Here is a 72,089-nt window from a genome sequence, read left to right as displayed (position 1 = left end):
AGGTATCCGACGTGGCAAACTTTTCAAATCACGCCGCTGAGACAAATGCCAACGTCGGCAAAATAGAGATTATGGGACCATTATATGATGCCACCGCAAGTGCATCTGCATATTCATTGAGGGTAAAACCCTTGTGACCTGGTACCCACACTAAGCGAATAAGACGATAATGTCTTGGGACAAGAGATTAAAATACTTCTAAGGCAGTTAATGCAGAGCAGATAGACAGTATGTCAGAATGACAGCTTCTGTTATTGATAGGGGTAATTTACGTAAGGCTAGGATAATCGCGAGCAATTCCTCTTGATAAATAGGCGTAAAGTCGGGTAAACGAATTGAAAAAGAAAAATCCAAAGCTGAGGATGCAATTCCCACTCCTGCCTTTTCTTCACAAACTGAAGCGTCAGTCGCTATAACGATGTTTGTTACTAAATTTCACAGGTGGTCTTCCAAAACGGCATTCAGGTACCTATTGGGTAAATGTTTGCATTCCTTAGGAAATATATTGTCGAACTCTATTCTAATTGCTTGAGGAGATCTGTTAAATACAAGTACCTCACGAAGGTTTACTTGTATTTTTTCCAAGAGTTTCTGCGCGACAATCACTTGTGGACACCTTAATCTAGACCACTGGTGGTTAAAAAAGGTCGTCGGCTCATTAATAAAAACATACCGTGATCTTCTCTGAGGTGTCGCATATATCTTTAGGAAGGTACGTACTGTTAGAATTAGGAACCGTGTAAGAAGAGAAGGCAGGCGCGCTTCATTATACAAAATATTATTGGCGACAAATTTAGGAAGCCCAAGACATAATCTTAGTGATTCGCGTTCTAGAAGAACCAGTGGTTGAAGTTTGTAAGCAGGTGCTACAGAAAATAAGACGCAGCCAAACTCCAATATCGGGCGTATATGCATACAATAAATCATAATGAGCACATCACGACGTAAACCAGATCGTTTACTGCTGACTCTACGAAGCATCCCTACCGCCCGTGCTCCTTTAGCTGCCATATTTTGTATATGCGCATCCCAATTTAGTTTTTCGGTATATATCACCCCTAAATACTTGACCAATTCCACCTGCGGTATGATATCTTGTTGGTAAAGTAACGAAATTTGCACTGGGACACTTAGTGGGAAATCTACCATTGCGCTTTTCCTGATGTTCAAAGATAAATTAATGCCCTCAAGCCACGTTTCCAGAGTGTTCATATATATTTGTAGAATTTGATACAGTGTATCTATATCTGCAGCTGTAGCAAAAAAATGCAATGTCGTCAGCGTATACATACACCTTCGCGTCATGTTGTACAGGGATAGTACACAGTAATAAATTAAATATTAATGGGGACAATACGGAGCCTTGAGGGTGACCTCTAGTTTGTTTATAGCTTGAAAAAGACATACCAGATTGAAAGCAATAGAATTCTCTGTTTTTTTAAAAAGGAATATACCCATGCAACGATGTAGTGTGGTAAATGAACATGCGTTAGCGAATTTATTAATTTAACGTGTTCCACGCTGTCATAAGCTTTTGTAATATCCAGAGTGACTAAAGCAGAAAAGTGTTTCTTAGAACGAGCTAATTGTATCCTGCTTTCTAAGTGAACATGGGCACGCCAAATGGAGCAGCCACGCCTGAATCCAATTTGGCATGGGCTCAAGATCATGTTTTCGTTCAACCAATTGTCTATCCGAATGTGTAAGATTCTTTCGATTAGCTTTACCAGATTAGATGTGAGCGAAATTGGCCTGATGTTATCTAAAGTAAATCCAGCTCTATGCTTTTTTAATAAAGGAATTATTTTTGCCATTCCCCACTCAGGCGGAATCCACGAATTTCTAATAGAGTGGTTAACTATTGCAAGTAAATCCGGGGGCGAAACTTTATGTACAATTTTTATTACCGATGTGTTTATGCCATCCGGACCTGGCGCAGCATTGGGCAAGATTTTCATAACTTGTGCAAGTTCCGAAGCTGTCACCTCTTCAAAGTCGTCACTTTTAACAGGGGACCGTGAGTGGAATGAGCAAGCAGCCGTGAAGCGACTTTCAAGCCCTTTAGCGATATTTTCCAGGAAACTAGACAACTCACTTGGCGTTGAGACTACTGATTCGATGTTAATTGGTGACGGAATTACTTTTTTGGCTTTAAGGAAATTAAAAAGGGGTTTCCTATTGCCAGGCTTTGAAAGAAACTCCGAACGTTGGCTATCATGACAATCCTTTGCAGTGGCGACTGTTCGTTTAAAAACCGCAGCCGCATACTTATAATCCCTCCAATTTTTAGGACATTGGTTGTAGAGCAGTTTACGCCACGCAGCTTTTCTTAGTCTGTAATCCCGTGTACAATCCGAGTTCCACCAAGGATTAGAAGAATTGCTTTTAGAAACGTTTACTGTAAATTTAGCTTTATTTAGAGATTTCTTTATCAGATCGCTGTAGTTCATAGCATTTTGCTCTTCATTTTCATCTGTTCGTTTAGACAAAACCACGCGTAGCACCTTTTCAAATGCATTAAAATTGATGTGAGTAACCGACTGGCTGTTTACTGAAGTCACGGGAAGCAAAAGCTCAAAGAATATAGGAAAATGGTCACTACTTGTACCCGAGTTCAAAGTAGACCATGTAGAAATAGAGAGTCTGGGACTATAGAAAATGAGATAAATTGCAGAAATAGACCGATTACAAGCGAAAGTGGGTGTTCGCTGGTTAATGCATGTTAAATTATTCTTAGAAACGAAATCCCACAGACGCTTCCCACACGTATCTGTTCTGAAACCCCATGAAATATGATGCGAAATAAAGTCTCCTGCCAACAGAGTTTCTTTCCTGCAAGATGCAATTACAGAATCTAAAACATTAGAATTTTGAACACCTGCTGGAAAATATGCATTTACTAACGAAAAGGGAAGACATCCCGGAAGGGAAATATCTAAAGCTAAAATTTCGCTTTCTGAGTTCATTACTTGAGCTGTAATTCTTAACCGATGAGCAATTTGCAGAGAAATAAAGACTGCTAACCCGCCACCCCGAGAGGGTCTGTCTAAATGAAATATGCGGTAATTTTTTAGATGAAAGCTCTTTTCTTTCAAAAGCCAAGTTCCTTGCAACGCAAGAACATCAGGTGAATGTTTATTGCACAGGTAAAATAAATCTGTTGCTGCAGAAAAAACTGACCGGCAATTCCACTGTAAAATGTTTAATCCACCTATTTTGGCGAGATACCGGCAGCATTCACTGCCTTATCTAATATGCTATCTTTCAAAAAGTCGTTTTTTAATGCGATTTCCTTGTGATATTTTTTGCTCTTCCCTTTTGGACCCACTAGAGAACCTTCCATTCTAGGTGACGCACGCCGTTTCATATTTCTAGATTCTAGCTCCATTTGTGAATCATGGGAACTTGAATCTGAGCTCCAGTCCAATTCTTGCTCAACGGGAATCATCTCATGGCTAGTGTTCGACGGGCCGGGTTTTGGTGAATATAACTGCTCTTGAACAGGTGCTATTTTCGTGCGGCTGATTTTCGAGGAAACTGGTTCTTGCGAGCCTGTGTTTATCTCCTTTGTTGAAGAAAGTAACGGGGTTCCATCCGGTTGGTTAACACTCAGCAGGATTTGAGTCATCTGTGCGTTCACTATTTGAGCCAACGATTCCGTCAGCGTTACAAAAAGATTCTCCATTATCTTTGTCATTGTTTTTTCAACAGTAGAAGCTATTACTTCTGAGAGTGAGGAATCTGTGACATTATTACTACGATTCGTAGCACTAGCGTACCCACAAGACCGCTCTGCGATGGCAGCACGAGCTTCACGTCTAGAACATCGTTTATGTTCAATGGTCTCCATTATTTCAATTTCCTGAGCCCTCGCGGGACAGTTACCATCATCAGCTGAGTGCGAACCACCGCAGAGACAACAGGACCTTTCCTGTGATGCACATTCGTCAGTGTTGTGTTGTCCTCCACACAGTTTAAACCTGGCTACTGACCTGCATCTCTTTACACTATGTCCATAACGCCAGCATTTATAGCACTGCAGTGAGCGAAGAGATAGCGATATATCAACCCGATATATCAGTGGCCACGCCTTGATTTCTGTCGGTCTATTTGTACCAGCAAAGGTAACTATCACCAACTCGGTCGGGATCTTTCTGCTGTCAACGCTGCGCGAGCAACGAAACACTGAGACTGCTCCTGCTACAGTAAACGTCTCTAGAAGTTCAGGCGGAGAAAGGCTCGAGTCCACCCCAGGAACTAAACCTTTAACACAAGCCAAGAGAGAAGGTACAAAACAGCTCACCGGGAGGGAGGCAAATGTAGTGCATTTTAGAAGATCTACAACGCAGTCCTGGTCTGGTGAACAGCACAAAATACCTCGACGACCAAACTGACGCACCTCAGTGATCAATTGGAAGTGTTCAGTCACCTTCCGGAGCTCTTCCTGAATGCTTTTCGGATTCTTCATTCGAATGGACTCCCCATTTGTTGGAACCAGTACCACCGGAACGTTGCTCAGACCGCTGCGCAAGAAAACACCAATCTCGGTAAATCATTAGGAGCAAGAGAGGCCGACCAGGCACCATTTGCCTGGCCGGGAGACGAAACAGACATCAATCTATTGTGCCTGAATCAGCACCGCCCGTTATGGCCGCACCCCCCGGGAGGATGCACCTAACGCCGCTGACAGCCAAAGAGGGTGGATCAGGACTCAGGGGTATCGGCCAAGCTTGCTAGCGTGGCGCGGGAACGACGGCAAACCCAACCTTCGATCCTTCGTTTGCTTTTTTTGCTTGATTGTTACTCCACTTGCTTGTTGTCAGATGAGGAAGACGAGTGATTTTTTAAGCAGCACAACGCACCTTCAGTTTCTTTTCTTTCTTCCTTTTTAGTCATTGTGTATTCTCCAAATCAGTGTTTGTACGTTCAGCTGCCTAATTTTTGCCTAATTCACAACGGTGGGTAGGTGCCATTTTGTACGGACGTCATCATAATCCACTTCCAACTCACCATTATCAATTTCCAGCAGGATGAAAGAATCCACACACCTAACTGCAGCTACACGCGCTCATAACGCATAGCGTGTGGGTGGTTTGCTTATCGTCTGTGTACACCGAGTTGCAGGGACGGGGTAGAAAATAACAAATCTGGGAACAGCAATGCATGACATTAGTACCGCACGCGAAATCGCGCCCTATGCTTCCTTTCGGACGCCTTCTCTCTCCTTTTAGCCCGAAAATCCCGTCTCCATTAGGACAGATGAGCCTTAATCTCTCCGTGTGTCCGTCGCCTTCATCGTAATCTTTCATGGCGTGAGCAAGCTTCTCTCAATAGAATACGGGCAGTAGCAGCCATTCCGGGTAGTGGCAGCGTCTTCCGTTACCAGGTACTGAAAGCCTCAAGACCGTGTGAAGTGTCCAAGAAGCGCTGATCCAGCGTCTAAATTAATCCCCTGTTATGAGCACGGCTCAGGAATGAAGAATACCAAAGAAAGGCCAGTAGGACCTGTAATCCCACGAATGAATAGTTATAGGTGTTGCCTTACGCCCGATAAGTGTCTTGATTGACTGTTTCAATTTATACGTCAGAATGGCCTGGGTATTTTTGCCATATATTTTCTTTCTTCAGGGTAACCTGCTCGAATAGAAATAGGATGATAAATAAACACCTTTGAGCGCCCAGTATTACATCACTTCCCAAAAAGACAACAGCATCCGTATACTACAGCACGAAGGATAAGTGATTATTGTCTGATCGTTTTCTAACATATAAACGAGAATTAAAGGTGTCCGAATAGCTGGAGAATGCGAAAACGCATTATTTTGTAATAAAAATATTTTTTCTCTGTTGTGGTAGTGAATTCTTACTTCAAATCATTTTGGTATATTTACCAGACCACTGTGCGTAGCCAAAGTGGTGTTCATCGCGTAACAATAAATTTATACTCTGAACAATGCGCTACATAAAATGCAGAGTGCTCAGTGTCATTCACACTTAGCCTAATAACGCTATAGCATTAAAGAGCTCTGGTGTCGGCATCTGGTGTCGGCATTCTGGTGTCGTCATCGGTGCCGACCTGGATGTCTGGGTCGTTGGTTGTAGGCCAAAAAAATGAGAAAGATGCAAATAAAATAAGTATTAAAAATCTCGGGTTCAAGTGAGAAATAAATTCAGGCCTACGCAGGTGTTCTACAACAGCGCCACGCGCCATTGCTTGAAACTGATTCCAAAAAAAACATTATGTGAATGTCTTCTAGTGGGAGGAGTCTCCTTAATGCATGTATATTGCGTGGCAGAAGCGTAGAATCGCGCCAGGCGTCAAAACATGTGAATTGCGCGACGAATGGGTGTTTTAAAGGCCCACCCAATATAACACGCTCAGACATATTTAATCATCATCATCAGAAAACGCTTCAACAAAGTGGACAGCTGCGTAGATTCGCGCTTTGCCTAATGGACGTGTAGTGGGCCCTTTGCTGATTCGCAAAAGGAAGAATTATGGCGTAGTGGGCACTGAGCAACTCTACTTGCCGGAGGCATTCTAGGATAGTTTGAATCGGCCAATGTCACGCGCACAGGCGTTCGTTTCCTTGTGGCACTTTTCATGCGTGCACCTAGAACCGAAGCCGGGCTAGCAGTTGAGAAGGCGATGTGCACGGCGCCTGATTACGCTGTCGCGTTCTACTCTTGAAGGCGAAGCTCAGGCGTCCTGTTTTGCACCGCGCACCTAAGTGAGTGCCTGCGAAATAGACGTTTCAATCTTCTCTCCTTGTAGAACAGCTCACACGGAAGCCCGCATTGTTACTCGACATCTTAAAACCACACTAGGCCAATGTATTAGGCTAATTGGAAATGCGGCACGACGCGTACTTCTTTGCCTCCATTTAAAGCACATATTGCAAACGGGCTGAATGAGCTCCGCTAAGGCAGAGGGTACGCAAACTCCAACGACTGAAATGCACGGAGGAGCGCTCGCGCTGACACGCGGCCGCCACTTCGTGGCTCCAAGCGGCTGCTTTGTCTGATTCGGTGGCTAGCCACGAATGCAAATGACTTCGTCGTCCCATCTCTGTCGCTGCCAAAGGATCTCCATGAAGCGGGACTCCACTGGGGATCGCTCTGAATGAACTTGAATGCCTACGCTCAAGGGCTGTTCGAGTTTCTGGCTCGCATAAACTATTGTTGATGGCTGAAACTTTCCTGCCAAGAGCTCACCTCGAAAAGAGGAATACAGAGCGCGATTTATGTTTGCAACATTAATGGAACCAGAGGGCTGAGAGACGCACGTTAAAAACAAAAAAAAAAGATACGTTACGGCTGCCCATCCTACCAATTTAAGCTGCCTCTGGCAGCCGTACAAAAGGCCCCAATGAAGCAACTGACACAAATCACTGCCTTGCCCCAACATGCCCTATCAAAGTGGCATTGGTATTGCCCAGATTTTTTTTTCCTTTCGTTTTTACAGCAAAGCTCCTTGCCTCTGGCCCATGCGTTCCCACGGGTGAAAGAGGTTAAGCAATTGCAGTTCTTTCACCTTTTTCACTCTTAGGACAGTTCAACGTATATGTAAAGTGTATGGTTCTCTGCATTGCGTTAGCTACCCCTAACGATATAAACCATGTGTTTACTTGAGCTCAATTAACAAAACAACATCGTTCCATGTTTCACACAATGTTCATAGTTACACTTCCACCTGCAGACATCGCGAAACGCAAACACGTTTATGTGTTGCATCAAAGCTTTCGTTTGTTGAAACTTCCATTAGGCTTATTCAAGCGGGCCGCATTTATCATGTACTGAAGCGCACCTCGCCTGTGTGCATGAGACCCACGAGACAAGGGCGCGTAAAAGGCTGAGCCAAATTTACACGAAGGTGGAAAGCATCGCCCTCTTGTTATCGAATGGTCACTTTGTTTTCCGCGAAAAGAATCCCCTGTTGATCGCACATTATTTGAGCCAGTGGTCACATTACGTGTTAAACAGATACCAATGTTATGCGAAACTTTAGAACGTTGAACCCCATGAGGCAATGCTCCGCAAACCCGTATCCCTGCACGGCAGAGCGCAGCGAAACGGTCCAGTGACTTTATATCTGACCTCGAAAGGAGCGAGGGTGAATCGACGTCGAACACGACCTCACGTGGTCTGGTCATGGAAAGGCGCACGGTGAGGTTTGTTTGAGAGTTTCAAACACTCGGGAGCGGATCTGGAACGGATAAATCGCAGGGTCGTTTTAATGTAGTGTGCCCTCTGCGGGGCCTAATGAATTATTGCTGACCGCGGCCATACCTCTTTGAACGATATGAACATTCAGGGGTAAATTATGCGGGCACTGTTATAGGGGACTGAAGGCTCTCGCGGGGTGAAACAGTGTACGAACACTGCAGAACGGTTTTCATTTAATCGTAGCTGTAACCATCGCGTTACTTAGTGAGATAGTACCTGTATCGTGGGACAATTCTCCCGCTCTTTGTTTTTGAAGATGCTCTGACCAATCCTTCTGTTCATGCGCCCTTGTGTAATCTAATTATATGTGGGCCACAGGTAGCTTCTAAGTGCAAGCAGTAGCAGTTTTAAAGTGCGAGCAAGCGGTTGAATATGTTAGCTAGGCTTATGGTGCGCGACACACTCGCACACCTTTGTGTCAACCAAACTGCTTAAGCTTCTAGAGGCCATTACATCAGTCCATATGTGCTGGAGCTTCCACTAAGTACCACTGCTCATCGGCAGGGACTCAGCGAGCCTCGTAGCATACGAGAAACTGATTAGAAAAAAGGTTTTACATATCACGTTTCCCCGCAGTCAGCATCGCATTTCCCGCATCTTAGAGGAATATTTTGAGCTCTTAAAGATCGCTTTGCTACTTTGAATTGGTCATGTCTAGCGAGTGCCATACAAGGCAAATCTTGCTAGGTTAAGGCAGTGTGCCCCCCCCCCCCCCCCGAATTTTTTTCTGTCATTGTATGCACAAAATGATACTTGAGCACACTTAACTGCCCCACCTCAGATCAAAGGCGTGCCCCCCCCCCCCCCGCCCCCTCCCTCCCACCGAAAAAAATTTCTGCCTACGCCACTGGGTTAAGGCATCGCAAATCGAACACGATCGAAGCACGTAAGCAGTAACGGCACAGACAGAAACGAATTAGTACTCCACCCCCCAAACCGAAGCTTTTATTCCCAGATCATTTCTTGTTTCTCAGTAATTTCGAAAAAAAAAATTGGCCGCGTATCTGCGTGCTTCGCTGCAAATGTCGTGTAAAGACGATAGAAGAGGCGCTGTGTGAGATATGGACGCCATCTGGCAATACGTCGGGAAACATGAGTGCTGTGTTGCGTGCTGGTAGTCCCGGCGCAGCAGCAGGCGAAGACCGGCGGTGACCAACGCGACCGGCGGGGACGCCAGCCAGCCCGAAAACGCGGTTTGGCGCGAAGCGCTGAAGCAGAGAAACGTCCGCACTCAACGAGTACTCTCCACACACTCTTTTATTTACACGTCGCCTGGGTAAAACAGGAACGCCAGAGCGGCGCCCACAACCGGCAGGCTGAAGGCCGCCCACAACGCTGCTTTTTCATTTTTTTAATATTTTTTTCACCTTCTTGACCTTCTCAAAACTAAAGTTTTTCAACACCAACCCATGGCATTCGTACAGTGCAATACAGAACCCAAACCGAAACACAACAATGAGCTCGTGCGAAGGGCACGGAGGAAGGCAAATTTCAGCGCAGTCGCATTTTCAGCTTTGTTGAAACAGCGCTCGCTAGACGACGACGAAGTAAAAGAAGGCACACGACAGGCAGCGCCTGTCCTGTGCCTTCTTTTACTTCGTCGTCGTCTAGTGAGCGCTGTTTCAACAAAGATGAACGCATACCAACTCGCTCAACCTTCCATTCTTATGCATTTTCAGCGCAGCTTAAGAAACTAGGGTCCTTAAAATTACGTATGTATGCATTTTCTATTAAAGGAACACGCCACCTAATACTTACCTAGTGATGTTGCACCTCAGATATGCATGATATTTACTTTTTGATCGACAACGTTCACAAGTATGAACAGCCGTACCAGTTCAAGACGGCTGGCCCTTGGGCAAGTGGTTCAACTTTGGCCGAGCGGCTGAATCGAGGGACGTGCCGACAAACAGAAAGACAGAAAGACAGACCAAAATTTCTGCGTTTAAGTTCCCCAAGAAAGACTATCGTCTTTAAAAAACACAGAACTGCAGAGCACCGATACTTCACAAGGCGTTTACTGGCCGATCGTGAATGCGCGCGCTAGGAATGCGACAGTCAACCCCTTCCCCCCCCCCCCCTCCCCCTTCTGGGCAGCACCTGGGTGAGTGAAGAAGTACTGCTATTTTTTAAAGACGATAGTCTTTCTTGGGGAACTTAAACGCAGAAATTTTGGTCTGTCTGTCTTTCTGTCTGTCTTTCTGTTTTTCGGCACGTCCCTCGATTCAGCCACTCGGCCAGAGTTGAACCACTTGCCCAAGGGCCAGCCGTCTTGAACTGGTACGGCTGTTCATACTTGTGAACGTTGTCGATCAAAAAGTAAATATCATGCATATCTGAGGTGCAACATCACTAGGTAAGTATTAGGTGGCGTGTTCCTTTAATAGAAAATGCATACATACGTAATTTTAAGGACCCTAGTTTCTTAAGCTGCGCTGAAAATGCATAAGAATGGAAGCTTGAGCGAGTTGGTATGCGTTCATCTTTGTTGAAACAGCGCTCACTAGACGACGACGAAGTAAAAGAAGGCACAGGTCAGGCAGCGCCTGTCTTGTGCCTTCTTTTACTTCGTCGTCGTCTAGTGAGCGCTGTTTCAACAAAGCTGAAAATGCGACTGCGCTGAAATTTGCCTTCCTCCGTGCCCTTCGCACGAGCTCATTGTTGTGTTTCGGTTTCGGTTCTGTTGCACTGTACGAATGCCATGGGTTGGTGTTGAAAAACTTTAGCTTTGAGAAGGCCAAAAAGGTGAAAAAAAGTATTTAAAAAATGAAAAAGCAGCGTTGTGGGCGGCCTTCAGGCTGCCGGTTGTGGGCGCCGCTCTGGCGTTCCTGTTTTATCCAGGCGACGTGTAAATAAAAGAGTGTGTGGAGAGTACTCGTTGAGTGCGGACGTTTCTCTGCTTCAGCGCTTCGCGCCAAACCGCGTTTTCGGGCTGGCTGGCGTCCCCGCCGGTCGCGTTGGTCACCGCCGGTCTTCGCCTGCTGCTGCGCCGGGACTACCAGCACGCAACACAGCACTCATGTTTCCCGACGTATTGCCAGATGGCGTCCATATCTCACACAGCGCCTCTTCTATCGTCTTTACACGACATTTGCAGCGAAGCACGCAGATACGCGGCCGCGTATCTGCGGCGCCCACAACCGGCAGCCTGAAGGCCGCCCACAACGCTGCTTTTTCATTTTTTAAATATTTTTTTCACCTTCCTGGCCTTCTCAAAACTAAAGTTTTTCAACACCAACCCATGGCATTCGTACAGTGCAATAGAGAACCGAAACCGAAACACAACAATGAGCTCGTGCGAAGGGCACGGAGGAAGGCAAATTTCAGCGCAGTCGCATTTTCAGCTTTGTTGAAACAGCGCTCACTAGACGACGACGAAGTAAAAGAAGGCACAGGACAGGCAGCGCCTGTCCTGTGCCTTCTTTTACTTCGTCGTCGTCTAGTGAGCGCTGTTTCAACAAAGATGAACGCATACCAACTCGCTCAAGCTTCCATTCTTATGCATTTTCAGCGCAGCTTAAGAAACTAGGGTCCTTAATATTACGTATGTATGCATTTTCTATTAAAGGAACACGCCACCTAATACTTACCTAGTGATGTTGCACCTCAGATATGCATGACATTTACTTTTTGATCGACAACGTTCACAAGTATGAACAGCCGTACCAGTTCAAGACGGCTGGCCCTTGGGCAAGTGGTTCAACTTAGGCCGAGTGGCTGAATCGAGGGACGTGCCGACAAACAGCAAGACAGACAGACAGAAAGACAGACCAAAATTTCTGCGTTTAAGTTCCCCAAGAAAGACTATCGTCTTTAAAATGCCGTGGTTGAAGGCGGTTAAACCGACTTTGTCGAGTGATAGTATGCGAGCCTCGGTGCTTGACGGCCGCGCTCCTGCTTCTTCCTTCATTTCTGTTTTCGGTGAAGCGACTCAGCCGCTTTTGTAGCAGCAAATACCGCTTCTGGAATTGCACCACAACACGCAAACGCCGCACGGCGCCGTCGGCGCTCTAGACGCGAACACACAGTGAACTTGCATGCAGCCTGCGCCTCTGGTGGTGGCGGCATGAAAGGCCGACCTTGAGCGGTTTTCGCGAGCGCACCGAACTAGCGTTTCGCAGAAGCTATTTGGCCGGTGTTGCGACGACACGCGAGGCGCGTGGAGCTGGCATGACCTTGGTTGAGCTTGAAGGTCAGATTGACGGAACGAGCCGTTTCCTGGGTTTTTACGTGGATGGTATCTATCGATATAAAATGCATTCACATCAGTGGGTTACAAGTAAAAATTAAAAAACGAAAAGGAGCGCACCATAGCGTTCAATTTATGCTGAAGCATAATTTAGTTCATCTGAATTGTTCCAATAACTGTTCCGGAGCGCCGGCCACATTTGTTGCTGGAACACGAACAGCCTGAGGCGTTTTTATGTCACGTCAAAATCTGTTTCTGTCTAAGTATGTAGTGAAGTTTTAAACTGCCTCGTTTTCGTGTTGAAAAGAAATTAAATAAAAAAAATTGGACCATCTCCCCGAAGGGAACCCTGATGGGATGCGAAGTAGCAGCGTTGCGCACGGGTGGCGTCACGGGTTGAACAGTGCTAACGCGGGTGCTGCGGTGAGCGCTGGAAGATTCGTTTGAAGCGAAACTCGGTGTAGCGTTTACTGGTGTAAACGTTTGTTTGAAACGCAGACACGGGAGGCGAGCGGGCGTTGGAGCCGGTAGCTGCGGGCGCTCCGGCAGGTGAGGGAGAGAGTGACGTACGCGCGCACCTGCGAGGGAAGCGTGCGAGGGGAGCGTGACGTCAACGCCCAGCTGCGGCGTGACCTACTTGGCACCGCTCCAACACATGCGCCGAGGGAAGCGCGTTGCCTCGCGTTTGTGCGGACGGAGGAACAGCGTTACACAGGCTAGTCAGAGAGCTGCTTCGCATCTAAAAGTAAAAATTCGGCAGCATGTTGCACATTGTAACACTCGAAGGCGAAAGCCTACCGCGCACTTCATAATGCATTGGTCTATACAATCAGGGACCAGGCCTCTTTCAAGACGTAACAAGCTGCAGTGTCAGAGACAAGCAACAAATTACTTTCATGTTCTCAGTCAGTTCCAATGTTCCTCCCCCTCTGAAGCTTTCTGCATGGTGTTGCATGACTTCCGGGTTCAACACACTTTTGTCCAAGCGTACGATCCCTTCGACGATCATGGTGTGACGTCGCGATCTCGTCATGATTACGGCACAAATTTATTGATATACGACGTTGCTATGACGTCACATGCTGACCCCACTACATGACGACATCACTGACCTGTCGCATTTCGCTCCCGAGGCAGCTCAATGAGACACTCGAGACTTTCGCCTTAATATGCGGAATCATCACTGTTTTTTCGTTTAGTACCATATTTTAAATAGATGAGCTGGTAGGCGCATTGTTAGAGAGGAAAACGGCGCTGAAGATATAACTAAACATGAAGACACATGGCGACGTACTTCCTAGCGTCTTCTATTTCTTACTCTGTCTCGCGATTAGTATTGTCAACATCAAGATCATGCTTTGATCGTCCATCTCCTCTCACGCCAATTTCTTCCATTTGTCGATAGCTAAAGAGTCATCTCCCGTGCTTTTCTATTTGCTCCCGCCCCCACTTTGCCGAATATTGTGGCAGTGTATAAAATAGCGGAATTCAGCAATATGTACTAATTTCTTAGCCGCATTGATTTCACTCTGTTCTTTCTCTTTTCTATCAAAAGGGGCGCCGAAAGCCGATGCGACGTCTTTTTGTTGCATTTTTTGTGTTAATTTAGCTGCGGTGCAGTAGCGTCATGTTCTTCTAAACATCTTTCTTCTTCAATAAATTTCAGCTATCTCTTTTATAAAGAAGCATCATCCGAAGGAAAAAAAACGAGGCTTCATGAATAGCTTTTATGCCTCCCAAAAAGCTTGAATAAAGGCGTACGTTTATATTACTCCCCGCGAAGATAACTATGACGCACTTGGAACCTTCTGCCGTTTTTGTTGGGCTTTCCGAGTGACGCACCTCTATGATGTTTTCTTGACGGCTCTCCGGGTTTTTGTGATCGCGACTCGTCTTACATTGCAATCGCCTTATTCCGATGCCAACAGAAGCGCGGCCCTTTCTTTGAACGCACCCTGCGGGGTTTCAAGTTACCAAAACTTGCAAGACGAGTTACTTTTTTGTTTAATTATCCGGCATTATTTAGTAATGAAAAGAAGCCTGGATACTGTGTTGCAGCTGTGTTGTTTATAATGCTCGCACTTTCAAGTTGCGTCACTATGAATAGAAAATACAAAAGAAAACAGGGAGGGCTGCTGGAAATTTCAAAAGGGTCCTCTCTCATTTAACGAAAAATACACTTTTAGAGCGAGAGCTCTGTTACTACAGGCGCAGACCCAGAAAACGCCTCGTTGCATGCATTTGACCTTCAAGCTCAGCCAATGTCAAACGCCGGCGAAATACTTACAGCCGAACACTAGTGTAGCGAGTTCGGGAAAGCTATTGATGGCTCAAGATGATTTTTTCTTCCACCACAAGATTGAAAAAAAGAAACGGACCAAATATACTTCAATAACATACAGGAGAAAATACTTTTAAACACTGCGTCGACAGAAATTTGTTTATCGGAAAATAACAATCGTAAGTGCACCCGAGCCCCAAGAGTCCAACTAAAGAAATAGAAACAAAGAGAAAAATAAAGAGAAACAAGGAAGGCCACACAGCCTCGCTCTTCCTTCAGGCTTGGCACCATTGGTGCAAAGCTGGCACAATTTTGTTATGAAAGGAATATTTGTCGTCTACCGCAACAAGTATAGCATAAAGTCACACAACAAAACTGAGGTAACATTAGCAGCAATATCCTCTCGTATATGTGACGTCGCATTTTTAAGAAATTACACAAATATTGCGATTTTTCTGATCTAAAAAGTATAAAGCACCATAAAGATGGTGTAGTTCAACTTGCGTCGAGTTTTGGCTGATGCAGCAATGAAGCAAACTTATAATGACGTCAATTCTTTGTCAATGGCGCACTGAATGTTCTTGGAAACGAAGACTACGGTTACTCAATATAACTCACCCTTATCGTTCATACGAGAGAAGGATTCTTTCATATCACGCAAGTGGACATCAACTGCCACTTTTGCTACTGGTCTATATTAGGGCCGACGCAACAAGGAGTAATGCACTATTCGTCTTAAGCAACTCACGCCGGAGGCGGTTCGATTAGCAAAATGCATGAAAGACAATGACGGCGCGCCGCCTTTGTTGATCGCTCAAACAACGCAAGCGAGTGCATCGGAAGGACAACAATACCCCGTCTTGCATTACACAATCCTCGGTGTGGTTATCGGCTAGATTGATGAAAAAACTGTGCCCCGAAGGAGCAACGACACAATCCTCTTTACTACACAAGAAAAAAAAAAGTCAAGACTGACGTGGCACTTATGCAAACAGTTGCGCGGCTGCATATGACAGCGACGTTCATATCGCGACCACTTGGTATGGATTCTCGTTGTCTTTAATACCCGGACCTCTTTGCTACTGTAACGCAACGGAAGGCATCATTACGGTCTTATCTGGTTCAGTTTCCCGCCTTATTTCACGATTTCATGGCGCAATCACAAACCAAGAGTAACGAAATAGACGAAGAGAGAAACAGAACCCGGACGTCTGGCTGTATCGAAGGAATGGAACCGACTGCCCGTGCCAGCGCCCGTGGCAGTTGCTCGTGAGCCTCGCCCCTTCGTTCTCTTTTATTTGTAACACACTCCCGCGGCCGACAAACTTATGCCGTGCTGCCGGCTTCGAGGAGGTAAACTTTCTGGACGGGACGTCAAACTATGGCTCCCGACGCCAACCTCATGCAGCACGCTCGTGCGATGTTGTCGCGACCCGGAAGCAGTTCGGTCACTCGAACCATTTTCCACACTATTGGTGGTGAGTCGTCGTGCACCAGGACGACGACGCCGACCTGAAGCCGTGGTGGTGTCTTGGGTGCCGCTTCGTGGGCCGATCGCAGAAGCAATAGTACTACTTGCGCAAGCGCTTCCACAGATGATCTGTCAGCGCTTGTCGATGTAGAACTCGACGTCGCAGATTGACGCCCGTTGACTGATCGATTTCGGCGCCGAAATCTTGCGGCAAGCATGTTGCACGTTTGCCGAGCAGGAAGTGCGAAGGTGTCAGTGGGCTTGGGTCGTCGGGATCAGCAGATAGATAAGTCAGTGGGCGGCTGTTGATGTTCGCTTCCACCTCGTAGAGAACCGTCGAAATGTCTTCAAATTACAGATGGCTGCGACCCAGCGCTCAATTCAACGTGTTCTTGGTGATGCGTACGAGTCGCTCCCACCATCCGGCCCACCAAAGGGCTCTCTCGACACTGAACTTCCACTCGATGCGATGGTCACTGCAGAAGTCTTCCAGACTGGAAGTTGCGTGATTTCCGAGCTCTCTTGCGCTGTGATGGAATGCTAGTGCTTTGTCCGAATATATGGTGTACGTTATTCCTCGACGGGAGATAAAACGCCGAAAGGCTGCGACAAAGCTGATGGCAGTCGTGTCCGTTGTGAGTTATAGGTGTAGAGCGCGTGTTACAGCGCATGAGAAGATTGCTTTGTAGGCTTTAGAGCAATTCTGCTTCGCTGCATGACAATAAAGTGGTCCTCAGAAGTCAACTCCGACAACTGCAAATTTGGTTGCTTCGGTAATTCGGTCTTGTGGTAATGGCGCTGTGGGTGCTGATTCTGGGGCAGTCTTGCGTCGTCGGCACATCAGACAGCCTCTTAATGCGGACTTTATGGTTTTGCGACCTTTCAGCACCCAGAAGCGCTCACGTAATTCGGTGAGTGTGTGCTCGACACTTGAGTGCAGCATTCGCTCCTGAGTGGAACGAATCAGCAACTCAGTGACAGCGTCGACACCAGGAAGCACGATAGGGTGACGGAGGGACATGATCCCGGGAAGAAGTTGGAGGCGCCCTCCAACGCGTATGAGTCCGTCGTCATCGATGAACGGACGCCGAAGTAGGAGATGGGAGGAAGTGGGCATAGATTTTCCAGCCGACAGTGCCGCAAGGTCGTCAGGAAAGTGCGAATGCTGGACTTGCTTGGTCAAGTAATGTTCAGCTCGTGCGATTTCTTGGGCATTTAGCGGTCCGACTGTCGACGCTCGCCGTTTTGCTGCGTTATTGATGAAACGGTAGATCCCCGTCGTTACTCGAAGAAGGCGTGAGTACCGGCTGTAGTCGGTGACCGTCAGTAATGCTTCTTGTTGGGCAAGGGGGACGACGCATTGGGCTTCAGGTACTACTTCTTCAGCGGTTATAATGGGCTTTGAGCATCTCACGTCATCCTTCCAGGCGTGCTTGGGAGTGGAGAGCCATGAAGGATCTCTCAACCATAGAGATGAACGAAGAAGCGTGACCGCAGTGATACCTGTTGTTAGTAGGTGAGCCTCGCCCATTCGTTCTCTTTTTTTTTGCAACACCAAGTTACCATTGTTTGGAAATCACGCCACAACACACATATTGGTAACCTCGTCTAAGATATGTCTTTTGGTCTTTGCGGGTGCAATGAAGCAACCGCGGACCTTCTCAGCGAGTGCATCCGCTTTAGCACTGAAAGAGCGGCCCTCTCAGTCGCACTATACAATAGGTATACAATAGCTCTACAATAGCTGTACAAGCACCCGCTGACAGAACACAAAAGCTTGGAGGATGCTTGAGCTTCGCCTTCAAGAGTGGTACGCGATAGCGTAATCGGGCCTCGTGCGCATCGCCTTCTCATTTAGTAGCCAGGCCTCGGTTCTCGGTGGACGCATCAACCGTGCCGCAAGGAAACGAACGCCTGTGCGCGTTACATTGGCCGTTTTAAACTATCCTAGAATGCCTACTGTAAGTGTAGTTGCGAAGTGCCCACTACGCCATAATTATTCCTCTTGAGAATCGGCGAGGTACCCACTGTGCGCCCGTAAAGTGCCGCGCGCACCTGCACAGATGCACACGTTGTCGATGCTGTTGCTGACAATGATGATTGATTATGCCCGAGCGCTTTGTAATGGTGGGGAATTTAAAACATCCACTCGTTCCGCAATTCACATGTTTTAACGCCTGGCGCCATTCTACGCTTCTGCCACGCAATATTACATGGGTTAAAGGACTCCTCCCACTACATCACATTCATGTAGAGTTTCTTTCCGAAGCATTTTAAAGCAAAAGTCAGGCTCTGTGGTAGACCACCTCCTTGCCTCACAGAAGGTCTGGGTTCTATTCTCACTCGAACCGAAGATTTTTATTATTTATTTATTTTAATCTTTCTCGATTTTTCGCTCACGGACGACGATGATTTTTCACTCACAACTAACGAGCTCTATAACGCTATCGCGTTATTATTCTATAGGGTCTACACGGACTTCAACGGGAGCCGCTGCGAGAACGCTGCTGCGTTTTGTCAGGAAAACAGGACTGAACGACACGTTGCGACATTTCACTGATTATGCTGGTGTGTTGCTTTGGGACATTGCTATTGTGATGACTCTCTAAAGTTGTCACAGACTCTCTCCTCCACCTTCATTGTTTCTCACACCTTTCCCCTTCCCAGATACAGGCTGCAGCCAACCGGAAGTCTCCACTGGTTAACCTCCCTGTCGTTCCTTTACCTCTCTCTCTCTCTCTCTCTTTGGTACATAATATAGTGAACCATGTAAACTTCGCCACACCTGCAGAAAATGCTAACGATTGGCGCATATGTGTATAGTAGAGATAAGACAAATATAGGCAATTATTGCGGGTACTTTGCGCCCTAATAAACGAGCGCCTAATAGACTGCGCGGCGTATTAAGCGCTTCGTCGGTGGTGTTCCTATCTGCTGGAACACAGGACGTGAAAGTGAATTTCTGGCAGACCGCATTGCAGCCGTTGTACTGAATATCGTGCTGACAGAGAAGGTATCATGAGCCGTTTCGGAAGGTGATATGCGGTATGTGGTATACTCAAGTTGTTACGGAGAGATCAAGGTGAAGAAAACCTCGGATACTCCATTTCTTTTTCGTTCAGGAAAAAGAAAAGATGAAACTGAAGGTACTAAGTATAATTTATATATATAACTAATTAGTTTGTCGCGGGCCCAGTTGCTCGCCCGCACATCTTGGAGGAGCTCCTTGGCACCTGTGTGCGTGTATGCGCGTGTCTTAAAGGGACACTAAAGGCAAAGGTTAAGTCGACGTTGATTGTTGAAATAAGGTTCCAAAAACCTCGTAGTGCCTGTTTCGTGCCAAGTAAATGCTCAATTTCAATGAAAATCACGTTTTAGTGGTCCGCACAGTGTTAGGGCGCTTCAAATAGCACGCCTGAAAAGGCCTCCTGACGTAGCATTTGAATTGCCCAACGTTACCCGCCTTTACTGCCCTTCAGCCGACGCTGTGGTTTCTGCTGTGAAGGTCACATTACACAACATCACGTCGACGCAGCATTCTGTCGAAGTTTCCGTTAGGGCGACTTTCATGAGCGTGCAAGGCACACGCAACAGTACGCGATAACGAAATTAACACTGAGACGCGACCGCGCGAGCGGAGTGCAGCCCTGCGGTAACGAAACTTTTGCACAACCCGCGCCGTTCTCCTGTGTAACGTCAAGTTCTTTTCTTCCATGAATCAAACAGAAACGCAAAAGTAGCATTTTATGACGTCTTGCAGTGCTCGTGTTATTCTTTTTTTATCATAAGTAGCGGCTTTTAGTGATAATTTGTACTCGGGCCTCTTGACGTCATCGGGCTCGTTACAAAGCGTCCCACTGGTGGCCCATATACAGGGTGTTTCAAGAAATGTGTCCAACCTTCTCAAAAAATGAGGCAATTGCGATATTTGCTCGGGGCTTTCAGAATTGCTTTTTCTGCAGGGGCAGGATTCTTAAGGTAGTTAAGGACATCATTTAGGACAGTAATTAATAAAGTTACATTAATTAACTTTTAATTAGTGGAGTTAGGCGATTGTGTCAAATGAGAGAATCGAAGTTCTTCATGCAAGGAACCCATCCGAGCTTTGAGATTTCGAAAAAGCGTCCTCTAGTAATTGTTGTGGCGTAATGAAATTCAACGAAATGCAACGGCTTTCAACAGCGAAAGCCATCGAATTCGGTTGAATTTCATTACTTCGTAATTATTACTAGAGGCCGCTTTTTCGAAATCTCAATGTTGGGATGTGTTTCTGGCACGAAGAAGTTCAATTCCCCAATTTGACACAGTCACCTAACTCCCCTAATTAAAAAGTTAATTAATTTAGCTTTCTTAATTACTGTCTGAAGTCATGTCTCTAACCATCTTAAGATGCCTAGCGCTACAGAAAAAGCCATTCACTCATTTTGGACGTCTCTGAAGAATATGGTAGTTGCGTTCTTTCATGTTTCTGTTTAGGTTTCGCCATTAAATTTGGTTGAATTTCATTAATTCGTAATTATTACTAGATGCCACTTTTTCGAAATCTCAAAGTTAGGTTAAGTTTCTCGCATGAAGAACTTCAATTCTCCCATTTGACACAACCACCTAACTCCACTAATTAAAAAGCTAATTAATTTAACTTTTTTATTACAGTCCCAAATAATTTCTTTCCCCATCTTAAAATCCCCGCCACTACAGAAAAACCAATTCTAAAGGCAGTAATCAAACATCGCATTTTCCTGATTTTTTGAGAACGTTGGACACATTTCTTGAAACACCCTGTATAGTAATAATAATATCTGGGGTTTAACGTCCCAAAACCACGATATGAATATGAGAGACGCCGTAGTGGAGGGCTCCGGAAATTTCGACCACCTGGGGTTCTTTAACGTGCACCTAAATCTAAGTACACGGGCCTCGAACATTTTCGCCTCCATCGAAAATGCAGCCGCCGCGGCCGGGATTCGATTTCGCGACCTTCGGGTCAGCAGTCGAGCGCCATAACCACTAGACCGCCGTGGCGGGGCCACCCTGTGTAGTCCTAGAGTTACCTTGAGTTCTCGATTTCTAGAGCACTGCTATTGACAATATTGACCTTTTAGACGTCCTCAAACATTGACCTTTCACTCTGAGATAGATTTTTATTTGCCTTTGGTGTCCCTTTAAACTAGGGCTTCAAGACTCCCGTAGAGACCGTGGCCCCTGAAGTACTTCCGTAACGTGTATTTTCCCCCCATGGCGCTGGTTGCGTTGGCGTTTCGTGAGGCTGCGCCCCTGCGGCGACTGGCGACTGCAGGCATCAACAAGGCAGAGTTGGATCTCCAACTTTTTTTTTTTTGTTTTATACGACGCTGCGCGTTTTCTTAATGCGCATACACAGGACACCAAGTAATCATACCAAGTAAACGTTATTCACTCATCGATTCGTAATCGCTTTAAGTGTTGGATCAATGCTATCCGCCCATATTGTTTCTTCTTAGCATATTACAGCGAAACTGTATTTGGCTATAGGAGAACTTGCGTTTGGCCTAGTTGGTGCTTACTGTTTGACATTTTGACCGCACAAAAAAGACGAGGACAGAGGGAGGTACGACGACACGGGCGGTAAACTGTCAACTCATTTTATTCAGGGAAAGCGAGTTTTGACATGCGCAGACACAGTTAAAACTGTATTTGGCTAGGTGAAATTAAAATTTGTCCGTCCTACGTACGTGAAAACTCATAGCCCGTACTTGCCGCAGCAAGTAGGCAAGCCCCACTACCCACCACTGGTCCACTGAAGAAATCACAGGACAAGAATTCTATACGGATGGTTGACCAGCGAAACCGGAACGTGCGGCCCTGCAGTGTCACCGGGTAACAACAGTGAAAGCAAGCTAGCACTAACCATTGAGACTAACACATTACTAAACTCGCTAGACTCCTGCATGATGGTTATCATGCAAGGTACAGTGTACCGCATGTGTAATAAGCACTGTGATAAACACAAGCCAAACGTGTGTATAACCTCAATAAGAAACACGAAGACTTTGAGGAACCGTCGCGTTTAACCCAGTAATAAACCCCGGGGCGACACACCTTATCTTAGCTGGTTAACCGTCTGTTCAGAGTGGTCGGGAGGTTATTTTTTCCTAATATTTATAACCCTTTTTCTAGTTGTCTGAAGGACACAACGAAAGCAGAAGGGAAAATCAGATAACGGCTTTATTTTCCAACACCCTCGAAGGGTATCGGGGAAACCTGACGGGAACGTTGATTGATGTTCTTCCAAGTAGTCCGAGGTGGGGATCTTTCAGGGAGTTGCGTTATGTTGTGACGCGGAACGCAAGCGGACGTGTTGCGGCAGCGAAGGTTTCGCGCGGGCGCGGTTTAATTTATTATTACTTTTTTTGTGTCCTAGTTTTGCGACAACTTATCACTGTGATCTCTTGTTCGCATTTTTTTTGACCTGCCAAGCGTCAAAGGCTTTCGACAGAATTACTCTTCGGTTTTGTTCGTCTCTGTTTCTTTCTTGCTGTCTTCTTTTAAAACTTGCTGTATGGCTACCCTTTTAAGCCAAATCCCTGAAAGTTGCTTCTGCAGAAGCCCCTGTCAACTCCAAAAATCATTAATTTTTCTGCTCGATATTATCTGATGATCTGTTCTATGTGCGCGCATTCTATTATTTCAGAAGCCGGCCGAATCTCGCCTGACAACTCGATAACCTCGATTTTGGAAATGATGCGTTCCTCGCCCGTCGCACGCATGTACGGCACCGTCTTCTCTTGGTATTTATATGCTGGACTGCATACTGTTGCGACTATGAGGACAATTCCAAACCTCCCACCGTAGCCTAGTCTATCGCTCTGCTTTTTCGTGACACGAACAACGAGTGACCCTCTAGTTCCTCTTCCGAGCACTTCCGGTCCAGCACTTACTTCCGGTTTTCCGAATATTAAGAAAATTTGTTTAAAACGAAAACTGGCATGAAATCGATGCTCCTGCTTGAACTTAAGAACTATGTTGGATACATATAACATCGGAGCATACGTTTACTTAGAATAAGAGATATTTACCTGTCAAGATAATAAAAATTAATTGGATGGGTTCGTTTAAAGAGCTGACGGTTTTCTTGTAAGCAGCTGGGACGGTTACGGCACGTGGCTGACCACTATTAACAATTGTAATGATGTCAATCACGCAGAGAAAAATAGTTCCACGAAGCCAGACTATGCTCCCACAAAGCGGAAGATGAACGATTAGAGCGAATAGTTTTCAGCCCCGCAATGTAATCAACAAGCAAACCTGCGCATATGATGAGAAAAACTGAAATTTCCTTCAACTGCTGATCCTTTCCAGTCTTTCAGCTCTCCCTTTCATTATTTATTTTCATTCGTAGTTATCATTATTCGCGGAGCGGGCCCATGCTGCTGCACAGGCATTTATGAGTCCCTTGTAGCTCATCATGGAAGAAATCGTTTAACATTCAGACGTCATTTTTCGTGGCTGACGCAAGATCGATGCTTTGTTTTAAATACCGGTCAGGGTTTAAAGCGTTCGAGATGTTCAAGAATAAATGGCTTTTTCTATTTTAATTTCCCAAAATTAAAGAAAGAGTTGATTGCTCTAAATGCGCTGGTCAATATTGCCTTACAGTGTTTTATCTCCAAATAGCATTTCCCATCAAAGGTACTGTATTATTGGTCACTTTATTAAGTGTATTTGTGATATTTCTTTTAGTATGAAAAATTAAGAACGTTCTGTGTCAAGAAAGCAGAACTGCGGAAGTTACACCAAGATTTCTGCTTGTTCCTTCATAAAAAATTCATTCGATCGATGCATGTTTAATAGTGTGAGTTTGTAATTCCGAAAAATGCGTGTATAGATAAGATTGATTTTGCCGTCTACAGTACACAGGGTTACGCGTTATTTATAGACATAACCCGTCTCTCTATTCAATTATATCCTCTATTAGCGGCAAAGTGGCCGCTTAAGCTTCGCCAAAGGGTCTTCTCAACTTAAGGAAATTAGCGGATCGCTCGAAAGCCCAGCGTGCCAGACACTGCAACTCCAACTACACTCAAAGAAATTTCCGTATTTAGGAACCAAGAAAGCGGATACAGTATCCAGGAAAAACAATGACTCCTATCCTTCGCAAATATGATGGACATAGCACACTTAAAACAATAATTTTTCGCTGAATTCTGCAAAACACAAGCGTCTCCTCCTTCACGACGAAAATCAGCAGCAAGTAGTGACTTACAATACGGAATGACTCCAATACTTCGCGAATATCATGGACACAGCACACGTAAAACAATATTTTTTCGCTGAATAGTGCAAAACACAAGCGTCTCCTCCTTCATGACAAAAATCGGCCGCAAGTATCTCTTATAATACGGATGACTTCCAGGAATTCATACCAACATGGTCGTCGCATACCATCGCTGCGACTACGCGTTCTGCACCTCTGTTATTGCACGAAACTGTATTTGATCCCAAACGGCAGTTCAGGAGGCCATCGCGGAAAGAGAAATCCATTCGACATATCAACCGAGGGGGCGCACCGGCGCACTGCGATCGTCACTCGTTGACTCATTCGTCCACGGCCGCTACCCCCTTAACGGTTAACCCTAACGCCGTACGCACGAAGCGGGACGGCGGGACCCTGCTGGAGCTGCTTTTTTCATACACTCTACGTCTTCGAGGTGAGTGATTGACTTCCCATCTTTTCGCCTTTGTGGTTGTAGATCGTGCCGCTAAAAATCGATCTGTTGTCATATGCTCACGCTCAGCAATATCTGAGACGAGGCCGCCTCGAGTAAAGGCGGGGAAATGTGCGGGTTACGCCAACGTTTTCGTTAAACTTTGATCTCCGCACTACGCAGATATAATTAGTATGATTCTTACCCTTGCGGATTGTACCGTGCATGTTTTTTGAGGCGGAGTTCAAAGTGAGCGCACAAACTGCAGCATTTACGGAAATCGCGGAATGATCGTGTAGGTCGTGTTTACAACTCGAGCTTGTGGTTTTCGTTTCGCGCTGATAACTTCGCCGCAGTTGTCGCATTACGCTTTATTCTGCACCTGCATAAGGAATTAAGGACAAGAATATTGCGATTGCCAGCAGTGTTCGGGCTTGTCAGTGCCGGAGCGCAGCCGCTCCATGTGTGTGTCTCTCTTAGTGCTGGCGCCGTTAGGTGAGCCTCTGTTTACGCTGCCAATATGCCGCTGCTCCGAAAGACGAGACGATCTACCGTGAAATCGTGGCGCGCTGCAGCCTTCACGCGTGTGATCACCGTCGGGCGAAAGTGCATCTCCTCCGCGGTGTCTGATAAAAGGCACGAGAAGCCCGAGAAGGGAACTGTAAACTCAAGGGAACTCAAGCAGCATGTAATTTTTTTGCGGAAAGCTATTTAGAAACCACGGCTCGTGAAACGCGTTGTCAGAAAATCTGCGTTTCCTTAATTAGGTTAGGACAAAATTTCCCCTGTACAACGATGGTAGGATATTTACTTAAATTAAGTTTTACAAACTTTTACGCTTTAGTGGTTTTTTTATACTGCCTTTATATGGGCAATATGGTCTATATTGGTGATTTTTTAATACAAAGATAACATTCAGTGATATATGATAGTTTTATTAACTCATTGTCAGGAAGTTTTACTGTAGGTAAAAAATAATTTGAGATGTATATAGTGTGAAATAATGCGTACAGCTGGCGACAAATTTGCAAAAAATGTTTGTTTTTGCACATGTTTGGTCGTAAATTTACCATTGAGGTCGCCCTAGTAAAAATATGGTAAATAACGCATTTACTAGTAAGCTTCATTGGCTACTGATTGAGGAAGTTTTATAAAATAATGTTGTGCTTTAAGCGAGAAAAATATTTTTGAACTTGTGTTCTGCCAGTCTGTGTACTTGCGCGTGTTTATACCTCGTAGCAATCCATCCTAGCGGGCAAGTACAAGCAGCACGGACATGTGGAAGATTTAGACACGATAAGCAGCTTTGTCCGTGCTTATTTCAGTGATCTACTAGTGCATCTTAGCCTGAGCCAACGAGAAAGTCGAACCATACTAGAGTGCATGTGGTCGCCACATGCAGCTCTCCGCTGACGGCCCCATTAGTGTGCTTTTACAGCACCGGGAAGTAATACCGATGTGTGGAACACCCCGTTACCTATGCGCTAAGATTTAGAAGTGGGAAGGACACTACGATTAGGAAAAAGATCTTATAAAGATAAAAAAACAGGATAAGATGCAATCATGAACCAACACATTCATATTTAAGTGACCATGTTTTACCATTGACCATGTGTTGGTTCATAACTGCAACTTATTCACCATGCAACATATCCTTTTTTTTTATTTTGCTAGATCCTTTTCTTAATCATAGTGTTCTTCCCGCTTCTCAATCCTAGCGTATAGGTAATGTGCTGCTGTGTAAGCACACTGTGCGAGCAGTCAGCGGACAGCTGCACGTGGTTAAACGCACTTTAAGTAGGGGCTGGATTTCTTGTTTACTCAGGCTAACACTCAATAGTAAACCATTTAAATAGGCACGTGCAAAGCTGCTTATGTTGTCAAAATGTTCCTCGTGTCCGCGCAGCTTGTACATGCCGCTGGGACGCATTGCTACGAGGTATCAACAGGCGCAAGCACAGAAACTGGCAGAACACTTCAAAAATATTTTTATTGCTTAAAACAAAAAAAATATTTTATGAAGGTTACTAGTGATTGCGTTGTTTACCATATTTTTACTAGGACCACCTCAATGCTAAGTTTACGACTAAACATGTGCAAAAACAAACTTTTTTGCAACTTTGTCGCCAGCTGTACACATCATTTCACACTATATACATCTCACATTACTTTTTACCTACAGTAAAACTTCCTGATAATGAGTTAATACAGACTCTCTGCTCCATATTTCCGCATCCACAAGTAAACTGAATATCAAGTTTTACGAAGTTTAGGTGCCTGTGTAAGCTTGACTTGTGATGTCACTGTATGTCATGTACTTGAGGAATGAACAAAAGAAGGGACTAAAGGGCTCGTTTTTCTTTGTTAGACAACCTTAATGACAACTAACAGGCAGTCAAGCCAAGAAAAGTATTGGGGACGTTATTTGTATGCCACCAGCAGGGACCGAATATGCAAGCTTCGAATAATGCATCCGATGTCCTACCGATTGAGCTACGGCAACGGTCTTTCTCCTGGCCATTTTATCGAGTGTATCTGTGTTTATCGGTCGATGCTGGCAGCACGTTGTCTTTTTGTCCACTTTAATTTTTTTAATTACTACAAATAACATCCCCTATAGCTTCCTTGGCTTGATTGTCCGTTGGTTCTCATTAATGTACTTGAGGAAGACTTTTCGTTTCATGTAAAATCTGATGAGGCGCCCTCATTTTTACGATTACGTTGGTCACGTTCACTGAGGCTGAGGCCCTCATTGGAGCATCACCATGAAAAACAGATTTCACCCTAAACGAAAAGTCTCTCAGGTACAATTGACCACAAAATAATACGGGCCACACAAGTGTGTGATGAAATTGCCGTCTACACTGTCTAGGGGCGAGCCATCCTCTGTCGAGAGCATAGCTGTGGCCACGCATTCTCCAGAGCAGCACTCTTGACAGCAGATGGCTCACCACTAAACAGCGCAGATGGCAATTTTGGCACGTGCTCCCATGGTCCATATTATTTCGTGGCCGACTGTATGTGAATTATAGTGACATCACAAGTCAGACATCCACCTAAACTTAGTGCATATTCAGTTCATTTGTCAATGAATCACTCCCATTCCTTCGATGTATGAGTAACCGAAACAGGAGGCAAAAGTTCTCTATCTACCACAAGCGAACACATTCACACCTCCACGTGCATTTCAGTTTGAGCCATCCGGTAAGTCAAAAGCATGAGTTGTCAATAGCTTATTCAGAATAAATGAAAAGCATTGTAAGTTAGAATCTGACAGAAGCAAATGAAGTGTGATTTTCACTGAACTCAAAAAAAAAAGAAACAGCCTGCCCACATCTCTTCCTTCATAAGACAACCTGGCAGAAAGGAAGCATGTCCGAGAACAATGCTCAAAAACAAGCATCTTGTGTTAATTTACAGTCATCAGCCGAAGTTTAAAGAAAGATATAAATATCATCCTTCTACTATGGTGGCTACTTCTACTGACCCCCAAAATCCATGCTACAACATATACAGTAATACCTCGTTAACCCGAACTCGCATATCTCGAAAAATCGGCTAATCGAAATTTTCTCGCTACCGAACGATTTCCTATAGGTGCAATGTATTTATTGCCCTTCATCTTGAAGTATTTCTGTGCCCACTTTCGGTTATCTCAAAATCTCGACTGAGAATGGAACCAAAACTTCGCCGTCGAACCGTTTCACAAAATACTAGCGGCAAAATGTCATACGTTTCACAAGGTTCGCGCAAGGCTGCCGCGTTTACGACGAAGTGGACACTGTTCCCGAAAGTAAAGTCGAAATCTAGCGGCATAACGACTTTGTCGAGCAACCATGTGTCACGTCATGTGACGCTATAGACGTGCACATAAGCAGGCCCTGCAAAATAGCTCGGGTCGTACACGTTTTGTTTACCGTCAGAGATGCGATTTCAGCATTTCATTTACGCAAGGCACGTCGCGTGGATTTTTTCGTCGGTCGTGCGATGTGGTGAGGATAACGCCACCAAAAGCAAAGCAAGTCACTGATGCTGCAAAGAAAGGTAGCACTAATCAAAGAAGCGGATTCGAGGCTCGAAGTTCCGGACGTCAAAACGGCGCTGATTGTGTGGTTGCACCGTGCGAGAGGTGCCCCTTCGAGTCACAACATTTACAGAGAAGGCCGATTCTCTGGACTTAGTGGTGGGCTACACTGATCTCGCCTGCAACATCGACTGGTTTGACCATTTAAGTGAAACAACTTAACGTCACGCACGGTGATCGCGGCAGTGTCGACGCAGCTACTCCAGGGGTGACGACATCAGCTGAGACAAGAAACGTGTTTCGTATGATGCGAAAAGTGCAGCGGTGCGGATGATCGCCACATGCGGTGTGTTAAGCAACTCGAGAAAGCTTTGCTAGGTGCAAGTGTTACTGCGAGGCAGTGCCGAAAATACAAAGGCAGCGCCGAAAAACACAGCTGGTTGACAGCTCTGGTATGTCATTATTTCTCTTTAAGTTCTTTACAAAGAGTCAGTTAGGCCCTCCTGTTAAGAAACTGGTCGGTAGTGATAACGTTTTTAGATACGACTGGACTTCTCAATAGAATTTGCGCAACTTTGCTTATCTCGAAAATCTGCTTAACTCGAAGTTCACTAGGGTAGCTTGTTTGGGCTTGTTGGTTTGGCATGACACAGGTTGAAAGCGCAAAAGACGAAGACAGAGAAGAGGCTTGACACACACGAGCACGCAGCGCTCGTGTGTGTCAAGCCTCTTCTCTGTCTTCGTCTTTTGCGCTTTCAACCTGCTTAACTCGAAATTTGTTCTGGTTCTTACTACTTCGAGTTAACGAGGTATTACTGTAGAAGTAAAGGGGTTATCTACCAAACCAGTTGTTCAGACTGACAAGCAGCATACAGTGGGGAAAAAAAACAAAAAAAAAACAGCAGGAGCATCATCGCAACAATGATGTCAGAACCTACACTTGACAACGCGACGCCTTAGTCAAACATTGAGAGTAGGCAAGCCACAAAATTGGTTTCTGAGAAGAAGTTGCGAGGCGCGACCTACCATCTTCGTTCTCACTCCCTCTTCGAAAGGATCACAGTTGATACCTAAAAATCCGGATTGAAATGAACCAACTTTTTTTTTTCAGTTAGAGACGTTTCACTTTTAATCATTTCTGAGTGCACCATGCTTTGCAGTGGAAAACAACATCTGCATTAGGAATTGAGTTTGCTTGCAAAGGGTTCTGTTGCAGTTCAGTATCAGAATTGCTAAGCACCGTTCAAAGGCCGACACTGTTTTGGTCTTTAGAACTGTGGTGTATCTCTTTAGAGCTGTTATTTACCTCTAAACTGATAAACCAACCAACCAAACTGCCTTTAGAAGCAGTTTGGTTGGTTTATGAGCGCAAAAATATTTTGGGTTCCGAATGGTAAAGTTGCTTTCATCATTGCAGAAACAGCAGTCCTGCCTCTCTTCAATATCTGAAGAGCACATTATGCTATCAAGAAAATGCTCACTGCTGAAACAGCACCACACGTTAACAGCAAGCGGAAGAGTAAGGTATCTGCAGTTCAAGCAGTGCAAAGGTAACAACTCGACGTGGGTAATCTATTGCTTGCCTGTATTTCCCAACCAAAACATTTGTATGCATTTTAGGGCTTTTACGTTGTTATGCAACATTGTTGCACGACTAGTGCAGCCGATAAGCAGCTAACAGCTGCGCCAAATTGTACTGAAAGTGGTCTTTCCTGCTTTTCCTCTACCAAACAGCATTTTAGACAAAAAATGCTCCAAGCTTACACCATAGAGGCACAAAAGCTAGCCAACTCGTAAAATTTAATTGAAGACCTAAAGCATGCCATCATTGTCTTGGTGATAAACTTGAGGGGTCATAGTCGTGAACATGGCCGGTGCAATCCATAGCACCTGCAGGTTTAATTATGTTGCGTTTCTCTCTGGCTGGAGTTTTAGTGTTCTGATGCTGCGCAGCTATTTTTCTCGTGCTACTGTGATGGCGAGCCTGATAAAGAGGCTTTTCAGGTGAAAAAGCAGCTTCAGTGAATGTTTCATTGCAAATTGTTTAGCATAGTAGATGACAGTGCAGCATCATTGTACCCAACCCCTGGCTTCAAGAAAAAAAAGAAGGAAGCCTAACCACTGCTGCCTATGGTTGCAATTTAAGGAGCTTTCATACAACACAATGCATAGTTGTCAAGAATAAACTTTGCGCATTACAGATGAAGAAACGTACTATATGCCCTCATTGTAACTATGGCTCAGTTGTGCACATACTGAGGCATGGTCTGTATTCATAGTTACTCTTAAATCTTTTTTTGTTTTTATGTTTGCTTGCTTGCTGCATGCCCGATGTGTAAGCATGCTGCAAGTACAAATTCTAAAAATGGCTTTAGACCGTGATATACCCATGGAGAAGAGCAAGCTATTAAAATTGAATGAAATTAGCCTGGTCATTTAATTTCGAAAGCAATGTTGATACAAATATAGCCTGACCTGCCACATATGGTATGTTGACTATTTTAATTCATGTTGAAACTGTATGGTAAGTCTGCATCTCACACTGCTTCTTAAGTGGTTTTTGTTGTGGCAGATCAGCTTTTTTAATACATCAGTATGTGTACTGAAAGGTGATATGCCTGTTTCACCACTGCAACAGCTCTAAGATGATGATGTGTTTCAAAACGCCCCGGTATTCTGAAGTGAAACCACTTGAGAATATCTTGCCTTCCAACTTTCTTACACATCATTCCATCATCAAAGCACACTCCATGTGGTGCTTGGCTACCTTGAATAAGTGTGCATCTATTAGCTACAATTTACTTGTGTCTAACATGCATTTGTAGTTTTCCATATGTGTCTAGTTACCCTTTGTTCAACAAAAAGATAGAATAAAACAGAAAAGTGGCAGGTTAACTAGCAGAACTAGTCATACCACAAGTGTGGTTGGAAAGAGGATATGGTAACCATAACAGGGGAAGCCTGTGTGGATATGTGGTTACATATAGCAATACAAAATGTATTCTGTTCTACTTGAAAAGGAAAAAGTTAATATTGTTGCTTTAAAATGTAAAACAATAAAAGAAAATCAGATGGCTATAGTTGCTTCTTCGTGCATTCAAGTGTGAGGATGACATGCTTTTCATAGCAGAGGCAGCTCTGCTCCCACTTTTGAAGGAAAGTGGGTACCTTTGATCATTTAATGAGTACTACCACACAGGCTGCTGTACCACGGGGCTCTGGCAGCAGTTATCCGTAGTGTGATGTCTGAAAGTGTGCACCAACTTCGAGTTTCCACTAACTCTCCCAAGTAACTTATTTTGTTACAGTGGCAAGATGAAACGTTTGTTTGATTAACACCATTTCTAGACAAAGGAAATCAAGTTTTGTAGCCATTGTTTGAGCTTATGGTGCTGTTGTTTTGCGACAGGTGTTCCTTCTAGATCGGATGGAGCTTGGAAGTATTTCAAGACGTTGTAGCTCAGGCGCCCATGGGCCAAAGGGCCTTCATTGTTGCAAAAGATGTGTCGCCGGCAGACGCTGTTGTGCAAGGTATGCCAAAATTGCTTTTAACATGCAGTTCTTGACATAAAAAAGGTACATTGCAAAAAAAGCAGGAAGGAAATGCATATGCCCACACAAGAGCTGTGTGGGCTCTGTATTTCGTGGTCACGCGTCTTGTTTTTTTTTTTTTTTGTTACCTCACCAAGCAAAAAAGGCAGTCATTATTGCAGTGCTCTTTTTATGGCATCGGGCTAATTGTGGGCTATGAGTACTTCCATATTACGGTTCAGGATATCATGTGACAGTTTTTTACCAGAGTTGGTTATGCGTAATAATGGACCTTCTCCATCTTGCTTATGTGGCCATACTACAGTTCAGTAACACGTGCAAAGTGCGTGGCAGGCTTTATCATTAAAGTGTTGTGTATTCACTGAACTGCATGCAGCTTAACAGCTGAAGAAATTTAGTTGTAGTCTGGAAATCATACCCCTCACCACCAGCCGGCTCAGTGGCCTATTGGTTTTGTCGCTTGTCTGCTGACCTGAAAGACGTGGGTTCTATTCCGCTGTGATGGTCGCAATTTGACGAAGGTTAAATGCTAGAGGTTCATGTACTGTGTGATGTCAGTGCACATTAAAGGACCCCAGCTGGTCGAAATGATCTGAACCCTTCCACTACTGCGTCTCTCATAGCTTCAGTCGCTTTGATACATTAAACCCTACAAACCATACCCATCCTCACTGCATTTGTGGATGAACTGGTTCTACCATCTGAGCTGTCGTGCTATCTAGGCAGCAGCTGTGTGAAGATACGTTGACGGATGATTTTAAACAATGTCAGTGATTTTGGACAAGTGATCGGCTCCAACTTATAATCTAGGGCAGACACTGTTTGTTGAGGCAGTAAATGAGGCCAGCATGGTAGAGAGGGGCAGCATCAATTGTTCAGGTTCGTGAACTTCAAAATTTTATTTTAAAAAACACATTCTTTTCTCCTGTAGTAGTCATGCATTCCATTGGTGACCATTGGTTGGGCCTTTATCTTCAGGTTGTCTAAGATAGACAAGAGTTATGAAGCATTGAGTCAGTTAAATTAACATGGATTAGTATTAAGTATGGATTGTGGGTCACTTGGGAGTGACAAATAGTGACTGAAGGATAGTTCTTAGGCGATAATCTTAGTTATTATACATAGAATGCCTGTTTGTGTCATGTTTATTAAGTATATATATCTAATAGGTTGCTATACCTGTGCACTGACCTTTGCTATTGTGCTCTGTCAAAAAGCCTGTCTTTGGCGTGGTCTCAATATCCTAATGTGACATAATGCCTACTATTACAAAAAGCTGTTGAGAGCTTGCAAGCAGCCACCTTGTCTTGTAGGGGTGTCGGAATATTCAAAAATTTCGAATAACAAATCGAATAATCTTCATGTGAATCGAATAGTGTGTATTGAAAATACCAAATATTTTTCGAATAGTTTTCAAATAATCAGCATGGGCGGGAAAACCCCGCAGTAACTATGCATTGCAACTGCCAGGGGTCATTTTTACTTATTTTTACAATTGAATTACCAAGGTACATGCAGCTTCAGCTTTTAACGGTCTATCGACACTGTATTGATCATCGGATAAAGGCGCTTTTGCTAAAAACTGCAGTGTCACAGAAGTGAATGTGTCGCCAACCCACTATCATCACCATGAGATCGGTCATGAGACGGTGGGGATGACGGCTGCATTCGGATTCAGAAGTGCAATTTTTGTACGTGTTTACATGACTGACAACAGACACAATGTTATGTTGATGTAAACTGCTCTTGCAGATGCAGTATTCAACCATGATATTTAGCTGCCTTTGGTGCCAAGGCCCATGAAGTGAATACCAGTTTGTGTGTTTCACTAAGTGGTTAGCTGCATGGGTGAGGTTCAGTTCATTATTGCTTAATTCTTATGCCACACTTCAGTTTTAATAAAAGGCTGATGACAAAGTGGCACCTTGAATAATGTAGTGACTGCTGTATTTCATTGTATAGTTACAAAATCTCCTGAATGCTCTAGTTTCTGATGCATACGCACTTACCTCAGTTTACATAATTGTAGTAGTTTTCGTCGGTTAAAAGTAATTGAATATTTCTTGAAAATAAAATGTTACGAAATTTCAGAGCTGTTTTGAAAATGGTTGCTTCACTATTCGAACAGTATTCGATTCGTATTTGATTCGGTTCTAAAATTGACTATTCGCACATTCCTGTTGTCTTGTGTACTGCAAATTTGGCAAATTTTTTACATGACAGTTTATTTCAGCAGAAGCTTTTGCTTTCACACAACAGCTGCTTTTCTTGCACACTTTCAAGCCGACATCCAATTGTCATTAATAATTCCTAAATGTAACGTGGTTTACATGATGGGTTGCAATAGCGATCACATTTCGTGACAAAATTGGAAAGCCCTTATTCTCTTCAGGGAGAACTCGTTATGAATCTGACAGGGCGAGTGATCTGCTCACGTTGGCTAGTGAAGTATTTCTAAAGCCCAGATGCCCTTGCTTTCATTATTGTGTTACATACTTTTAACTTAAGACACTTGTTCTAAACATACTGGATTTTTAAAAGTACTTCTGGTGTTTTCATGGGATATACTTATTATTCACATTGCAGTAGAAGGCACGAAAATAATGTTGAAAAGTGGTGCTCTTTACACATTCGCATGGATTAAATCAAAACACAGTACAGCGAATTCCATGCTCTGTGCGAATAGATTTTATGCGAAGCAGTTAGTGAGAAGCTGCCCATGCTGCATTTTTTTACTCTTTGAGCCAAGCATTACTAGGCTGATTGACGTCTTTGTGTAAACTGAGTAGTTGTAGGCATATCGAGGGCTTACCAGGCATGTTGAGTGCACTGATGTCTAAGGAGTAGCTTATGTTATGATGCAATGTCGGCACTCACGTTAAAAGCACAGTCATCAGGTTGCACGCCACCAGGGTTCAAATCCATCCCAAACTGATATTTATCGTTTCCTTTCATTGGGATTTTTTTTCTCTCTGAGAAGCCGTTGACACCAGCAACATATTTTCTCTGCCGCGGTCTCCTTAGTGCTATCACGTTAAGATTACCAAAGTGCATTCTTTCCTTTCCTAGGTTAACGAACCGTGAATCATGTGGGGCACATACCCACATTCCACAGGCCGTGGTGTGCAAGTATGGCCACACATGACTAAGGGAAAGGGTTTCATGACATATTGGACAGGCATGTCACATTATTCATGTGAATGGGCCACGACACTGAAGTTGCGATGTCGCACTCACCATTGATGTTCTTTCAGGTGCTGCTTCTATTGTTCTTGTGCCAGCTGTCACCCATCACGCCGGCACCACTACGACTGGTTTTGCCACAAGCGTCTTGGTGTCCTGATGTCGCAGAGAATTGTTGTGTGACCACATCGTCAGCAAAGTATGAAGCATCATCATTTCCACCGCATCCCGTCTCGCAATTCTGGATGGTACAGCGTTCTCCATTCAGCAAGATGGAACAGTCAGGTGACCAAGCAGCTCATAAGCACACCTATTTCTTCGATGCATGGGGCCTTGGCACTGCAGTTACGATGCCATGCTTATTGTTGACGTTCTTCCAGGTTAGTCAGTACCATAGGTCGGCAAACTCACTCATGTGTCAACTCACTCAGACTCGTATCGAGACGTGAGTCTGAGTGAGTCTGTATGAGTAAAGTTTTGCAAGTCTGAGTCCGAATGAGTTCGGTTGAGAAAAATTATAGTGAGTCTGAGCGCGAGTGAGTCCGGTTGAGGAAAATTTTGGTGAGTTTGAGTCTGAGTGAGCCCTAAGGGCAAAATATATTGTATGAGTGAGTCTGAGTGAGCTTCACATTTTTTGCCGACCTATGGTCAGTAGGAAACACACTGGTACCATGAAGACGATGTTTCCCTTGTTGTGGTGTTGTCGCGATTGAATTGTTTGAAATGGGCTCGTGCTGCCTTTTTTTTTCAAATCAAACATTTATTTTGCATAGTATGGTTACAACGTGAAGGATATACAGAAGAGGCTCCCAAGGTCAGGAGAAAGTGCTGGTACTCTCTGTACATGATTACTAGATACAAATTACCAAATACCTTGATGTACCTTTGACTTCTCCTACTTCTTGGTAGCGACGTTGAATCAAACCCTAAGCCTAGGACTAAGGCACAGACGGACGAATTAAACAATTTGACTTTTTCTGTCCCACATTTGTAAACTAGCTGCAATACAGTCCTGGAATCATTGAATAAGTTCCTTAACATTCGTATTACCCTGGAAAATGACTTGGACACAACATGTTGCTGAATTAGAATCGAAAATCGCATCGGTGCCATCTGCACAGCCATTATTAACGCCTAATTTAGAAACATCTAATGTGTAAGAAGACATCTGGTGTTATTTTTTATGGTGTTCCAGATAGAGGCAATGAAATTTGCACGTCTTTAGAGCAACTCATGAGCGATTTTTGTAGCAATAGGCTTAGTGTCGTACAGTAGCCAACCATTCATTCAGACTCGTTGAGAATCATTGAAAAGTCAGACAAATCGAAAGTCCGAAAAAAAAGGATTTGCTAGAAAAAAAAACACCCTTATTAGCCCAGTGGCTGGAAAAACTTGTCAATGTACGTCTGTACACACATTTACACACACACACTCGCAAACAATTCAGCTTGTATTTCAGCCAGTATTTGGCCATCGCTGTAGGCTGTCATTAGCGCTGCGTTAAATTCGCATTTCATTGCTATGGTGAGGGCGACGCGTCATCATCGGAGCCACTGTCCACCTGCGCTGGTTCGAGAACCCGACGCGTCATCTCAACATTGTCCAGCTCGGTGAAAACTTCCGAGCAACATCGGAGTGACGTTGGCCACCTTCCACCTGACGAATAATTGCTGCTTTTTTGCACCATCGGCAGTGTCTTACAGTTGCCACGTTTATTCATTAGTCCTGACCACGCAGATGAATGGGTGGCGTCAGAGCTATCCCAGCAGATCAGGCCTCACACACCAAGCAACAAATGAGAGAGTGAGGTGCAGATGAGGCCTAGCCGCAGAAACAACAGAAAACGCAAACCCTCAAATGCCAAAAGGAAACGATGTTGGGCTAGTTGGTGTTGCAGTGCTCGTGCTGTCATTCTCTCTTTGTCCGTCTTGTGAGTGCTGTCATTCGCTTCAGACATCAAATTGATCAAACCATGAAACGGCACACCACAGCTGTGGCCACACACACCGAGCCAGTGCCAACCGAGCTGACTCCGAGCGTGGCTTGGCGTGTGGTTTGGCCGTTGTAGCCATTCAATCAATACTTGACTGGCTAAAACCCAAAGGCAACCATTACACATAGCCAACAAACATAGCCTTCGACACCGGCAAATGCAATTTCTGCATGGATTTTGACGCTGGCACGACCTCCAGCCATAGCCAATGCAAACTTCGAGTGCTGGCAGCATAGTAAAAGTACTGTAAACATCGCTGACATCTTGTCATTGCGTTTGATGGCGTACCCAAACAGCCAGCAGGAGTCCGAAAAATCAAACAGCACACAGTGGAGCATCCAAATTTTCCGTTGAGAGTGTGCATTACTCCAATGGGACGAGTTGCGGTGCCGCAAAGGTGTTCGACTAAACAGCGACTATACTTTCGATTCTGATAGCTTCAAGCTCAAGAACACAAGCTTCGGCGCCTCTCATGATTATTCGGAGGCCGTCCAGACTAATACTTGTGCACACAGGCACTTTTGAACGGCCATTCATTCGATGGCCATCGAAACACCACAACTCTATTGACTCGATGGAGTTGTCACGCTTCTACAATGCAGTTTTGAAGGGCTGTTTCTCTCAAAGATTGCATGGTGCTGTGGATATTTATTTTCGTATTCTTGTCTTCGAAAGTTAAATAATACAAATCTGCTTAAAAGCATGGATATGTCTGTTGTTTTTGTTTAAACATTTTAATAAATTGTTTATTCGTAGTTATGAATACATATTTAATTTTTTAAGTTGTTGAGCACCGAAACTGTGGTGAACGATACACGGCAAGACGACATGATGAAGACAAGCACGTTGCTGTTGAAAATATGTGCAGTTCGCACATTTAAAGTGGCGAATATACTTGATTAAGTAACGCTCACATGTACTGCTTTTAAAGCATACTGGTTAGATTTGTTGTTTCTAATCGGGAGTACGAGCACACTGTGAACGAGAGGGCACGTTCGCGCTATTTCCGCTTGCGCTGCTGAATGCTTATCGACATTTCAATAAAGTTGTGGTGTGCTTCGTTGGCTTGATAGACTATTGACTCAACGGCCTTTGAAACGTCCTGTGTAGCAGCTCATGCTTGACCACTGAGTCAATAGACTACCGGTTGGAAGCTCTTTCAAATGCCCGTGTGACACGGGTATAAACTCTATCACTTAAGGCACTACACAAAATCAGTAAGGAAAGACGGTGGCTGCATTTGCCTTACCTTTAATAAGCATTACAATAACAATGTGTGGGACAATGAGGCTGGTCGCATTGTTTGTCTCTCTCAACACTTCATGAAAGATGGACGTTCTTCTATTCTGATCTCAGGTCAGACCCCAGTTTCACATCACTAAAAATGCTGAATCACTAAAACCGATAAATCCCTTTTTTCTTGTACACTAACATCAGACGTGCCATGTCAAAGAGTACCGAAATATTTTTGCTAATCGACTCATGTTGCACATCACTAATAGCATGGCTCACTGATGTTGTTCTGAAGAACTTGGTGTTTGTCAGCAAAACACATTACAATATATTTCGATGGGATAGATCAAATTGCAGAGGAGGTGGCGTAATCTTGGTGATAAATGATGACTTGTTGTAGATGCCGTTAATTATTAGTTCAATTAGATAATGCTTGTGTTTCTTTAAAATTCTGTTCAATTGATGCAATTATTGGTGGTATCTACTGTCACCTAATATGAATGATTTTTTTTTTTGAATTTCATCGACTTCTGTGTGAAATATGTACACATTTCCCTAACTCTACTGTGTTCATATTCTGTCATATTCAGATTTTACTTTCCCTAATCTATACTGGTTCACGCAATCCTTCACAGCAAGTGAGAGCGAAGCTCATATGTTTCTTTAGTCGTGTCTTGATTTTTTACTATTGCAACCTATTACTAATCCCACATGTCGCACATCAAGCACCGCCAACATTATTGACCTTGTAGTAACAAATAATCCTGATGTTTGTTCAAACATAATTAATTTAGAAGGCATTTTGGATCATGACGTAATAACAGGATGCATTATCAGTTCATTTAACAAAAAGGAAACTGCTGCTAAACAAATCGGGTGTTGCAGCAGAGCCGACATAATTAACTGAATTGGATAGTTTCTCTGCTAAATTCATTATACGTTAAACCTCAGATATTATTATTATTAAGTTCATTATTCCTTGCACACTGTCGAGCAGAATTGGAATTTGTTTAAAAATAATCTCTCTAAACTTAGCCATGAATTCATGCCTCTCATATCCAATAGATGTAGCAGCAGCACACCATGGTTTAATCAGAGGTTGCGGCGGATGAATACCTAGAAAAAGTGATATTACCAGCAGACAGTAAAAAAGCAGTCTTTTAAACGAGTGGGAAAAGTATAAATGTGGCAAAGAGTATCTCCTAAAGCACACTCAGCATCACTTTTTCAGTTGTGACATGTCATCTCTGTCAACCAACAACCCTCGTAAATTCTGGCACATTGTAAACCTTAGCTTTTATCTTGACATCTTGCTTAGAGATATTAGCGGTGTCATCACTGATGTATGTGATTGTGCTCAGATTTTAATGACTCATTCTAATTAGTTTTTACCAATAAAGATATAAGCTTATTTCTTGAATTAAATACATTTCATGACATTTGCACCCCTGAAATAGTTCCTGATGTAGCGGATTTTAGCTTTGCTAAACAACTTTAAAATTACTAGTAGTTTGCGTCACCTCGGCTTTAAAAATAATTTTCTTAAAAGTACATCACAAAGCATTTGTTCTGCCTTGTCCTGTGTTTTCGCAATCATTATCAAATGGGCTAATTCCTTATGACTGGCATTTAGTCAGGGTAATGTCTATATTCAAGTCAGGTGAACATTCCTCCCCACTTAACTATCGAGCCATTTCACTAACAAGCACCTTTTGCAAACTTCTCAAGAATGTCGGTCACAGCCAAGTAATTAACTACGTCGAAGATCATAACATTATTTTCAAATATCAGCACAGCTTTTGTAAGGGTTTTTTATGTGGCACTCAACCTCAACCTGCTGGCCTTTTTAACCACTTACATTTGTTGCTTGAGGTGGGCTCCCAGGCTGACGCAGTATTTCCAGATTTTTCTAAAGCTCTTGATCGGGTTCCTCACCATCGACTTTACTAACACAGCTTATCATTCATCCTAATCTGCTCACCTAGATTAAAGACTTTCTCTCTTCCAGAACTTTGTTCACCTCTTAATAATTCTAACTCTCATTCTGCTTATATGACATGTGGTGTATCCCAAGGAAGTGTGTTCAGTCCTCTGCTTTTTCTAATCTGCATTAATGATGTGCCTGCCTGTGTAAAATGTAGTGTTCGATACTTCGCTGCTGACTGTGTGATTTACTGTAACATTAGCAATCACACTGGCCTGCAATCCCTACAAACTGACCTTAAACAGTTCTGATTGGAAACAAAACATGTGTCTTTCACTCGTCATGCAGCTCGCATTCCAACCACTTACATCCTCAATAGCAATACTGCAGAACTAACAACATGCACTAGGCTCTCGATAATTCAAACTCGTGGGGACCCCCCAATTTTGTTTGAATTACCAGAAGTTCAAAAAGCACGTGTTTACAGCTTGAGAACAGTCAGTCGACAGGCATTTGTGAACAAGTAAATACAAGTGCGCCAAGCGTTGGGGGGGGGGGGGGGGGGAGCCACTTGAGTGAGAGTTCATTGCATCACTACAAAGTGGTGTTGAGATGCAAAAAAAAGAGCATGTTGGATTGCCACTGTGGTGCGTCCATGGAATTGTCATTCAGATATAACGGGGGGAAAAACGGTGCAAAATTATGACAGGACACAAGACGAAGAAGGCACGACAACAGTGCTGGCTTACAACTGATCCTATTTTTCGACATGTGGGCACATATATACCATGACAGTCAAAAAATAGAAAATTTTAAAAATAAAGTAACAAGGTTGGTGCCCCTATCTCTCGTCAACATGCATCACCGCTGAGCACCACAAGCACGTGCTGTACATATCACCGACGGTTTAAAAAATCTTATATTTTTTTTTGTGAAAGGGTCACAGATGGCATGCTGACACAGTTAGTTTCTATACATTCTGTTTCTGCAGCTTCAGTTATTTCTCTGGTTGTATGATCTTTGTTTTTTGCTATAACTTTGTTTCTGAAAAGATTGGTTTGCAGCCACAATCCCTGCAGTGGAAGCCTAGATGGCCACTAATCGCACTGTTTACGTTGTAGTTATGCTCTCTTAGTCATTCAGTAAGGCATCTTCCTGTTTGCCCTATATATTTTCCTAAACAGGACAGTGGGATCGAATAGACGACCAAACCAAACCAAAGTGAATAGACATTACAAAGTAAACGAAACAGGAAGGCAGCAGCCTCAGTTGTGTTCCATAAAGCACGTAGACCTATATGTAAACTGTATTGAAGGCTTCATCTATTCAATCCCACTGTTGTGTGGAGGAAAATATATAGGGCAGAGAGGAAGATGCCTTAACGAGCGACTAAAAAAGTGACATAAGTGACAAGGGCGTAAGATGCAAATCATAACATGTATGCCATGTACGGTTTGATTCACATGCCACAGTCTTGGGACGCTTGCAGTCGTTTCGTTAAATGGATATGTACCAAAATTATTATGGGGTGGAATGACTCTATGACGAACAATAATTACAGGGGGAACGTGAATGCCTTCATTTGCCTCGAAAACAAAGAATGCGGTCTATGCAGCTCCTTGTTGACTGCTTTGCATTACATTGGTTCCCACAATGTGTGGAATCTGCCAAATTTTTGTGTGAAGTTCTACACTTTAGCCGCAGATTGAGGTTCCATGTATTATCTTCCATTTTTGCACTATGTAATGGCAGCGTAATGTACTCATAGAACTGCTAAATGAGCTCGCGCTATTTTGCTGTTGTACTTGCCTGGTGTGATTGTACTAACACGATATCTTTTTCTCTTTTCTTTTTCAGTGAACAAATCTGCGCAATACTGTTGCATTGTGGAAATCATACAGGTACCATGGGTGTTAAGAAGTTTTGATATTCCTTCTATGTAAGATAAATTCGAGATTTAAAGATAATTAAATGAAATAAAGCTTCTCTGACAATTTTTATTTACACAATATGTTGAATGCCTTTGATGTATTTTGTTTTATAATTCTAGGACAATAAAGTTTGATTTCAGTGAAGATAAAACTTGACCTTGTCGGTTTTTAAGCATGCGAATTCACTTCATATATTCTTTGCGTTTGTTTTTTACATATACAGGGCTGGTCAAAAGTTCCCAGGCCATGCTGCCATAGGATTACGTGGGATAGCGACCTGCGAAATTTTGACTACCCCCGTATCTGCCGAAGATACATCTGATTTTTACGTATGCCTAATGTTGAACTTACAGAAAACACATTAGCTTTTTACGTCCATTTAGTATCGGCAATACGAATAATGTGTGAGAAATCGTCCACGTAACAGAAAACACATTAATTTTTTACGTCCATTTAGTAATGGCATTACGAATAATGTGTGAGAAATGGTCCACGTAACGGCTCTCGTTTTGTAGCATCTGTTGCTTCATTTCTTCATTGCGGAGCGCTTCATAATAGCATGAATGGGCTTTACGTGCCATGGATTCTACGTCATCTCTGGTCTACCGTTTACCTTATGCGGAAGAGTGGTCGGCAGCATTTTACCTACAGGTTTTTCCGTATTCAAGGGCCTTTTTTTTTTAAGAGTGTAGAAGGCTTTGCGGTTTCCTCGGTCTGTGCTTCGTTCGAGGACTGCCTGCCATTCGTCATTTTGCTTGGCTCCCCGTTTTCTTTTTCTGACTCTGCGCTTTTTTCTTTTTCTGCCCTTTTTCGCGGAGTTCTTATTCTTTGCGGATCTCGTGTGAAGCGTTCCAGAAGCCGTTGCGGCGGTTAAGAATTTCGCGGACGAGTCTTCGAGCACGCCTCTTGCATAGGGTGCCTCTGTATAACGTGGTTTCTGTGTAGCTTTTTGAGACTGGGCGCGAACTGGCAAGTTACCACAATATGGCCAGGCTGTATACGAATGACCAAGGCCGCGGACGCTCTGTACAGCGCACAACGATTAGGTTCCAGATGCTTCCAGTTTCCCCGTAACGGTTTCTGCGCATCATTAAGCCAAGAATCGAAGGCTAGCAGCAGATTCCTTTCTTTTATTTAGTTGCTTGACGGTGTGTCAGCTAGTGTTCCAGCTTGCAAATTGTTTCTTTCATTCACGTGCTTGGCGTAAAATGTAATGGTAGCGTAACATCATTTATGTATAGCTTAGAGTCATCAGGGAACATCGCATTGGATAGTCGTGGGCAGTTATTCCGGTATAGAAATGATCACACGTTAAATGCCTGACATCTTAATCCACTTCTGAGGTTGCTGGATTTAGTGGTCATTCGCGGAACAACTGTCATTGAAAGCACCAATATTCTATTACTATATTAATGTCAGTTCCGGTGTCGCGTTTTCTTGTGCACTCAAAAGCTTCCACTTGTTTGGATGCGCATTGCCGGCGCGATAGACAGACAGATAGACGTGAAACAAACTATCAACGTGAGAAATGTATGTGAAAGTTGATGACCTCGAGCAAAAGCTGTACTTGTAGAAACGATCACAATCGAATGTCCATAATTACAAAAGTTCGTACAGAAAAAATTTGCTGCAAGAGTGTCTTCAAAGAAAACCCAAACCAATAGCCTGTACAAAATGCCACATACGTTTAGATGTTCACCTTAAAAGAAATGAATTCAGAGTACCAGGTATGGTTCATTGCTTCTTCATGGACACTGCATCACGAGAATAACACTACAGTATCATGAGCAAATGCTCTATAACTATAGAGCCCAGGTTGAAGTCTGCTGGTCTCATGCCACCGGTTTTCAGCCACGTATATACAGAGCCGCAATGTGATGTAAACATATAGGGAGTGCATGTTATGATATATCAAATAGCAAGTCCCGTTCCTTCCTTTCTTCTTTCTTGAAAACGACGACACCACTGACATAAAAAAATACAAAATGTAGCACACATCAGAACATCGGGTAAGGAAGCCTCCTGATTTGTTTACAAATGTGCCAAGACATTTTAAGGTTTGGTTATTTTTTTGAAACCAGCGTTTAGTGTTCGCCCAAGGCAGCAGGCAGCCCACTCGCTCAACCTATTTCCATAATAAATAAAAACTCGGAGCGCAGTGTTAAAAGAGCAGCACTCTACGTTGCTTTTTTTTTGTCTTTTTTTGTTTTTTTTTCTTCAAACCAAGTACGCGGAGAGTTTGCGACCTCACTGGTCCACGCTACGACAAGCGGGGACGAGTGTTCAGAGCGTTTGCCTAATGAGCCGTCTCCAACATGCAATGCTCAATGGACAGAATATAATGCTTAGGCCTTCAACGCTAAGGCTTTGCGTACACGTAATTGGCGACGCTTGATTGATAAGGCCGTCGTCGACAGAAATGAACGACTCGCCCCTTTGGACTTCGTACACGTTGGCCGGGAAACTGCACACGAACATCGTGGCCATTTCATTCCTCCTTATCTTTTTTCCTCTAGCACAAATGCACGTTACGACAACCCTCCTCATGTCAGAGACTTGAACCATAAACGCTTCACTTTGCCTAAAGCGCGTAGTGAATGAAGTGCCCAGCGAGGGCTCTTTATGTCGATTACGATGCCGAGCACTGAGCCGGAACGCATTTCGCGCTTGACGAGATATCTCCAGATGGTGCAGTTAGGCTAGCCATACAGCTTTCGTTGATCAATGAGTTTCCTTGACAGGTTGCCTCGAAATCCGCGTGCACAATAGTTTGAGAACAGTGGATGGTAGCTATAAGGCAATTACAATGCACTGCAGCAAAATACAAAACTCGAAGCAATGTAACAATACAGGACATGGAACCGATGTGTCAGCGAAGCGCCAGTGGAGTAACGTAACGATCATGATTATTTATCGAATATTGTTGGACGCTCTTTTAAAGCAATGTGGGTAGTTTACAGGGGAGTTCAGTTTAAAGCGCTGCCCTTATTTGCCCGTTCGTGCATTGAGCGTCGGCGTGCCTCGTCCCTCGTTGTCTGCCATCGTAACCAAGCGAACGAGCACAGCGAAAGGTGAAAGAGTGAGGATGAAAGCGGAGTGGCGCACGAGACTACGAGATGGCGCCATAATATTTTTAATCTTATTGTAAGCACCACGCGGCGCCGACGTCAGAACCCAGAGGTGATCGCCGCCGAAGCACAAGCCAGGCGCCGTCGCCAAGAACACCCTCAAGCATGCGCGCCGCCGAAGCAGAAGCCTATTCAGCGAGGTCGAATAATTCAGTGCGATAGAAACAACTGAAAAACGAGAGGAAAGTGAACATACACGGCGCCCGACCATAATTTTCGCTCAATTTATTCAGCGCTGTTGCCCTCGACGAGAGGTGAACAGGCTTCGACGGTTGTTGTTCGCCCTGCATGCAAAGTTGGGGGCAATATTGCGGCACGCCAATAACATTGATGAGAATGTCAGTGCGTTGGCTCGTACACCCTCGCGGTACTCGCTGCAAACTGGAAACTGTCCACTTTCATTAGTGACACGGTCACCTTACATGCAGATAAGACCGCATCTCTCCTGAAGAAATTATATTGTGCTTGGTCGACCCGAGTGACTTGTGCTTGTTGTTACTTGCACTTATACTGAACAGGAGCTTAACGCTGTGCACGCATCGTGCAGTAACAATTTCGCTCGAGAAAATTATTATGAACGGCAACGTTTCTTTTACCGGTAGTCCATAAAGGACGCACCCTTTTTCCACGTTGCTGTCAGTTATATTTTCCTCATGGCAGCCACACTTACTGATTATTGTTTGCGTATATATGCAGGCAATATCGTCGCGATTAAATTTTAGCGAAACAAGATTAAATACTTCCCAACATTGTATAGTTCGTCTTTTCAATTCCTGTTCAAAATATAGCCAAGAAATACTTGAAGTTTCCTACCACATTTCCACTATTTTTTAGCGTGACGTATACACACCCTCCTGTCGGGTAACCCGTCGCAACTGCCTCTGGTTAACCTGCATGCCTATTGATGCAACTGTTTTGCTCTGTCTATGAAAAATAAGATTCGTTTTTTTGTGGTTTCTATATATGATATATGATGTAGCCACAGGACTCGTGAGAGAAGGTAAAGCATATGAAGCAGAAGCTGAGGAGATAAAAAATAATAAAATGGAGGAATCCTTTGACATTTTGTCACTCGAGCAACTTGCATGTTACATGGCGAGTCTTGGCGCGTGGAAAACTGGACACGCGCTGACCGAAAATGGAAGTTTATTGAAAAGGAAACCCCCTTCTTGTAGTTGGCATGAACATCACAACACATAAATTAAGATATGACATCACGTGAACATCCATGAGCGAAACAAAATGAAACAAGCGATTTTAACTTGCATGAAAACAGAAGCCAGAAGTTGTCATCGCCAAAGCTATTATCAACGAAACTGCATACCGATATTTTCTGACAGGTTTTTGCTGAGGGTATGCATACTCATACTCAGATAGATGTAGCGAAAAGTGGCTAACACACGTGCCAGTCTTTTGTTTAATCGTTGCCTAAGAATAGAAACTTGAGCGAGTTGGTAGGCGTCCATCTTTGGTTGAAGCAGCGCGCACGGGAAGAGGACGAAGAAATAGGAGCACAGGACATGCGCTGACTCGCAACAGTTTTCAGTCAGCGCCTGTCCCGTGTCTTCTTCTCTGTGTCCAGTGTTCCGTGCGATTAAGCCTCGCCAATTTTCTATGCCAGCTCGCCCAGTACAGCATTTTACTTCAGTTTGCATAGTACATGGATCTTCGTAAGTCACAAGTAATATCTGAGTGGCTGGCTGACTCTGTTAAAGCAACTGTTGCAAGGCATCGACTGTTGCTGCTAAGACAGAGGTAAACGTTCTTGTCGAAACTTCAGCAATGTTCCTTGATATCACTACTCCTTCTTTCTTTGAAATATTTTGTTTCTCAGATATTGCGTTCGCGATTCCCGAGTTACGCGATGGCTCTTCCCTCGTTCCCATTGATGGCTTCTGAGAAATATGGTTGCCACGACAGCTCAGTTCCTTCGTAGTTCCCGAGAAAGTTGGCTGTATATTTTACCTTTCTTCTCATTGATAGGAACAAACGTCTCCCCCCAACCACACTCCCAGCCGACCCCCAAAAAAGGTGGAACGTAAGGAATGAAATGACTACGTGACATGCTTTCCTCAAGGTCGTCCTTTATTTCTTTTTATTTTCTTCCCTCCTGCGCAAAGACTAAGGAGGCACCTAAAAAGTAAATGACACGCGTGTGTCGGGTGGAACGGTGAGCAGCTTCCGCATCAGTATTCAGGTGTTGGAACCGCATGCTCAGCCAAGCGATGCGCTCACTTCTCTCTCTGACCGCATCATTAGAGAGTAGATTGTTCGCTGCTCGTTGAAGCGTGAAGTGTGACCACCGCATCAACGGACCGCTGACGCCACGCGTTTTTGTCTCCACAGGCATTCGCTATTACAATGTGTTAGATTGCGCCCGGGGCGCGATAAATTGCGTGACTATTTCAGGGAAACTTCCTTAACAATGTAATCGTTTAAAAAGTTCTAATTTGATAACGAAAACGTGCCATAAAACCTCACTTGAGAAACTATAGACGCTACTGCGAAATATGACTCTGGCAATGCTCATAGTCACTAGTACATAGATACAGAAAGAGAGAATAAATTACTTTATTTGAGAAGACAGCTCAGGAGAGCTGTCCTTAGTCCAGGATATCTGGTGCTCGGGCCGCGTTTTGAACTTTCCAAGAATTTGCAAGAATGCCACAGTTATAATAATTCATAAAAGAAAGACGCTATGTAAATGAATGATCCTAGGTAAATAAGGCTTTATATAATAACGCAGATAAGTAAGACCCGTGAAAGCTTAAATCTTTTTCATATCGTGGAAGAAATGTAGCTTCATAAGCGTTAGCGCGATTGAACGCAGTCGCTGATTGCTAAATTAAGCGTCTACAATGGAAAATTTTCTTCTCAGGACCATAATAAAGATCGTTGTCTGTCTGTCTGTCTGTCTGTCTGTCTGTCTGTCTGTCTGTCTGTCTGTCTGTCTGTCTGTCTGTCTGTCTATCTATCTATCTATCTATCTATCTATCTATCTATCTATCTATCTATCTATCTATCTATCTATCTATCTATCTATCTATCTATCTATCTATCTATCTATCTATCTATCTATCTATCTATCTATCTATCTATCTATCTGTCTGTCTGTCTGTCTGTCTGTCTGTCTGTCTGTCTGTCTGTCTGTCTGTCTGTCTGTCTGTCTGTCTGTCTGTCTGTCTGTCTGTCTGTCTGTCTGTCTGTCTGCTCGCGCTATGTATTATTACGTTCTCAGAGCGCGGCTGAGCTAATTTTCTTGAACGTCGCTTTTCTTCAATAACGCCTCACCTCCTAGACAAAAGAAACTATAAAATATGACTACCTTGCGCGGTCATGCGAACTAAACTCAACCAGCAGTTGTGCATAAGCGATGTAAGCTTGTTCCCAGACAGCTCGAGCTTCAGCTTCGATCAGGTCCATGTGAGCCGTTTTTTTTTTCTTGCTTCACCGCACGACGTACATGAGGGAGATCCTGTGCGACACTGCGCCTCGCTTCAGGGGTACGAGCTGCACATTATGGGGCTCTTTTCGAAGCGTTTTCTATTTGCGCTACTTATTTTCCGCAGTATTGATCTATCCGCAAATGTCTCGCGACCGTTTCTTTGAACGCTGCCGTTACTCCGAAGGACGTAGGAAGCGTCGGTGGCTCTCTTATACATAACTGCAATCGGATCGATGCCTGACATTCGGTTGTGGCGGCGCCTTTCAACACGCTGGCCCCTGACGAAACTGCACAGCGTTGCCAAAGAAAAAGAACGCAGAAACAACGTGTCGAAGAGCTGCAGCTGTGCCGGATGGTTATGCTCCCTTCACGCTTTCGTTCTTCGAGTCTTATTCGAGCCATTATGGCAGCCTACGTCACGGATACGTCTCTGAAAGTAGTCTGAGAGCACTTCTATTCACGACATTTGGCCTTTATCACGTATATCATCATATCCCGGTGACCGAAGCTGCTACATGTGTTAACTGCGCGAAAGTCTTTCCCATCCTCGCGGGCACACTTTCTTGTATATGTATATGTATAGGTATATCCTTTTTGAGGGAGAAAGTAGTCGCGTGCAACGTGTTTTTAAAAAAAAACAGGAAAGAAGCTAGCCATTGTTGAGCCGAGAAGTGCGCAGAGACGAGCCCAGCCGGAAAGCGAGAAAGAGAAACAATACCAGTAGAGGAGGTAGAAGAAGAAAACACAAACGTCGCCAAAGTACAACAACGCGGGAAGCATCAACGCACAAAAGATTGCTCTCTGTACTGAGTAGCAAATGCCTGCGAGGGATCCGTCCAATCTAGGAGGTACTTTGTACGCCACCTGGCACCACGCGTTGTATTGTCTTGTCTTCTTCCTCTTCTTGCCTGCTGTATCTCCGAGCCTGCCCATCGACTCCAATTCAGTTCAGGGCCACTATGAAGGAGTCAACCACAATGGGAAACAGGCGTCACAAGTAAAAGCATGCGCCGCACGTGTTTCGTTGTAACGCGCCTGCTAACGATTAGGAACCGCCCAGGTCCTTTGGAAAGTGAGGTGTTGTGTTCACGTCGCAAATAAAGGTAAACTTTAGAAGCGGTTAACCGTTTTTCTGTACATTGCTTACAGCTCATATATCACCTCCATTAAATTTTCTTTCTCTCTTTTTTCCCGTCTCCCGCTCTTTCCTATTCATGTAAGAAGCCCTTACTTCATGATGACTCTCATCAAACAATATAAACCCAGGCTTCCCTTCGCGTTACAATAATTTGCTGCTGCATCGCCAGCAGTCATTTTTCTTTATCTAAATTTACATCCAGAACTCGTATTGTTAAAAGCGGATAACTTCCTCTGGCACTTCGCCCGTCTCCTTCGTGATCGCTGGTCAGTAGTGGGTGGCCGCATGAATACAAAGGACACTATGTAACGTGTTTGCATCTCGCGCGCAAACACGTTACGCGGAATAAGACGTTAAACGCCAACCACCACATTCCTCCCATACTCCCGAGCGTCGTGGGAATGCTTTGTATCGAAGCGGTGAACCGCTCAAGGATGACAGCTTCGTCCTTTCCCGACGTCCTTTCTCTCTCTTGCTCTCTCTGTGGCATGAGTCGTGAGCGGACGCGGCCTACGTCGCTTGCTCAATGTGGTCTTCCCCTCAGTACGTTGCGGGCTCTCTATCCGCGCGGACGTGCGGACTCAGCGTCCGCACGTCGGTTCAAATTTTCTTTCATTTCCCTTCTCTTATTTCCCGGCCAATAAGCGGCACTCCTTCTTTGGAACATGTATGAAAAAGTCGCTTCACATGTAACAGGTGTGAAATACTACGTGGCAGGAGGTGATCTTTCACTGGTGAAAAACCGCAATGAAGAATCAATGAAACGCCGGGGCTCCGTAATTCGAAGCTCAAGCAGCATGCTCCAAAGCCACTGTACAGTTGATTTTATGGATGAAACAGAGGGACGCCAGCCAAGGTAAATTCTTCTTTTCCTTTACAAAAACGAAAAACCCAACGTTTCAGGTGCCACTCGGAACCTTCTGGGAAGACTGGGGGGCACCAAAGCGCAGTTTTACAGCGAAAGCTGTGATGAGATTGTTTCAACGGCCGTTTTTGGCGCTGTAGTTGTCCGCCGCCGCCGCCGCCGGTGTCCGTAACCAGTATCGCTCGAAATAAGAAAAAAAAAACGAAGTAAAAAAATTTCAGGATGGAACGAGGTTCGAACCTGGGCCCTCTGCGTGGGAGGGCAGTATTCAACCTATGAGCCATGCCGGTGCTTGAAACTGTTTTGCGAAAAGGTCCTATACAGGCTTCATGTCGAGAAGGAACCACATTAACACTTGCAATATAGCGTGGTAAAAGAGTAAATAAGCACCAAGCGTCGCACAACGCGAATTCTGTAACCAGGCGTAACACAATGCGAATTGCGCAACGAGTAGGTTGTTGAATGCTTCCAACCCATTACAAAGGACTCCGCGATAATTCTTCATCGTCATCAGGCACAGCATCAACAAAGTGCGCATGCTGCCTTACATGCGTTTAGCAGTTACCACGGCTCTCCGTAGAATGACGAAATATGGCACAGTGCCTGCTTCCCTATTTCTCAAAAATTACAATGATTTATAGCGTAGTGGGTTCTTCGCAAGTGCACTTGTATTGGTTGCCAAGGAAGCCCATAAGCGCATGATTAATTTCCTCGGGGTCTCAGTAAAGTTCTTCACCCCCCTCCCTCTCTCCCACGTCAACGTATGTTATACAGCATGACGGGAGAGGGTAATAGCGACAAGGCGTCACCCAATGCAAATTACATAACTGGTGGGCCGTTTAAAGCTTCCAACCCATTACAAAGGGCTGAGCCATAATTCTTTATCGTCATCAGTGGTCGCGTCAACAAAGTGCACATACTGCCTTACAGACGTGTAGCTGGTGCCTCGCTTCCCCGCAGAATAACGAATAACGAATAATGGCTTAGTAGGTGCATCCCAACTTCACAAAAATTGTGATTTATGGCGTAGTGGGTACCTTGCTAGTGTACTTGTATTAGTAGCCCCAAGAGAGCTTACAACGGGCTCTAGAAACGCCGCTCTGTGCGGCGGTTTCAGCGCAGGCCTGGCGTTTTTAAATACAATAATCTTTCTTGGGATACTTAAACGGAGAAATTTTGGTCTGTCTTTCTGTTTCTCGGCACGTCACTAGATTCAGCCACCCGGCCAAAGTTGAACCACTTGCTTGCCCCCCCAGCTTGAACTGGTACGGCTGTTCATACTTGTGAACGCTGTCGATCAAAAAGTAAATATTACGCATATCTGAGGCGCAACATCACTAGATAAGTATTAGGTGGTGTGTTCCTTTAATAGAAAATGCACACATACGTAATTCTAAAGACCCTAGTTTCTTAAGCTGCGCTGAAAATGCGACTGCGCTGAAACTTGCCTTCCTCCGTGCCCTCTGCACGAGCTCATTGTTGTGTTTCGGTTTCGGTTCTGTATTGCACTGTACGAATTCCATGGGGCGCCGCTCTGGCATACCTGTTTTACCTAGGCGACGTGTAAATAAACGAGTGTGTGGAGAGTACTCGTTGAGTGAGGACGTTTCTTCTGCTTCAGCGCTTCGCGCCAAACCGCGTGTTCGGGCTGGCTGGCGCCCCCGTCGGTCGCGTTGGTCACCGCGGTCTTCGCCTGCTGCTGCGCCGGGACTACCAGCCCGCAACACAGCACTCATGTTTCCCGACGTATTGCCAGGTGGCGTCCATATCTCACGCAGCGCCTCTTCTATCGTCTTTGGACGACATTTGCAGCGAAGCACGCAGATACGCGGCCAATTTTGGTATAGCCTACTTTACTTCAGGCCTTGGAGTCAAGCATTTTCTTCGTAATGTGCCGAAGTCCACTGGGACCCGAATGGACCCGAAACCTCGGGTTTTTGTTATAATAATAAAGTCTTTCTTTTTCCCATGCAAAAAAAGGGGGGCGAAGTACCACAGACCAAAAGCTACAATACTTTAGCTTGAGTGCGCCTGAGGCCCAACATAATATATTCATACGACATGTATGGCAGGTTTCTGATTTCGTAAAGTAAAAAAAAGAATTTTAACACGAATGTGTTTTACGTCGGGGTCCACCAAGACATCAGTGACGTATTTCCGTCACGGAAATGACGTCGAAAAAATGTTCACGATCAGATGGCAAATAAAAAAATTACACCATCTCCCGCTAAAGGGGACCATGAGGCGATGCGAAGCCTGAGAACTTGCACGATCAGGTTCCGTTGGCGTTCGTTGGGGCATGCTACCGACCTCGGACATGCTACCAACCTCGCGTCGTGGAACGCGAAGAGGAACACTACGCGCATCGTGTCTTCCCCCTAGCATGCCCGTTAATTCTCACAGGGCCAGCGGGGAACGCGGTCGACAGGCGCGCGATAGGGAGGCAGCGTAGGAGAGGAGAGAGAGGGGGAGGGGACGCGCATGCGCTGGCGCTCATCGCGGCGCTGCGCAGGAGAAAATTTCGGCATACCCGCATTTCAGAGGTGTCAACACAAGCAAGCGCTGAACTGAACGCGCGCAGCGCTCTACCATTTGAAGGAGAGGGGACTAGAGGAGGAAAGTAGCGCAGGCGCCGCGAGAGCAGAAGCGAGAACGCAGGAGAAGTGCAAGCAGGTACTGGTAGAGAAGTGGAGAGTAACGCGCAGCTGTTGGAGAGAGGGAAGGGGGAGAGTTGCGCATGCGCAGTGTGAGTGCGGACTACTAAGCCGCGGGCATATTCCCGAGCAGGAGATGCTTCGTGTTCAAAAAATTCCGTCAACGGGCATCGAACCCACGACCTCTCGTTCCGCAACAACAGATGCCGGGCGCGCTATCCACTGCGCCATGGTTACAGACTCTGGAGGCTTTACAAACGCGCCTTTTATATCTACCACTCTCCCGGTCGGCGGGATGGTGTTGCCCTCTGGGAGCGGCAAAGTAAAGTAATTTGTCATTACCGTGGCCTCCGCGATTTGTACCTGCAACGCGTTACACGTTCGTCCCATTCGGCGCGTTTTGAATATAAGTGCAATTTTGTCAATGCCTTAACACACCACGAGGTGTCGACCTTAACCTAAGCGTCGTAAAAGCGTCGGCCTCGCTCATAGCATCACGCTAATCCAAACCAAAAATATCTCTGCGACGCGCGCCTGCATCACCTGGCTGTAACACCGCGTTCCCCGCCTACGCGCTCGCCCCGAGGAAAATTACGGCCGGGCTAGCGGAGGGGCATGGCGCGCTTTGCGTTTTCCTCTAGTGCGGCCGTGTTGTTGAATCACATTTTAACATGCCGCAGGATGGCGACCAAGTTCTGCGTCCAATATTCGACGCTCTTTTGGCTATCACAACTCGTTCTCTGGTTACGTTTCACCGTTAACTACTACAGCTACCACAAGGTTTTGTGTAGTCATTGAACATGGACGTCAGTCGTCGGCATGGAGATGTACCACCAAGCATCAAAGACGGTGCATCCACGTTAAACTGTGCTATAGCTGCCAGACATCAATATACATTGTGCAAACTCTCTTATATCGATGCACAGTAAACATTCAGTTACTTCTATAAGAGCACGTTTTACTTTCGTTTTATTCCGATTCGTACGACGGAGGGATCAACCATGTTTTTTTTTACATTTACTCTGTGCCTTGGTCGATGTCCCTCCGTTTCATGCATAATAATTTTCTTACCAGCCTGGCATAATTCTGTCGAACTCTCCTTTAAAGCTGATTTTATGTATACACATCGTTGATCGCAACAACACTAATTACCCTTATCATAGTGTACTCAGTGACTCGTTAAATCGACCATTCGCATGAGCCACGGTAGGGTTCCAAAAACGCCAAAGCAAAAGAATGTGAATAAACTTAAGTAGAACCATCGATAAAATACTGCGAGCCAGGCTTTGAAACAAATGCGAGTATCGTCACGGCCCTCCACTACTCCGCCGGAATCGATTGCAGCACGAGAATTCCTGCCGAAAAAGCATCAATCAGAGAGAGATAAACATTTTAATGAAGCTGGAGATGGTTGCCTGGCTGTTCGCCTGACATGCTACTCCAGGTGCTGGGTGACGATTATGATATGTACAGTGATAACCACATAACACATACATTCACACAAGTTTACAAAGTTTCGTTCAGGCTCGTGGCCCGCAAGAGAGTCAACAGCGCTTTCGTGGCACGTAGCGCACAGGTGCTGCTTTGCCATGGGCCCAGAACATGTCGCAACTCTAAGCACGATCCCCGTTGAAGAAGATGCCAGGCCGCCTTCAGAGGCTGTCTCTCTGATGCGTATCGCTTGCATTCACAAAGAACATGATGTAGATCTTCTTGGACGTTACATTGGACGCACCATGGTGAGTCCGACAGCTTAATCTTGCTCCTGAAGTAGTTGGTGTATGCGACGTTTAGTCTGACGCAGTGCAAGCATGTTTCATCTTGTCTGTTTAGGTCTCGCGGCATATCGAAGTTACACGATGGGTCGATCTTGTAAAGTGGTCCATACTGGTGATTAGCATCTGTCCAGAGAGATCGCTGGAGCCGCCAAGCGTGTGCCGATACGAGTGTCGCGGCATCTTTTCTCGAGAAAGGTATCTCGATGATTTCTCTCGAGGCGTCATGTCCAGCTTTGGCAGCGTCATCAGCCTGGACGTTGCCTTGTATTCCACAGTGTGCAGGTATCCACTGCAGAGCAATGCGGTGATGGAGGTCGCAGGCTTTGTTGCATAGATATTTGATGTCCATGACGAGTTGGTCCTGCGAGCGTGGAGACTTCAGAGACTGCAGCGCCGCTCTTGAGTCGGTGAAGATGACCCAAGACTCAGCTGTCTGATCTGCAATGTAATTAAAAGCAGCCCATAGTGCAGCCAGTTCAGTCGCTGTAGATGAAGTACGGTGACTAAGAGTGGCAGAGACGGTGACATTGGCAGATGGAATCCAGACACCAATTGCAGACGATGTAGGTGTAACAGAGCCATCAGTGTAAATATGACGGTGAGCCCTGTAATTGTTTGCCACGTGCTGTAGGGTGAAATATGTTAGTGCTGGTGCGGGTGTACGTCTCTTGTTCTTGAACCAGTCACAAAAGTGATTATTGACCACGAAGAAATTTTCCACGATGGCTCCGTAGGCATTGATGCGCTTTGATAAGGCAGCGGGAGCTAGCTCCGCACCACAAGCCCGCTGTCTGAAGCAAGCGGATGACCCGGCACTCTGGTGGCATAACGCAAGTGAACTCGAAGAAACTCCTTCTGCAGAAGCACTGCAGCTGATAGGCGTCTGCTTTCAGCAAAGGTTCCAATACTTGATGAATTTTTTGGTAGGCGAAGGCACACTCTCAGGGCCTTCGCTTGAGCTCCAGTCAGCGCTTGTATGTTGGTTTGTGACATGCCATGTAAAGCAGGATGGCTGTATCTTAGAAGACCTTCACAGAGAGCCGTATACATTCGCAGCAGGGCACTTACGGAGCCGCCCCCGGCGTTGCTTGATAACATGCGTAAGATTCTCGCGTATGATGCAACTTTTTCCTTTAATATTCGAACTTCGGGCGTCCATGTCATTAGCCTGTCGATTGTCACTCCCAGAAACTTATGACTTGGCATATACCGAATGGGAGAATGCGCTACCTTTAACGTATAGCGCGAAACATCACGTCTCGTAAAAGCAACGGCGGCACATTTTTCTGGTGACATCATTAGACCTCGCCCGAGTAAGAATTTTTCGATTCAATTGAGAGCTTTTTGTAGTCTTGCTCATAGAAAACGTCTGTTGCGACCAGTGCTCCATATACAAATGTCATCTGCATAGAGAGAGATTTCAACCGATGCAGGGATGCACTTCTCCAGTCCAATGAGAGATGTTGAATAAGGTTGGACTTAGAACGCCGCCCTGGGGAACTCCTCGATGCACTGTGTGCGGGGCTTTGTCACCTTCTTTTGTGGACATGTAGACTGACCGATGAGTGAGTTAGTCCAAGAGCCAGCGGTACATACGACCGCCAGCTCCGACAGACTTCAGGGCGTATAGGATGGACTCGTGAGTCACGTTATCGAATGCTCCCTTGATGTCGAGGAATACGCCGATAGTGATGCTTACTCTAGCTTTGTTGAGTTTTACGCAGTTAATGAGACGAATCACGTTGTCGATGCTACAGCGGCCCTTTCGAAACCCTGACATTTGTGGAGGGTATGCATTCATGTTCATCAGCAACCAGTCCAGGCGCCTCAATACCATCTTCTCCATAAGCTTTCCTACGCAACTGAGAAGAGCAATGGGACGATAGGAGTTAAGGTCCAATGGAGACTTTCCAGGCTTGAGAATAGGGATGACACGAGCGCGTTTCCACCAAGGTTCAAGACGCCCACTCTCCCAGCTGGCATTGAATATGGCAAGAAGGTGCATCTTCGCCTTGTCGCCGAAATGCGTTAACTCAGCGTAGCTAATGCAGTCAGGTCCGGGAGATGACGCCTTGTTCACCAGTGCCAATGCTCCAAGCAGTTCCATGATCGAAAAAGGTTCATCCGCCTCTGTGGTGCTCGTCATCGCTAAAACCTCTTGTGCTACACGAGGCAAAGTTGCTTGCGCCACTACTGCAGTGATCTTAGAGCAGAAAGCCTCCGCCACGTCCAACTCGCTGCTGTTACGAGATAAAGCAACTGAACTGAAGGGATGCATATTTACGTTAACTTTAATGCATATAACTTAATATATTATTGCACAACTAAAAGCAGCACACTTATTTCGAGCCAACCTTGTATTTTTAATAGCCAAACGGTAAAAAAGGAAACCATGAATGCAAAATTTTAACACTTGAGCTCAAATACTCTAGGTGGGCTCTTCTTTAAAAAGAGCTCACGACGTAGACTTTCGAGGGTTCAGCATAAAACAAAAGACCGACGACAAAAATAGCGAAACGGTAGTAGCACTGACAATATGCTTTGTAATAGGCTTCTGTCAAAAGTATGTCCCAATTCCACCCTCCCACTGCCTTTAGAGTTGCCACAGAATGTCGATGCGGATGAAAAAATTCCTGACAATACACTGCTACAGGCTCAGGTAAAACTGAGGACTCCGCATTCACGACACCATTAGCAAAGATAGCTTCATCGTCAAAGACGGCTAGAGCTTCCGCAGCAACAAAATGATGCCGTATATATGTTCTTTTAACAGGAGCATTCGCGAATTGTGCAAAGCAAGCGTACGCTAATCAAAAGTTCGAAACACACATATTAGTTCGCGTACATTTTACTTCACAATTTTTTTGTAGAAGCTGGAGCCCCGGAGGCAAATACTCCTCATATTAAACGCTACCCAGCGTTTCACTGAATAAGATATTTCTCTCTCATCAGATGAATAATTACTGTAGCGTTAGGAAAGATTTCTTTTATTTAGTTTCTGTTGGTAAGCCATCAGGCCATCTTTCGCAGTTTCAGCCTAAAGCACGGGGTAGCGCATGATTGTGTAGCACAAAGAAATAAGCGTGTTGCCAAAAATTCCTTACGCTAGGATTCTTCTCAGGAGAACATTCCAGCTTGCCCTGAAGCTCGACATATTATTAGTGAAGGCGCCAGCATACGCGAAACATCACTCGAAAAGCTTTGAAAAATCGGCCCCTTGTATGCGGCTCGGATATGTAACCACAACGAAATAGTTCTTACCCAATGTAATTATGTCGAGGCATTTACGAGCAGTCTACCTGCAATGTCGTACGTCCAAGTTGTCATCGTCAGCCCAAGAAGCGCATATTGGCCTGTTGCTACCGGTAATGTTTGAGGTAACGCGTCGTACATTTCTTAGTGTCTGCAACAGTTCCCGCTCCCCTTGCGTTCTCCTCATTCTTTTATTTTCTCGCTCTCGCCTTTACAGGTCCTGCGCCATTTTTCTGACAAGTGTCTGATGGCAAGAGACGCTCAGCTGTACCTGTTCTTCGTTCCTAGCGTTGTTTCCCAACGTGCGGAAACAAAGACCGTAACACAAGGTTGCTTCCGCAGACTCTGCGGCCGCTGCCTAGTATTCAAATGGGCCGGCGATTATGCATAGCAGGTTCGGCCACCTAACCGACGCATCACCACACATGCGTCCTCCGCTAAGCTCCTTCCGGTCTCGTCGCTTAGTGAGCGAGGCAGTGCGCTGGCATCTGCAAATGGGATGCGGCGTAAAATAAGGCATCAGACATTAGCGTGAACACTGACGACCCTGCGTCTGTGTTTCTCCTCGAAATAAATGGCGTGACATTTGAATGTAATGGGCTCGCTGCTGTTTGAGCTTGTTGTGCGCTGTCGACGAAGGCAATCAAAAGTCTGGAAACGAGACGCAGGTTAGCTATGGTTACCTATTTTGTTTGTTTGCTTGAGAAGAACTACAGCGCTCGCTCAAGAACGCTGCCGTGATAACGGAGACACGAAAAAGAGCTATCCCGAGCCTGGGAGCAATATTTCTGCCTTTCTCGGCGCTGTCGTGAGCCCGCGATTTTTAATATTTTCTTTCCGTGCCAGCGGTATAGTACTGCGCTTCTTGCGATCCACCGGCATTTTTGAACGACTAATCAGAGTGCTCTTCCCGCGTGTGCTCATTTTTAAGAGCGGAACTGTTTAGGCTCGGACAAGCCCCGTTAGTCGCGAACAGAAATGATCATCATCACGAACCGAAACGCGCTTTCTTCGTCCTCTTCTTCATCTTCTGCTTCGCTCCCAGAACACGTGCGACGGTTTGTCCGGCACAAGATGCCATAAATTTGATGGGCGAGATAAGGAGTAAAAAGAGAGAGAAAGAGATATAAAGAGAAATTATTGGCGAAAAAGTTTCCTTGGCGAGGCGGGGTTCCAACCCACGTACCCACGGCCTGAAGGCGAGCGTCGTAACCACTCGGCTATCGAGGCACGGTAGCGGAACATGGCATAGCCTTGGATGGCACAGTATAGCAAGGGGATGGGAACTGAAAATGATGCCGAGGTGGAGGAAAAAGAGGAGAGGGTGAAGCACAGCACAGCCATGTATAGTGTAGTATAGTATAGTGTAGTATAGTATAGTATAGTATAGTATAGTATAGTATAGTATAGTGTAGTATAGTGTAGTATAGTATAGTATAGTATAGTATAGTATAGTGTAGTATAGTATAGTATAGTATAGTATAGTATAGTATAGTATAGTATAGTATAGTATAGTATAGTATAGTATAGTATAGTATAGTGTAGTATAGTATAGTATAGTATAGTATAGTATAGTATAGTGTATATAGTATAGTAAGTATAGTTAGTGTAGTATAGTATAGTATAGTATAGTATAGTATAGTATAGTATAGTATAGTATAGTGTAGTATAGTATAGTATAGTATAGTATAGTATAGTATAGTGTAGTATAGTGTAGAGCACTGCACGGGCCGTGATTTTCGGCCCGGGCCCGGCCCGGGCCCGGAACTCGTTCAAGTTTACCCGCCCGAGCCCGGCCCGGTGATTCAATGCGCGACCCGGGCCCGGCCCGAACCCGAGAACAAATTTCGCCTACCCGGCCCGGCCCGGCCCGACGGCAGATCAGGCCCGACAGAGGCCCGATCCAATAATATAGGTGGTGTTGCCAGAACATAGCATCTACAGCAAGTGTTAAGTAGCAAATATCTACACTTTGATGGCGAATGTTTCGCTAACAATTCTACTTTAATTACCTACGGCAATGTCATGTAAAAAGGTGCTCACGGTGGAAACAGTTGAGTGGGCATACTGGGTACAATGAATGTTTGCTCGGCCATAGTATACTATAACTGGATTTTTTTTAATTTTTTTTTATTTTGTAAATGCAATGGGGATCATCAAGAGCGTTTTGTAGCAGATATTGCAGCGAGGAAAGTGATTTGTAGCATGAGTTCAGTTTCGATAGGAAGTGAATAAAAACAGAGGAGACAGAGAACAGAACGCTCTCTTCAATTTGTTTTCATTGCGCTCTTTATTGAAACTTAAAACATGCTCCAACGAGAAATACAATCGTGCACTCGGTTTCTGGATATCTAACACCTGTCTTCAGTATTGTAGCACCTTGCCACAGCAATATACAGGAAGAAAGCCAAGTTTATTACCTTGTTGTAAATACACTAACCTAGATAAAAATTATAACAAACCGTGTGCACCACGACCACGTGTACTTTCAGAAATACGTATAGGCAGCCGAAAGGACAAAAAAAGTATTTGTGGTAGAATTCTTGTCATATTTCACACCACTGCTACTATATACAGTCCATAAGTCTTTTGTGGCATATTTTGTAGTTTATTTCTTTACGTATTATTGTGGAAAAAATCAAATTATCTAGAGATTCCGGCTTTAAGCGCGCCATCTACCGTTGCATCACATATCCTGCCACGCTAAAGTTTCTCGCACTGCATGCGCTTGCCGCAGGGGTGCACATCTGCCTTGCGAATTGTGAAGGTGTCGAGTCGTTGTTTTTAACTTCCACCACTGGAGCAAATTTAGGACGTCTTTGTGGACCTCTGCAGAATGAACGTAGCTGCGCAGCTGATCCCTTCATTTCTATCGTTCCCGAACGTCCTGGCACTTCTCAGCATCACCTATAAAACTCCTCTTTGAGATCTTCTCCTGGCAGTTTTAAGCAGTGTATGTTATGCACGGCTTGCACCACGCTCTTTTTTTTTTATGTCATAATGCTCTCTGCCTTCCTAACGATGTTGTACTGGTAGAAGGTGATCACTGGAATACGCGGGTAGGATTGGCAGGAGGGGGACGAAGCGATTTCGATCTATTTTCGGTGTTCGTTACAGTTTGGTAATAAAGGCTTGAATAAGCTTCTCGGCGCTTTCTCATTGGATGCATATGTTTCGAGGTAAAGGAACATCACCCGGCACGGAATTCGTAATTGCCTTTTCTCAAGCGTGATATTTCGTCAAGCCAATATATTTTGCCTCACGCCTTATGCTGTTTGAACCTGTGCTATTCCTGCACATTCTAACGGTGTTGCGGCAGTATCATGTAGCTCTGCACACTATACCCGTACAGCGCAGGGGACCCAAACACGCGGCCCATGGGCCTCTCCCTAGAGGCCCGCGGCCCGCACATGACTGTCTTCGTCCCATTTTTTCATTTTCTTGATAAGTATGTTTCAAAGGGATACTGACACAAATATTTTCACTTGTTTTTTTTTGCGTCAAATGGAAGGTCAAAAAGCCCTCAAGAGCCTAGAAAAGGCAGTGCTAAGCGCGAGTGTGCCCTGAAAAATTACAGCATGTTTTTAAAAGCTAGTTTCGGTAACTACTGCACCCTGACGTCACAACACGGTATGAGCTTCTCGTCACGTGCTCGCACAATATATGGTAACGTTTGCACGGCCGCTCCGCACCATGGCTCCATTGGTGACGCACAAGCGGCCATTTTGGAAGTTTTGATGACGCACAAGCGGCCATCTTGGAAGTTTTGGTAGCTAACGTCATCACAACTAGCCAGACTGCTGCGTGAAGTCACCTGAATTTGTACTGTAGCTTGAGGTGAAGCTATTGTCGATGTCAGTACGTGCGCCATGGAAAAATTGACTTTAATATCAAAATAAAATATCTTATAAGCCTAGTAAGGTCAACTTGTTGGCTAGTTGGTAAAGCATGATGAAACGGGAAACAGCGCGGTAAACGACGACAAAGAAGGATCACACACACCACAGCGCTTTGTGTGGTGTGGTGTGTGTGATCCTTCTTTGTCGTCGTTTACCGCGCTGTTTCCCGTTTTATCTTATAAGCATTTGCTGAGCTTCACACTTGCTCAGAGCCGTCTCTGCATACAGGAGATTTGTATGGCATGAGTAAGTTCATACTGAAAATTGGCGGCGCAAACAAACGGGACAGAGAAGAGGAACACAAACAGGCGCCTGTTTGTGTTCCTCTTCTGTGTCCCGTTTGTTTGCGCCGCCAATTTTCAGTATGAACCTATACCAACTTGCCCGCCTTTCAACACTTCTGCAATGAGTAAATTCGCCTTCGAAAAAAGGTGTCAGTACCCCTTTAAGCTGCATAGGCATCACAGGTCTAAAGCTTTGCTGTCGTGAGGCATCCCCTGCGGCTACCATGTGTTGATAACCGTGAAACAAAACTCTATATTTCGAAATCGACGTCCGGATATTAGTCATGTTGAAGATAGGTATCGATATGTTGTTGGAATCCTGCCGCCAAATACCCTTCAGAAACGACCTATATGTGATATATCGGAAAGCTCTTCTTTTAAACGGCCACGTTAGCTGACATTTTATACGATCTAGCCCCTCCCCCCATTAGTATTTGGGTATAAAATGATAACGAATGCAAATAAAACACAGAATAACGACATGGTAACTATATAAGCACCTGGTATACCTACTTTTTCGCTCATACGTTTAAGACAAATCAAGTAGCCCCATATGCCAGGAGCAAAACAAGTTCAGGACTTTTCCTTAATAAAATTTCTCCAACTAGCTTGCCCCATATAAAAAAAGCGTTTTTTTTTCCGAGAGAAAACGTGAAACATATATGTATGCACAACGTACGTATATATGTGGAACAAGGGGCACTAGAAAGAAAAACAATTTTGCTATTATCAGTAAATTACTATTTTGCAGTTTCTAAACCACCACGCTCTCCGGGACAAGACTCTTGGTAAGTGAGAAAACGCGCAAAAACATAAATGCGGTTGGCGACACCCCTTCGAAATTTGCGCAGCAGACGCCGTGACACCTTAGATTCTCACGGCGTCAAATGAGGCTTACGTAGTTCCTTGTCACTAGAAATGGAGTACATTGACCTCTGAGGGGGCCATTGACTTGACATACCCAGGGTTAGGAAATTTTGTAGAGCCAATATCCCTCAAATACGACAAATACAGTTTGAAATCCGTGACGTCATGCTTGGAGTTCCGGCGCGAAATTAAAAAAAATGGAATTTTGATCTTAATTTTCTCGTCTGATAATAAAGATATGACGGCGAAATGAATGACATTCGAGTTATTAGAGTACACCTTATCAGTCTAAAACGATTCAGTGCTTCACTATAATGTCCATTTAAGAACCGAACAAAGTCCAAGCCCGGCCCGACCCGAGCCCGCCACCTCAAGCCCGGGCCCGGCCCTAAGCCCGGCGCTCCAGGCCCGAGCCCGGCCCGGGCCCGCAGTGAAAGCTGCTTTACCCGGCCCGGCCCGGGTTTTCGGGTAGGCCCGAGCCCGTGCAGTGCTCTAGTATAGTGTAGTATAGTATAGTATAGTATAGTATAGTATAGTATAGTATAGTATAGTATAGTATAGTGTAGTGTAGTGTAGTGTAGTGTAGTATAGTATAGTATAGTATAGTATAGTATAGTATAGTATAGTGTAGTATAGTATAGTATAGTATAGTATAGTATAGTATAGTGTAGTATAGTATAGTATAGTATAGTATAGTATAGTATAGTATAGTATAGTATAGTATAGCAAGGGGTGGGAAAGAGAAGTGAGTGTGTCGAGGAGGGGGACGCCACCAGCCCCGCTGTTTCCTCGGTCTTCGCCCCATTAGTGCGAAGCTGCTCCAATTTTTCTGCCATTTTTTCCCGTGTGTGTGTGTGTGTGTGTGTGTGTGTGTGTGCGTGCGTGTGTGTGTGTGTGTGTGTGTGTGTGTGTGTGTGTGTGCGTGTGTGTGTGTGTGTGTGTGTGTGTGTGTGTGTGTGTGTGTGAGAGAGAGAGAGAGAGAATTGTCTTATTGGTACGCAAAGAAGCCCGTTGTGCGTTTATTCAACATTCTTGTGACAAGAAGAAGGCTTCAGCCTCAGTCTTGCTCTTTCAAAAAAAAAATAACCCCGATGCTATTTGTTAAAACATGATCTTCCCAAAACCACTCTCGTTTACAAATAAATTTTCGCAACACACGAAATGTGCTCCGTTGGCTCTTTAATAAAAATATATACGTGTCTGTACGACCAGAGACGATTTATTTGTTTGTTGTTTTGCGCCTTTACACACACACACACGTGCGCGCGAGAGCGTGTGGCAGATATATGCATCCCAGAAAACTATATGACGCTATCTTACGGCATTCTTTTTCTTTTAAAACTTACCTGCCATGCTCGGCCAGCTTAAATCTTCCCCGCTCAATCGAAGCGCGTAGATGACCCTATTTATTCACCTCCTCGCTCACACAGGTGTCAGAGGTAAACCAGCTTGTCGATGGCTCCATGAAATAAAGATGAGCTTATACGGCGACTTTCTGGCTTGCTTTTAGCATGGTCTTGATTTACTTTTTTTTTTATCCCGGCGATCCTCTCCTCTTATTCGATAACTTGGCAGCCTCTGACGTGCAAGTATATTGTTCTTTTTTACATTTTTTTTATAGCAGCTGAGTGACACAAGACGGCGTGTGATGAACGACCCCTCTGAGGATGCTCCCACTCCCATGAATGTTATCGGTGTCGATACGTCTAAGATGTCACGTGACAGGGTAATTTATATTCACGTCAGCTCGACATCTATTGTCCCCTTCTCTTCTACAGTCCTTTTCGTGTGACCTAACAGACTTCTTATTCACTTATAAATGCAACGGCCACCATTAAGAACGTGAGCAAGAATACACTGTCCAGCGACGTCGCGTACGCTCCCTGCCTCAGTGTTTGAAACAGCATCTTTACTTACTCCTGCTATTGGTCAAAAAGAAGTCAAGAACTTTGAAACCGCCGATTGTACAGGGACAAAATGATCTTTTCTTTTACTCAGAGTTTTGCACAACACTACGACGTTACGCACAAATCCTTAGAATTATCATGATGGCGGCAGCGCATTGCGTGACAATGCGAAAACAACCGCTCAGACTACGTGGACGTGCAAGTGCAACGCCGTTGTTCTCATTGGCATCCCAGTTTTAATTCATTGCTGTCAAATTTTTAGGTATGATTAGTTATGCTCCCTCCCGCGTGAGCAGCTTTTGACGAATGAACAAAATCCTGCACTCAGTGACGACAGCTTCATTATGTAGAGCTGCTTGAAGGACGGAGGCGTCGGAGTGCATATGTGTGCAGTGTCTACGCTCTCTCTCTCTCTCTGTACTTCTGACGTAATTTGAGTAATACAAGCAGTTAGGGTCGGCCAGTGAAAATATGTCTTTTTTTTAAATCAAAGCTTTCTTGCTGTGTACCATGTACTTTGCCGACCGTCGCTGTGGCTGAATCATGCTTTAGTTTCGAAAAAAAATATTTGACACAAAATTTAAAAAAAATAAGGCATCTTCGCCCTAGTGGTGTCAAGCCTGAAGGAAGTGCGGAGCTAGGCAGCCTTCCTTCTTTCTTTCCTTCTTTCTTTCTTTCTTTCTTTCTTTCTTTCTTTCTTTCTTTCTTTCTTTCTTTCTTTCTTTCTTTCTTTCTTTCTTTCTTTCTTTCTCCTTCTATTTCTCGCGTGCTTCCTCTTTTTTTATTTTTATAGCTGGTTTTGCCTGCTTTACGCCAAGCGACGACAGCATACGACAGCACACGATAGCATACGACAAAATGATGTTTTGTGTGCTCTTGAAGAAAAAAGCTAAACGCTCGCTTGAAACTTCGCCGTATGTTTCGTGCTAGATACACTAACGCGGCGATAGTTCGTGCGGCGGATGCTGACCATCTGTGCTCTCCATGTTTGCTCTCCGCATTAGACACTGAGCAGAGCACATCGGGATACACGAGCTCAAAGCTTGATCACAATCATCACAGCCAGTATATGTTGCCGGATGCCAGTCCTACGGTATACAACGGCACGTGGTGTTCCATTTGCTTAGCGAGACGTTAATTCTTTCACCTTGTCGAGAGGACTACAACACGCCGCCAGAGACACTAAACCCACATAGCTAAGCTTTGCGCTTGCACGGTAACCTTGCTCTCGCGTGGCATTAGGCAGGGCGCATTGGGTTGATCCTTCCATGGATTAGCAGAAGATCCGATGAAAGCAGCGGCCATGCCGGAGCGCCAGTGAAGCCGAAAACGTGTCCTGGCAGAGCCTGGCATTGTGCTAAGAGTTCTTAGCAAATGGTGCCTCTTCTGAAAGGTAATTTGTTTACAAGCGTCCATGTTTTACCTCTTGACTGCTGAGCTGGAGGTCGTCGGTTCATGCACAAACTTTCTTAATTTCCAGGAAATCGCACATGCATTATCGCGAGTCCCGTTGTTATGCACAATCGCTAGACAGCCGGACACTCATACCACAATATTTCGTTCAGCATCAAACATCACTAAGACGTTTGAAGAACCCATAAGCGTGAAGCCTTGGTTTTTAACTCACGTACTGCAAATAATTTTAACGCAGGCTAAACCGCCAAGCTGTATTATAAAAGCTCACTCAGTTGCCGTCATTCAAGAACGAAGTGTAAAGCCATTCCTGCTGTCAGACGGCCGCACATGGCGGTAACTACGTCAGCCCAGAAAAAGTTGTCGCTACTTCCGTTCGCCCATTTTGTTCCCCGATATTCTGCCTTTGGGACTTACAAGCAATGCGGCAAAAATTGATGTATGTATAATTGTACGCTCAGTTTATTCAACTAAACTACCACGAGTGACGAATCAGCTCGTAGAAGGCACCGACGTTCCGAAAATGCACCCGAAGTCAGGTGACAAGGTTACGCTTCCCGACAAGTTGACATCTTGGCCCATAAGAGAATTCGAGAACGCAAAAAAAAGTGAGGTGACATTTTCTTAAATATGCGTGCAATTATAAGCAGCTACAGTATGCAACCGACACTGGCTTTCAAGATCAACGGGAATACACGTATTCTGAAATATGGTCGTACCGTTCATAGTTTTAAAAAATATTCACCTGTCTAGCATGCTTACCAACTACTAAACATATATTTTGAATTTTAGTATAGTAATGCTAATGGGTAACGTTTCTATAGACCATTATTCGGGAATTTCGAGCTACATCAAACTTGGATTTTAGATGCGAAGTATCTTAAGCCGGAGCTCAATCCGGTGGTGGTGGTGGTGGTGATGGTGTGCTGCGTGACCACCCTTACTGCACATGCGCATACCCTCTCCACACACCTCCTCTCCACTCACCCTCTCCCCTTCCCCTCTCCACTTCCCCTCTCCACTTTCCCTCTCCATTTTCCCTCTCCTTCCTCTCTCCACTTTCCCTCTCCCCACCCCCTCTCCACTTTGCCTCTCCCCTTCCTCTTTCCACTCTTCCTCTGAAACGCGGGCTAGACATGCCGAAATTTTCTCCTGCGCAACGCCGCGATGAGCTCGAGCGCATGCGCGTCCCCTTCCATTCTCTCTGCTCTTGTACGCTGCCCCCCTCTCGCCCGCCTGTCTACCGCGCTCCCCGCTCGCCCTGTGAGAATTAACGGCCAGGCTAGATGGAAGATACGACGCGCGTAGCGTCCCTCTTCGCGTTCCACGACGCGAGGTCGGTAGCATGCCCAACGAACGCCAACGGAACGCGATCGTGCAAGTGCTCCGGCTTCGCATCGCCTCATGGCCCCCTTTAGCGGGAGATGGTGTAATTTTTTCCATGCAAATCATGCCACAAACAAAACCAATAATGCTGACAAGCGAGGTGCACAGGGAAATGAAAAAAAAAGCGTTCACTGAGTTCAGCACACAAATAAGCAAACGTACTGAGGGCACTCACGCAATTTTCTACGCACGTTTATGTAAACAGAAGAGCCCGCATACCTTCGTATAGGTGCTGCACATATATACAAAAAACAAAATAGAACACATAGACCAGCAACACATATCATAGTCATACGTGACAATTCTCATTTATAGAGCGTATATGGCAGTAAAATATGTGGTATTGTGACACAATACGTGTCTCGAATTGTTTCCAGTTCACTACCGCTGCCACAAACTTGACGGCGTGAAACTGAAGCCTGTTTTGAAACACCCCAGAATAAATATTAGGCTTCGTCAACGTTGCTTCCTTCATATTCCTTCAGTGTCTTGTTCGCAATCAGTCGTACTTTTTTTGCTTCACTTTGTCTTTAGTTGTTCTGTTTTGTTTCCCGGTGTAGTTATGCGCAATAGCGCTTTCGTCTTCTCCAGTGAAATAATCAGGCCACCGGTTTCAGAAAATACGGCAAATAAACTAAGGAAAGAGCATGAGCAATTATCGCTGATTGCTTGTTGCTGCTATCGCGTGAGTTTAGAGCGAAAGCTCTACTACTCTATGTCTCCAAAAATCGTTCATCGCGTCGCAATGACCTTCAGGCGCCGAAGCGCAAGTGTGGTGTTACGTCACGTCACATGATCCGCTGCGGAGAGGCGTCGAACCCGTGCTCGCTCGGAGCCTCACCGCTGCGGTGCCACGTGACTAAGGTTTACAGGGCCCCTAAACCATCCAGAGGTGGATATTTAGTTGTGGCGTTGCAGTTGCGCACGAGTCTACGGCGAACGCTAACGGAGTTACACGCGCTTGATAATCGAAACGCGACCCTTGTTCGTTCCGCCCTTTCCTTCGCTGCTCTGCGTTCGTCCACTCGTCTCTCCACCTCTCTGAGTGCTCCTCCTCGCCGTGGGAGGAGAAACAGCAGGAAGCGTACGCACCTTTTACTCCAGATAACAAGGTTGACAAAAGTTAAACCTCAGTTAATTTTTTTAATAGAAATCTTATCTACGGTTTCGTTCTTTCTTCTGTTATTCTGTTATTCAACTTTTCCCGAACCGGAAGGTCCGGACAGAGCGACCTATTGGCCTCTGCACCACCATACCGAGTCAGTCGGAAAGACAGCGCAAAAAATAAACTGGGCAGAGTAAGTGGAAGGGCGGGTGAAATTTGTCGTTTAGACACGCTCGGCTGCTTTCGGAAGCTCGTTGCTGAAAATATAAGTTCCCCATTTGTCTTTCATGGCGTTGAGATTTCCGGCAGAGAACTGGCCCTTCTTGAAACCAGTGTTCTCTTCTCTTCTCTTATATTGCTTCTCATTGTTTCTTTTTTTTATTTTCGACTGTTTTAGTGAGCCATATTCGACTGCGCGATGGAGCACACACGCCGCCCTACACGAAAGCGCCGCCTACCTATCTCATCGTGTTCTCTACAACCGTAGTGCGTTACCTCTCACTCAGGATTGGTCTGTCTAAATTTATATCACTGTTAATCGTGTTCCTTCTGCTCTCTAACTCTGATGCGAAAAAACACCTTTTTGTTTCTGCAATCACGAATACTGTTCTATTACATTTTTATAAGTTCGTCGCGGTATAGCTAGAGAGATCACTGAAGAATCCAAATTTGTGTCTCAGTTTCAGTTTGTTATAAGCTTATTATGCAGGAATTATTTGCATATATTTTATGCAGAGAAGGGTGTTTAAGTCAAGTCATTCCTAAAAGAGCCCTGGTTAACAACAAAATAAACAAACAAAAAAGAAAGATTTGTTTACAAAAGACGGTTTGGCGCAGCAAGGAATAGTAAAAGTTTGAGTGAAAGAAATAAACGTGCACAATGCTATACAGCGGATATATTTAGCAAGAAACTAAGAGAAACCACAACCACAAAAGCAGCCCCTCCAATCGGACAATATTCGGCCTATACAAAAATAAATCATCAATTCTTTTTTCAAACTTGCAAAGGATTGTGAAACACACACATACACACACACGGCCGCGCGCGCGCGCGCACCCACAAGCACTGAGATGGTCACAGATGTGTCAGTAAGGGTTGGCAATACGGTTAAAAATTTGATTGACTAAAACAAAAGTCATGACTGGGCGTGACACGTGCTAAAGAATTACTTCTGTGGCTTCTACGCATAGGCATGGTTTTCGCAAACGCCTATTTTCTGTGCACATTGATATAGGAGAACCCTTCGCACATTATATTTGCTGCTGCTGCAAGACGTACAGGCCTCTGTTTGGGACTACCCTTGCTGCACTATTCCTAGGGAAAAGGAGTCTCCGTTGCGCTTGCTTATTTGGAACACAGGGCGGGCTCGGTCTTGTCGGCACATACGCCCTTGCGCGCTGTTCTTTTCACAAAAGCGGAACACCATTCGCTGCCGGAAGAGCACATCCTGGGCCACTAGTTAAGACTATGCTCCATACAGAAGTCTCTAAACGCTTAACCCTGTAGTTCCATTCGGACTGTGTGATTAGCCGTTTGAGTTGCAGCGCGCTCCATCAACACTCACGCGCACGACAATCCCCAACTCCTAACTTTATTTCTATCTTTGCTACCACCATGCTTGAGTTTTAGTACCGCCACTCTGCAAAACTTAAGGACCATGCAACACGCCATGGTGTGAGAACATACAGGGCATAGTGTTGAGAAGCAAGAAAAAAGCGATGCGGAACAAACGGGTTAGACGATATTCTAGTTCACATAGAGAGGCAAGAAATGGGGCTGATCGGACCGTATATTGCGTTGGCAAGATGGCCGTTGGCCTATTAGAGTTACTGAATGGATGCAAACGCAAGAGAAGCCCAGTCGAGGATGGCAGAGAGGCGTTGTGACGAAGTTAGGAAACTTGCAGGCGTAACCAGGGTCGTTCAAGAGTATTGAAGGACCCTGGCGCAACTTGGCAGAGGTAGTGCAGACCAGTGTGGATAGTCGTGAGAGGACTTCGTCCTGGATTGGACATGAAAATGACAGTGGTGACGATGATGATGATTGCGATGATGACCGCATTCCCCAGAACAGTAGCCAGGGATCCTTTACTCTGCACAACCTCCTCTTTTTATCCTGTGATTTCAAGGGAACTGAAAGCTGACTGTGTTTTGTGAGGGTCCCCGTGTTCCTTTGTTCCTGAACAGGGCAGCCAGCGCTCCGAACAGCTTCTTATTACTCTCGCTTGTCTCAAATAGCGTAGGAATTTAATTAAAAAGAAACTTTCTCCTACGCAG

At 44.9% G+C, this 72,089-nt stretch overlaps 1 long non-coding RNA gene across 2 annotated transcripts; it reads left to right on the top strand.

Moving 5' to 3' along the window:
- Positions 1-29,010: 29,010 nt before the first annotated feature.
- LOC119383459 (uncharacterized) lies at positions 29,011-42,836 on the top strand. Of its 2 annotated transcripts, XR_007415128.1 has the most exons (4): positions 29,011-29,327; positions 30,293-30,425; positions 35,682-35,895; positions 42,618-42,836. It is a non-coding gene; the product is annotated as an uncharacterized LOC119383459 (long non-coding RNA). The 2 variants fall into 2 exon arrangements; XR_007415129.1 differs by lacking the exons at positions 35,682-35,895; positions 42,618-42,836 and adding an exon at positions 32,285-32,391.
- The last annotated feature ends 29,253 nt before the right edge of the window (positions 42,837-72,089 follow it).

Source organism: Rhipicephalus sanguineus, chromosome 2 (genome assembly GCF_013339695.2).
Source record: "Rhipicephalus sanguineus isolate Rsan-2018 chromosome 2, BIME_Rsan_1.4, whole genome shotgun sequence".
NCBI lineage: Eukaryota > Metazoa > Arthropoda > Arachnida > Ixodida > Ixodidae > Rhipicephalus > Rhipicephalus sanguineus.
Note: the sequence above shows the minus strand (reverse complement) of the source record. Positions and strands in the feature narration are given on the sequence as shown.